Source organism: Pipistrellus hanaki (assembly GCF_964339955.1).
Source record: "Pipistrellus hanaki genome assembly, chromosome: 6".
Taxonomy (NCBI): domain Eukaryota; kingdom Metazoa; phylum Chordata; class Mammalia; order Chiroptera; family Vespertilionidae; genus Pipistrellus; species Pipistrellus hanaki.
The window spans coordinates 81,333,756-81,391,417 of NC_140508.1; the positions used below are offsets into that span (position 1 = coordinate 81,333,756).

Sequence of the window (57,662 nt, forward strand, 5' to 3'; positions counted from 1 at the left end):
TATAGTAATTATTCTTGTTTCCTTTCTTTATGATGTGCACAATGAGTAAGCATTAAAATGGTCATTTATTTTAAGTAATGGGTGGGGCCTCTGGTAAGAGAGGAGGGAAAGAGTGCTAGGAGGGGGGTTCCCCAGGTGGGTAGCAAGGATGAGGAAAATACCATCCTGGGAGCAAAATCTTGGCTCTCAGAGTGAAAAGTAAGGACCCCATTATTTGGGAGACCTTTGTCAGCATTTTGGGGCCGTATTTGTAATGTTAATTTAGTGTTTATATAACAGGCATGGGTGTAAGAAGTGATTCCAGTAAGCTAGAGGTCCTTCACACTAGTTTCTCTCACTCAGACTTTGCAAAACAGTAACTGTTGAGGTCAAAATTCAGAGAGAAGACTGCATGAGCCTGGCCCCAGGGGTGGGTGTGCAAGAGGCTCAATGCCAACACGAGGAGCTTCCATCATGCTGTTGCTGATGTCAACACTGCTTCCTGGATTGAGCTGTGCCCAACCCACCCAAGTGTACACAGGCAGCCATGCCAGGCCATCGGCACTGCCAGTATGTTTCTCACAGGTTCCTTCTTAGCCCTCTCTCACGCTACTGTTAAACGTTGGCTTTTCCAAGCTTATCTATGACCCTTCCCAAGCTTCTGCCCCCTTTCCTCTACCTTGCAGGTGATCCTCCCTCTACTTTTACTTAGAAAGCCGGGCTCACATAAACCTCCTGCCACCTCATCAAAAAATGGGCCTCCACCGGGACCCATCCTTCCCTGTCCCACCCCAGCTTCAAGGGAAGCAGAATCTCCCTGCCCCTCCCTCATGCTCCTCATCGGATGCCTTCTCAGGACTTATCCCAGTAACAGGCAGGTCCCTCACCTGCACAAAAGCGCTCTCTTCTGTCATGCCCTTCTGCACCAAGCAAGGGGTCTGTGGATACCAGGGCATATGACCATCGATGCCCCAACCCCTCCTTCCAGAACTTCCTCTGAGTACTGGAGACTCCCAGAATCTCCTGCTCGAATGGCTCTGCGCCTGCTTCCAGAGTCTCTGTGGGCCTTGTCTCTGGGTTTGATGTGTGCACCCCTCGATGTGTGGTAAAGAGGAGGCTGTTTGTGAGCGTTGGGTAGAAGATGGATGAAGTTGGATGTTTGGGTTGGGGTGCGCACACATGAACAAACAAGTCACTTCATGATTTCCAGTGGAGCAAGGGGTGAACGAGAGGGTGGCCAGGCACCGAATGGCTCTCCCATGCTACCACATCCAGAACAGAACTCCAGGGATTCTGGGAATTCTTAATCCAACTCTGGCCTTCTGCATTGTGGGGGTGTGTTTGCCAAAATAGAAAGGTAGAACCTATTTTATTTTACATTCTAATAGCTTGATTTGTACGTTTAAATATTAAGACACATTAGTATTGGGGGCTGGCCTGGGCCCTGCAAATATTAGAGCCCAGACCAGCCCCCACTGGCCCAAGCTCTCTCCTTCCAGACAAGGATTGTTTAAATAACGAGGCACTCAGCAGATCATCAATGAGTGCCTGAAATGCCCCCAAAACTGTGACAAAGAAACGGTTCCTGCCCAAATGAGCCTACCATCCACAGGTACTTACCACGTGGTATAGGAAGATCTGGGATGGAAAAACAGGCTGCTGTGAGCACCTCCTTGTAGGGACATTTCACTGGGCTGTCTGTGGGAACAGAGACCAGAGAAGATTCCTGTGAGATGATACCTAAAGAACAAGGAGGGGTTAGCCCCTCCACACCCCCAGGGCATGTACTGCTCTCGGAGAGGATGTAATGATCTCCTAGACCAGTGATCAGCAAACTGTGGCTCGTGAGCCACATGCGACTCTTTGGCGCCTTGAGTGTGGCTCTTCCACAAAGTACCATGGCCTGGCCAATTCTATTTTGAAGAAGTGGCATTAGAAGAAGTTTAAGTTTTAAAAATTTGGCTCTCCAAAGAAATTTCAATTGTTGTACCGTTGATATTTGGCTCTGTTAACTAATGAGTTTGCTGACCACTGTCCTAGGGGCTCCATCAGCTTCTCACTGCAGTGGACTTGTTTTGGGCCACATGTCTCCCTAGTTCCAAACATGCACACCTGCTGCCTCTTGTAGTGGCTGTGAGCGGGGAATTGTGAGGGTCTTTATTGCAGCTTCTAGATTTCTTCATAGCATCCACGAGTTCTATACCAACTGATTGCAAAGTGAGCAATTACTATTATGCTTTAGGCAAGTTATCAGGAGATTGACAGAGAGTGTGTGTCTTCCACCCAGGAGCAGCATGATCCCAGTGTTTCCTGAGATGTTTGAGAGACAATACAAAAGGTGCTTTATGCCTCAAATGATACGGGATAACTTAACAAGCGTATTATTCTTTCCTTAGCATTAAATCTTGACTGGGATCAAGACTGGCTGAGGCTGCTTAATTGGCAAGCCCCAGCGAGGGCATCAGCAGTGTTTGCCAAGGGAAGTGTGGCGTAGGTGAGGGACACAGGAGCAGCAGGCACCGCTGCGGAGGCCAGAGAGGAAGTACACCTACGGCCAAGGTGAGACATGCCCAAGACAAGTTCTCAGGAGTAACTGGGGAGGGGACTCAGGGAAGGCCTAGGTCCCGCCTCAACACATAAGCCAGCAGAATATGGATCCTCAGCGTTAATTTATCTTCACCAATAGACGTGGAAACATGTGAGTTACACATGCCGCCTTGGCATGTGCCAGGACTGTGCAGTGACTGGTGCTGCCAAGGTGGATGTGGAACAGGTTTCTACCAAGCCCAAAGCTTTTGTTCCCTTGAGCGGATGTCCTGCATTTCTCTCTCCTTGCTGCTGTCATCTGTGGGTGCTCCTCCACTCAGTCCTTGATGACTCTGGCAACTAACCACAAGGAATTTATGTTCAGCTGAGAAGACAAACCTAATTTCTGTCTTCCCTTGCTATCCTGGGAGCTCCCTGAGAGCAGGGAGTGTTCTGTTTTGTTTGTCCTTGTCTCCATCCTCAGGGCGTGACATGTAACAGGAAAGACAGATGGTACTGGAGACTGAGACGAATGGGAACAGGGAACAAGGGGTTTTAACAAAACCAGAGGGATAGTGAAGGCTGAAAAACAGCATGTTAGCCAAGGTTCAGAAGGGCAAGTGGAAGTAAATGAGACCAGAGTGGGTGGCATTGGGAAAAAAACAGTTTTCACACAGGAGGAGCCCTGTGTCAAGGCCCTGAGGAAAGAGGGAACACAGCTGGTTGGCGGAAGTGATAAAAGTGAAAACCGAACTGCAATGCAAGAGCTGGGCGAGAAGCAAGGTTAGAAAGATGGACAGGTCCCTGAAAGCCTTTGAAACCATGGTATGGACATTGGACTTCAGTCTAGGATCACAGGAAGTCACTGAGGGGTTTCGAGTAGAGGGCATGATCTGAATATGCACATTAGCATCATCTGGGATTGCACATGGTGACTGCTTTGGAGGGACCAAAGGGAGAAACGTGGAGACAAATAAGGTGACGTGAGTGTCCGAGAGAGAGATGATAATGGCTAGAATAGGGTTATGGCATGCAGGTGGATGAAGGGGAGGAGTCAAGGATGATGCCCAGGGTTTTTGTTTGAATAACTGGTAGATAATAGTGACATTTACAGATATAGGAAATACTGAAGGAGGAACATGTTTTAGAGAAGCAAGGAGGATGAAGAATTCTGTTTTTGTCAGGCTGTGTGAGGTACCTGTCAACATGAGCTTATATCTGGGTGGGGGGATTTTACATCTGGATATGGATCTTTGGAGGAAGACCCAGATAAAGAGAAGCAAATCTGAAAGTGGTGTGCATTTAGATGGTCCCTGAGGTCCATGAGTTGGTGAAGTGATTGGAAAGGGTATGTATGGATTGGAATGGACAGAGGGTCTTTGACCAAGCACCAAGGGACTCTAAATGTGCAAGGACTGAACAGGAAGAGCCAAGTTCCAAACCTGGCTGATCAGCAGAATCACCTGGGAAACTGAAAGAAAGTGTATCTGCTAGGGGAATGTGACTACATAACCTATATTTTAACCTGTAGTATGATAAGAAACCCTTTGGTAGAAGAAGAAGAAGAAGAAGACTATCACAGAGAGGACAGCTGGTTAAGGAAAAGGAGAAGAAAAGGATGGTGGTGTTCCAGATCCCAAGGGAAGGATTTCAGGAAGAAAGGGATCAGACGGCACCAGGACTGAAGTTAGCAATGGGAATCCAGATGGTGTTTGATTCCTTAAAAGTAGGGAACTGGCCGGGACCGGTTTGGCTCAATGGATAGAGCATCGGCTTGGGGGCTGAAGGGCCCCGGGTTCGATTCCGGTCAAGGGCATGTACCTTGGTTGTGGGCATATCCCCAGTAGAGGGTGTGCAAGAGGCAGCTGATCGATGACTCTCTCTCATTGATGTTTCTAACTATCTCTCTCCCTTCCTCTCTGTACAAAAATCAATAAAATATATTTAAAAAAAAAAAGTAGGGAACTGGTGTTTGAACTCAATAAACATGTATTAAGGGATTATAGGAAGGTGCTCAACAGAGCCCCCTGTATACTCAGTGTCCTCAGAGTCATTTGCAGGGAGGAAATAGGAAAGAAAGAGGGGAAAGAGGATTCATCAGATGGCCAAAGCTTTTCATTGGAAGCAGCATCTAAATTGCTGCAAAGGACCCAGTTGCCTAATGGATAAGGCATTGGCCTCTTAAATTGCTGTAAAGGAGCTAAGCGATCCTAGGAGAGGAAATAATGGAAACAAAAATATGATGAGTTAAGAGAACAATGTGTATTCTCAGAAATAGTTAGTCCCTGGCTGGAGCAGAGGAAATGAAGTGTTGAGAATGAAGGAAGAGAAGTGGGAAGAGCCCAGTGATTAAGGACCTTCTATGCCAAGGTGAAAGGGCTCTGATGAATATAAGTAAGTGGTATGACTAGATTTGTGATTTAGCCCATTTTGGCAGTGTGAAGGATGGCTTAGGGTTGGGGAGGATTAGGAAAAGATGGAGGTCCAAACTTCCATCAGGGGGCTATTGCAGCATCTAGGTGAGAGGAGATGGATTCACTGGGGCAGGAGTTGTGAAGGAGTGAGCTGAAAGGTTGGCAGTCCAGAATGGGATGAGTGGGTTATTAGAGAGAGTGGGCCCGGGAAGCCAGATTCTGACTTAGATGACTGGATGCTGGTCGGTGTAGCCACTGAGATAAGGTATAAGGAAGCCTAGATCTGGGTGAGGATAGGGGTGGAGACTGAACTTGGAGAGAAAATATGTCAGTAACTTTACTGTCACTTTCCTTAACTATTCTCTCTCTCTCACACACACACATCTAAGTCATTCTGCAGCCCATTTCTATTAAATATCTAGATTCATATATGCCACTTTCCTTATGAGAACACAGTAGCTTCAACTAATTACTGTAGGAGGTTCGTTCATTAACTATTTCATTAGAAATATTTATAATGTACTGATGACTTGCAATGTACTGTGAGATGGGAAAGATAAATGAATGAAACATAACTGGCCTTGCCTTCACAGAGCTTACATTCTACCAGAAGCCAAAAGACATTAACCAACCAATTATAAACCACGCAGTTTAAGTAATCAATAACAAGTGGGAGGGTATGTTCCACTGAAATTCATAAATAGGTTTTAGCAAATCTGTCAACCCCCTGAAATCATATGTAATATTTTATCTATACCTGTATACATTTGGTGGGGGGTGGGAGAGGGAGGGTAGCCTAGCTTACACGCTCAAAGAGGTCTGCTGTGACCCTAAAGGGTTAAGAACCAGTCTACCCTTCAAGTCCATCTGGGCTCTATTGACACACAAATTTCTTCCCTGCAAGAAGGCAATGATCAATGGGAAGGCTAGTAGCTGTCTAATCCACCCAGAATGACCCTACTTTCACTGTTACATACATCAAAAGTGACCCAAAAGGGTCACTTTTGATGTATATATATAAATGGGGAAGGGGGAGGGAGAGAACAATAGAAACATCAATGATGAGAGAATGATTGCACGCCCCACACTGGGGAATGAACCTGCAACCCAGGAATGTGCCCTGACCGGGAATCCACTGTGACCTCCTGGTTCATAGGTCCAGGCTCAATCACTGAGCCACGCCCCTGGGGCAAAAAGGACCCATCTTCTGACTTCACTTTAGAAAAGTGAACAGGGTTATTTTTAAAACCCTGTTTTTTTTTTTTAAAAAAAATAATAATAATAAAGATGGCGAGATGTCCTATTCCTTGACCGCTAGGGATTTGCAAGCACGTGCCCTTTTTTGGGACGCTGTGCGCAGACACCTTCCGGTCCCAACAGAACAGGCTGCACCGAGCTCCGCCTTTTGGATTCGGCCGAGAGAAGCCGGCGGGCGGGCGTTCCAAGAGTCCAGGCCGGGTTTTCGGCTCTAAGTCGGAAGTAACCTCGAGCCGGAAGTCCGAGGACCTTTGCAGAGAAAGCAAGGGGGGTGGGGGGAAGGGAAGAAGACTCAGACGTAGGGATGGCGGCTCAGATTCCAATTGTGGCCACCACGGCCGCTCCGGGGATACCCCGGAACAGCAAAAAGCGGCCGGCCAGTCCTTCCCACAACGGCAGCGGCGGCGGCGGGGGATACGGCGCGGGTAAGAAGAAAAAAGTGTCTGCCTCTGGCTTCGCTCAGGTACAGTGCCCGGCGACTAGCCTGCGCATGCGCGGTGGCCGGGCGGGGCGGGGCGAAGGGAGAGCGCTTGCGCGGGGCCGCGTGAGGGCGTCTTAGCCGGGCCGGGCGAGTGAGGGCGCATGCGCCGGTTTGGTGACGTCAGCTCTTTGGCAGGACAGTTCCCCTGTCGCAGATGCAGCTTTTTCTTCCCGTAGTTTGGACGTGCGGGAATCGGGTAAACTATGTCCATTGACAGACATTTACCGAGTGTCTGTGAGGGGCAGAGCACCCCGAAGTCCTACGTGGAGGGCTACCAGGATGTATTGATAACGCGTGATTTCCCTCATCCTCGGAAAAGAGCTTCTTGATCCCCAGCTTCGCTCCCAAAGTGTGTTTGGTTTTACCGCACGGGGTTGTCCGAAGGATTTAGTGAGAATCGTGGTCGGAAAGCCCGGAGCAGCATGATGATCCAGGCCCCAGCATTCCAGCAGAGAACTCAACAGAGGAGTGGCTTAGAAGAGTGTGTGTCCTGGCTCCTGCATTTTACCTAAAGCAATAAGGGGGCAGCGAAGGAGTGTGTCCCTGTGCCCTCTCCAGCACGTAGTGTGGCTCCTTCACCCAGAAGGATGCTTTAGAGATGTTAACTGCCTGTCGTTTCTCCCATGGATAGTTAATAGTGCTCCCCTTAAAAAAAATACTTTGTGAAGGTGTGATTTTTCATACAGTAAAGTGCACAAATCTTGAGTACAGAAGAACCATTTGCTGCATATGTGGCCACCACCCAGATGAAGATCGAGAATAATATTAAGAGCCCGAGAAAATTCCCTGGTGACCCTTTCGAGGCATTATTACGGGGTCTTCCCTCCCTGCCAGAGGTGACCACTATTCTGACCTCCCTCACTATAGATTGGCTTTGCGTTTTGGAACAGAATATAAATGGAACTATATACAGAACGTACTCTTTTGTGTCTGGGTTTCTCTGTGAAACGGATTTTAAGTTATTCATGTTATTTTACCTGTATCCGTACACCTGGCACATTGTGTAAACATAGCACAACGGATGGACATTTGAATTATTTACCGTTTTTAAGCTCCTCGGAGCATTCCTATACAAGTAGGCATGGACTTTCATTTCTCTTGGGTAAATGGGTAGTAATGGAATCGCTGGGTCATAAGGTAGACATACATTTAACTAAGTTAGAAATTGTTAAGCAGTATTTCCCTAAGTGGGTGCACTGTTGTGCATTCTCAGCAGCAAAGTATGACTGTGGCAGTTGCTCTACATCCTCCACCTTTCCTTTTAGCCATTCTGATGGCTGTGTAGTACTGTCTCATTTTTTTGTTTCTCTGATTACCGATTACTAATTATATCAGTCACTTTTTCATATGCTTATCGACCATTCCAATATCAATTGTTTCTAATTGGGTTTTAAAAAAATTATTAATAGTCAGGAGTTCTTTATATACGATTGGAGTCCTTTGCCAAATATATGCAGTGCAAGTATTTTCTCCCAGTATGTCCATGGGACACACTGTGCTAAAGTGAAAGAAATCGTGATAAGTAATAATTACTATTTATTAGGCATTTAATATATACTAGGCACTGTTCCAAGCACTTTCTAAAGTTCATCTAATCCTCAAAACAACCCCTGTGAATTGTTATTCTACAGATAAAAAGACTGGGGCATAGATAGAGAGGTTAAATAAATTTGCCAAAGTCACATGGCTACCAAGTGGTAGAGTCAGGATTGGAACCCAAAACTGTCCAGAGTCCACATTCTTTTTCCATGCTGCCTCTCTTGACATCACTCGTATTCTGTAGCTTAGAAGATATAACTAGATATCTGATATAACCAAGTCCACCATGTGCAGAGAAATGCTTTGGGGGGGAATTTTGTGAGGGCAGTATTTTAGACTTTACAAATGCCTACTCAAGTTGATAAAATCTACAGAGACCTAATTGGCCTACATACTGAGTGTTACATAATAGGCTGATTTGTGATGGGTAAGCAGTTAACAGAACATCTAAATGAGAAGCAGCCGTTCTCTGGAAGGTTAATGTAGACTGCGGCTGATGGAAGACGCCTCTGTAATTGGAGGCAGCCAGACAATGCTGTACTGATTTGATTTATTCATTTAAAAAAATCATTCTATCCCAGTTTTTAAGAAAAATCATGACAATGTTAAGTTTTAGAAGCTCCTCCCTTGCTCCCCATTTTTAAAATGGACATAAAAAGCCTTCTTCCCTAGCAACTATAATAATTCGTGTTTTCTATGTATAAATAGTTCTTTAGCATTGTATTTAGTATATCCTGCTTTTCACTTAGCATTATTTAATGAGCCTATCTCTATGTTGATAGACTTCTCAAGGAATTAAATGCTCTTATTTAATTGACTAAAGGCCCGATGCATGAAGATTCGTGCAAGAATAGGCCTTCCTGCCCCTGACTGCCGGCACAGGTTTTCCTCTGGCATCCGGGCCCCAGGCCTTGGTTCCTTCTGCCTTTGCTCTGGCTGGAGCCTTCAGTGTTCGCTCCGGCTGGAGCGCTGCTCCTCTAGCTCCCTCTGACTCCCTCCCCCCCCCCCCCCCCCCCCCCCCCCCCCCGCCCTTCATAGCAGGCATCCTGCCCCACCCAGCCTCTCTGCGCCTGCGTATGCAAATTAACCTACCATCTTTGTTGGGTTAATTTGTGTACTCACTCCTGATTGGCTGGTGGGCATCTCAGAAGTACAGTCAGTTCACATATTTCCCTTTTATTAGTGTATATGTTACTGAATATTTAGTTTTCATCTCAGTTTTTTTTCCTATTTTTAAGTAACCCTGTAGTTGTAGACTAGGGTCAGCTTTTAAATCTAGAATACTATTAGATAGATGTAAGTAGATATTTTTTTTTTTTTTTTTTGAAAAAGACAAAGAACGTTTGTTTCTCTTTTTGTAGCCACAGACATAGTGCCCAAGTCATCCTTAAGTCTGAGTCAGCCATGCAGTCATGCAGTCTGGAGAGATGAAGCCATTTATTTGGGCTCTGCAGTTGGGCACAGCTGAGGCCTCATTGGCTTGCCTCAGTTGGGGGCCGGCATGCAGGCCAGGTTCCTCTTCCCTGGGACTGACATCAGCTCTTTCGGTGCCGCGTGTTCTTTCTTTCCTCTTAGGGTTCCTGTCTCAGGGCGGGACAGCTCATCTCGTAAAGTCTCTTAGTGTGATAGGTTTATTTATATGGAGACCGTACATCATATTAAATTATATTTTATTGCCTCCCTGCCTGACAGACATGCTCCTCCCTTTGACTGAAGGTGTCTCACTTTCATCCTGTCACTGACACAGGAGTCTCAGCCCGGCCCAAGCCCAGGGGAAGGGAAGAATGAGGGCACAGTCACATGGAGGGCGGAGTGAAAGAGGAACGGAAAGAGAAAACCCCGTTCTGAGCCAGAGTGGAGCATTATTTTGGAGCCTGGTCAGAGAGGGAAGCGGAGGCAGGACGCAGCTCTGGAGGGATGAGCTCAGTGCACCTCAGGATGGCTTCCTTTCTCCGCCCCTTCTTCCTGACTCCGTGTGGAGAGCTGGCCTGCTGGCCAGGACCAGAAGGGGAAGGAGTAACCAGAGGAGCAGGAGGGCTCGGTTTGGAAAATCAGTGCATGAGGACAAAATCTTCATTCCTTTTCTGACCCTCCTCAAGCTGTGCCCCTCGGAACGGTGACGCCAACGCCCCTCCCTCTTTTCCCACAGCCGCCCTTCCTCTCAGCAGATGCACTTGTCCGCAGGTGCGTCCTCCCCTTGGCAGAGCTCCCAGACCTGCCAGCCCACATGGACTTTTCTTAGTGGCCCCCGGGGTAGCACTGCCTGCCTGGGTCTTAGTGAGGCATTCCTGCCTGTTGGCGTTTTCCCGGGTCTCCCCAGGCCTGGGAACAGCCTATCCCTGTATCCCTTCCAGGACTTCTCCGTGCCTTTGACCTTACTTCTAGGAATCAGGGAAGAGGCATGAACAGAAAGGGAAAATGCCATCATTCAGGAGTTCTGGAGGAGATGAAGCTAAGGCACGACTTGAGGGCAGCCCTGTGAGCTGGGCCTGCTCTGTGGACGGTTCTGTAATCACATTGGAGGCTTGGGGCCTGGTTCTTCGTTTCCCTTTAGGATCTCCTCTTTGCCTCCGTAGCAGTTCTGTTTGCTTACATTCTCCCAGATGGGAACGGCATTATATAAGTAGTCATTTTCTTTATGAAAAACGCAATAAAATTTGAAACTTAAAGTGCATCTGGCCCCAGGAAACCTCTTTTATATTCTGCCTGTTTTCCTAAGTGGTCCCCAGCTGCCATGGTTTTCTATTCACTGCAGAGTTCTTAGAGTTATTTTTTTCTCTCTCTCACTTAATTTAGGCCACTCCGTAGGCCCAGCCTCCTGACAACCCATGCCCATCGGCCTTTGCTCACCGGGCAGTCTCGTGGTGCCTCCTAATGAATGGTTACAGTTCTCAGGAGAATGGCTCCTTGCCTTGTTCTGACACTGGCGGCGACCTGCTTACCGCGTGTGTCTTCAGCCAGCGGGCCAAGCTTCCTCCTTTTCCCTTGGACCTCCACCTCTCCAAAGAGCAGATGGCTGCCACTCTCTTTGACCTGCCTGCCAGCTACAGCTTCCTCCTCAGGTTCCATGAAGTCCCTGGCTCATTCGCTGTTAGGTTGGCCTCTAAAACTAGGTAGCTAAACTGCTATCAAAGCGATTGCACATGCCAAAACCGGTTTGGCTCAGTGGATAGAGTGTTGGCCTGCGGACTCAAGGGTCCCAGGTTCGATTCCGGTCAAGGGTATGTACCTTGGTTGCGGGCACATCCCCAGTAGGGGGTGTGCAGGAGGCAGCTGATTAATGTTTCTCTCTGATCGATATTCTGACTCTCTACTCCTCTCCCTTCCTCTCTGTAAAAAAATCAATAAAATATATTTTAAAAAAGCGATTGAACCTTTTTATATTTTCACAAGCCGTGTATAAAGATTCTAGTTTCTCTGCATTCTCGCCAACATGTCATTATGTTTTTTATTACATTCATCAAGGTGGGTGGAAATAATATCTCTTGTGGTTCTGATTTACATTTTTCTAATCACTAATAATGTTGAGCATCTTTTCATGCGCTTACTGGCTATGGGAGGGACCCTGGAGAGGAGTCTGGGCAGGTGTTTGAGAAGAGATTGTTGGGAGAACTATTGCAGCAGACAGGTCCTGTCTCCCCCATTGCTCCTCCCTCCCACATGGATGCCATTGCAGGAAGTGCTGGGGGTCGTGGGGGTGGCGAGGTGGAATATATATTTATGCATCGCAATTCTTACACTGCTGCTAGAATGTAAGAGTGCAACCATTTAGGAAAATGATTTGGCAGTTTCTTACGAAGTTAAGCATATACTTACCCTACATCCCAACCATTCCACTTCTAGGTATTTACCCAGGAGAAGTAAGAACACACGTCCTCACAAAGGCTAGACAGATATTTCATAGCAGCTTTTTTATTATTATTATTTCATCAACAGGAAAATGGGTAAACAAACTGTGGTCCATCCATATGGTAGAGTACTAGTACTATCTGCTGAGCAGTGTACAAACTCAGTGAGATGAACTGATCCATGCAGCTGCGTGGATAAATAAATCTCAGAAACATGCTGAGCTAAGGAAGCCAAACACAACAGTACATACTTCAGACTCCACTCATGCAGTTCTAGAACAGCCAAAAGTGATGTGGAAATCAGAACAGAGGCTGCCATCGAGGGTGGAAGGTACGGGCTAGGAAGAGGCATGAGGGAACTTTCTGGCAGGATGGAAATGCTCTCTTACCTCCATGGGGGCACGGCTTACACAAGTGTAAGCACTTGGCAAAACCCAGGAAACTACACGAAACTACACTTAAGTTCTGTGCATTTTGCTCTATGTAAATTATATATCAAAAAAGCAATGTATTGCCATTTGGGAAGATTGGAAATTGCATTACAAATCAGAAGTTATTTCTTACTTTGTCTTGTTTTTTTTTCTTTGTGATTCTTAGTTTAAAAGTTTTTTTGTCTTAAAGCACATTAGCCTGCTTGTCAGGGCACTCTGGCCGCAGCCAGCTGAGCTACTAGCCTCCTCTCCCGCTCTTCTCCTTCCTCAGAATGCCCACATCCTGTTGTGCCCCTTAAGCATATGAGCCCTAGCTTGGGATCTGGCTGATGGGACCCTTAACGGGGCTGGACCTTTTTCGTCTTAATATTTCAAGACATAGTTTGACATGATCAGCAGGAGTAGGGCCCATGTGGTGTCATGGAGAGCCTGCTTTTTTTTTTTTTTTTGTATACTGAGAATAATAACAGCACTGCCTTGTATTGGTTGTCAGAGTTAAATGAGCCGGCATGGGCAGGACACCCATCCCTGCGCTTGGCACATGTGGGGCCAGAAAGCATGGCAGCTGGGGCCCTGGCTTCTCCCGGTCTCCTGTGGCTTCTGCACAGCAGGTGCAGTGGCCAGTCCAGCAGGACTTCCGCTGCTGCAGGCCACCTCCTGAGCCTCTGGGCACACCGTCTTCCCCGCATGGCCTGTGATGCCATCTTATGTCTGAGAACTGTGGTAGGGAACTCAGCTAACAGATACTGACCCACTATTCTTACTGTGTTTTCAGGGTATCAGCATGGAAGCCATGAGTGAGAATAAAATGGTGCCCTCTGACTTTACCACAGGCCCCATGGAAAAAACTTCCAAACCTTTGCCATTTAAGGATCCCAACTTTGTGGTAAGCATCTCCGGTATCTGATACATTAAAAATCAAACACCCATCTTTTGGATTCTGACCGTGCTGGGCCTGCAGCACTGGTGTCCCCTTCTCTCCAGGGTGCCACCTTCCCTGTCTTGGGTTTTGTGGGAAGTGTGAGGGCAGGAGAAAAAGGGCCCATCCTTTAAGCAATTGTAAAGTGGAAACTGGCTACTTTTCCTGTTGTTCTCAGGGGACTTAATTACACTGATTCAGCTTATACATAGAAGTTGTTTTCCCCCATTCGTTTTTAAAATACAGTATTGCCAGTGCCTGCAACAGATTTTGCTCCCCTTTCCCATTTTATTTTGTCATCTTCATAGGACAGAAAAAAGAAAAGATTCCAGAAGGCATGCCATGCCTTGACATAACACGGGCCCTACTCTCCTGGTCATGTCAGACCATGTGAGTGAGGCACGCTTGCGTTTTCCAGCATCACCAGCAATTTGCAAGGCAGAGACTTGTCCTCAGAAGGGAGATTAGAGATGTGGTCATGAGTTTGAATCTAACTTTGTAGTAAATTTATTTTTAAAATAATGGGAAATCCCTGAGTGAGTTCTATAAAGTTAGACCCAATAAAGGATGTGATTTTCTGTGTGCCTGTAAAAAACATAATCTATTATTTCTACCTCATCACCAACTAACTCATGGATTTTGACAACCCAAAAGCATTGCTTTTTAATAAGGAAGATTAAAGGGCACAGTGTAATGCTTTTTTAAAAAAGGCTTAGGGGTGCCAAAACCGGTTTGGCTCAGTGGATAGAGCATTGGCCTGCAGACTGAAGGGTCCCGGGTTCGATTCCGGTCAAAGGCATGTACCTTGGTTGTGGGCATGTCCCCGGTGGGGGGTGTGCAGGAGGCAACTGATGGATGATTCTCTCTCATTGATGTTTCTAACTCTCCATTCCTCTCTGTAAAAAATCAATAATATATATATATATATATATATATATATATATATATATATATATATATATTTAAAAAGGCTTAGCGGTACAAACGATTGCTGACAGAATGAGGGGCATAGTACAGTAATGAGTAAGCATACATGTCACATTCTGAAATGGTACTTTCCGTTGATTTTGTTCCTCCTTTCCCAGCACTCCGGCCATGGTGGCGCAGTCGCTGGCAAGAAGAATAGAACCTGGAAGAACCTGAAACAAATCCTCGCTTCTGAAAGGGCGTTGCCGTGGCAACTGAATGATCCTAACTGTGAGCTGTTTAGCACCTTCTTTGAGTGTATAATGTTTCCGCTGGGAACTTTCTTACAACAAACCCGAGTTACTATGTTTGCATAAATGGAGGAAACAGTTTTTAACATAGGAGTTTTATAGTGGTGTCACTATAGGGAGATTGTGTACCTTTCCTCCTAACGGTATCTGTACTCGGTGTTCTCATGGATGTGTGGTTTTTAATGTCACTGTTAGCATGCCAATCTGGAGAAACAAGTGCTGGTATAATAATAATATTGGTTTGACAAACTTCTTATCCAGAAGTCTACTCTTAAAAGTTGTTTGCAAGAACAAGGCTGCCCCAGATTTAGTAGGTTTCCTCACAACCAGCTTCAAGGCAAGCTTTGTTTTACTCTCTGAGCCAGTGTTTTCCAGAGTAAATGCTTTAGGCTACAGCATTTCCAAATCTATGTAAAGTGCTGCTTTCTGTTCTGTTCAGCTTCATTGGAAAGTCCAGGTAAAAGTTTCCTTTAGCTCCTGCCCATTGCACGTCTTTCATGGGGGTGACAGGAAGGGGGGGGGGGGACTCAGATGACGACAAGCGAGCTAGTCCGTTGTCTGGGTGTGGACATGCCAATATCTGGATGCTGAGACCCAAGCAGTGGGTCATCTGGCACCTCATCACCCTCAGCTCGTGTAGCCCAAGACGGTGAACATGGCTTGTGGGCAGATGAGCTTTCCCTGTGGTTCTGCTAGAGTGGTGGTCCCTAGGGGCAGGGCAAAGCTGGCCCCTGGGCTGGAAGGGAGCTGAATGTTTGAAACTCCGTTTAGTTATCTTCTTTTTCTTTTCTCTTTCTTTTCAGACTTCAGTATTGATGCTCCTCCATCCTTCAAACCAGCTAAAAAGTATTCTGATGTTTCAGGTCTTCTTGTGAGTATAATTACGTCTCTATGCCTCATAACACGAAATTGAAAGGAAGGTTTCACTATCTACTTATACAGTGTTCAATATTGGCCACCACTGGTGCTGCCTGGAGCCCATAGACTTTGAATAGGTAATGGGTTTGTGCCGGAGTGTTCACATGTTTATTTCAGAGCAGCTGTGACCTACCTGGGCATCATGTGTGCAGTCTGGAGAGAGGATTGCTCCAGAAAGGAGACCCAAGTTTCCCTTCCCTGTATTTATATGAAAGATGCTTCATATATTACCATGTTAACTACATGAAAAAGACAAAACAAAACCCACAAACTTTTATAGTACTCAAGTTTAAAAAAGAGTGCATTTTTGAGGGTCTGTACTCTTTTAAAAAAATATTTAAACTTCTCTAAAGAGGCACTATGGTAAAGATAGTGGTTTTTGAACATAGTTTTAAGCGCCAGACCCCTTTTCCAAATGAAATCCTTTACAGAATCCCCTGGAGCCCACTGTGGGGGTCTGGTCCTCTGTCCTCCCCACTGCCCACCACAGTGCTTCTGGGAACACAGTTGGAAAGCCGTGGTAGGATGAGGGGGACTTAGGCAAGTCGTTGACCCTCAGAAACCTCAGGGAACCTCGTCTCCTTTTCAGAAAGTAGAAAGTAGGTGGAACTTTCATCTCACATTCATCCTTTTTCAGCACTATTCAATTCAGAAAATGGGCTTTTCTTCCTGACTGTAGAACTAGTTGGTCATTGCACTTTTAAAAACTCATCCGAATCATTTAAATGCTTTACATTTTTATAAAAATGTATGGTTCCAACTTCTATAACAAACTGACTAAATGATACACAGTTTTCATTGGTAAGGATTTGAGTTGTTATTGTACTTTTGAAAATAATATTATCTGTACTCTGAATTAGTCATATGTTTTAGCTTTCCTCCAGAGAGCATACACTCCTTGGTGTATTACAAACTTTTTAACATAGGAACTTAAATACAATGATTCTAAAAAAACTGATAGAGTAGAAAGTGCTGTAAAATGGAGCACACCTGCTTGAGTGTACATGTGGTGTGTGTGTGTGCGCGTGTGCATGCGTGTGCCCATGTGTGTGCGTGCTGGGTTCTTTTTGTATCCATTCATGGCATGTATCTCCTCCTAAAGGTCCCCTAATGGGACATCACCTTGATTCACCTTGAGAGAAATGTAGCCTTATGCTGTCTCTTGTTTACTGCCTGAAAATAGTTGCCTCATGTACTTGACCCTTTTTAATAGCTGTTTATGGCAGAAGAACTAGCTTGGCACCAGTTATTCTGTTATGGCCCCAAGTGGAAATTTCTCCCTGTCCCTTTTTGTGCTGAGCTTGTAGAAGCCACGGGTCATGGCCAGACTCGGAGGGTGGTCCCTTAGAAAAGATAGCTTTACCCTCAGCATTATCATACAACTCATCTGCTGTACGATGCTTTTCACACATTAGGAGGCACGAAAATCATTGTGAGAATCATTGTTCCAGGCCCCTTTGTGCCACTGGCATAGGACTTACCATGTTACATAAAACCCAACACCTCTTGCCCCAATGCATGTAAGATTCAAGAAATTCTGAATATGCAAAGAACTCAACCATATCATTGAAAGACAAGGAGATACATATGACCCGTAAATAGATATTCATGCTCACTGATAATTAGGAAAAGACTCATCAGGTGGGGAAGAAGTGACTATTCCCATACCTTGCTGTTTGAGGTGGGAACCTACATTGGTACTGCGTCTTTGGATGTCAGTTAGGCAGTGCCTACTGAGACCAAGAAGCAAAGCCTGCGATCTGGCATTGCCTTCCAGCCGGCTCCCTTAGAAACGGTGCCCAAGGAGCTGCGTGCAGAAATGTTTGGGAGGAAACGGATTTGCAGAATATTGGAGACAGCATAAAGGTCAATCAGCGGGAGAAAGGGGAGTATTTTCATCCTAGTCTGTGAGCTTGTATGTAACAACGAGGATTAACTTCCAAGATACGTTGTTTACTGAAAGGTAGAAAGCAAGGTGGGCAGCACTGAACCACCCAAGTAAAAATCAGCACGTGCTTACGGGAAAAACGTGAGTGATTTCTCTGGTGTGTGTATGTTTGCGTGAGGAATACGGCCACCGGTCTGGAAGGTACCCACCTAGCAGTGGTGTCCTCAGGGGAAGGCCAAGGACTTGGGATGGTAGAAGGGGACTTCAGTCTTAATCGAAACGTTGTCTTTTTTCTGTTCCCATTTTAGAGGAAACTATGTTCATCTGTTACTTGTATAAATTAAAGTTACATCATTAAAAAATAAGCCCAGCTCATGTTTGTACTGACCCACCTTTCCCCAGCCAGCCAAGCAACTGTTTCCCTGCGTGTGGGCAGGGCAGGGGGCACGCAGGGTCACATCTGTGTTGAGCTAGCCCTTGTTCCACAGCTGGGGAAAGCACGGCTCTGGGGGAGATGGGGGGCAGGGAGCACTGCGGTCACCACGCCCGGGGAAGGCCTGAAATCTGTTTGCTGCCTGACCTGGGGGGGAGGGGCTGGCCTTTGTCTCATTCAGGTGCCCGTGATGGAACCCGGAGGAGGTTCTGACTGGGAGTGCAGTTCTTTACTGGTTCGTCTGTGCCGGGTGCTCGGCACCCACCCCTCCGTTCAGAGCTCCAGGTCAGGTGCCTTCTGTGCAAGTTCTCGTCGGTGACCTCTGTGTTGGTGCCACAGGATCTGTGCTATTCAGCAGCCTTCTTGGCAGTGGATCTGAACTTGGGCGGGCTGGCTCAGCACAGCCCAAGTGGTGGTAGGAGTGAGGTGGCCACAGGAATGGAGCCAGGCCGGGCTGGTTGGCGTATGGAGGCGGGATGATCAAAGCCAGATGCACCCCTGCGGGGAGCTGCAGGCAGGCGGCCTCCCCTGCCAGGCCGTTCCTCTCGCCGCTCACGGCCAGGAGCCTCGGAAGGGCCTCGTTGCTGCCGCCTTCCTTTATGTGACTGTCTTACCTTTCATTCCTTCCGAGTGTCACAGAAAGGCAGTATCTCGATAGAGCCAAAGGATCAAAGCTTTGTTTCTTATAGAGCTTTAATTAGTCTTAGTTTTTTTTTAGAAATAATCTCATTTTCGCCGAAACCGGTTTGGCTCAATGGATAGAGCGTCGGCTTGGGGACTGAAAGGTCCAGGGTTCGATTCCGGTCAAGGGCATGTACCTTGGTTGCTGGCATATCCCCAGTAGGGGGTGTGCAAGAGGCAGCTGATCGATGACTCTCTCTCATCAATGTTTCTAACTCTCTATCCCTCTCTCTTCCTCTCTGTACAAAATCAATAAAATATATATTAAAAAAAAAAGAAAAAGAAATAATCTCATTTTCCTGACGGGAAGCCATTAAGTACCTAAGGAGATCCCAGTGGCAGAATTGGAGCCTTAGCATGTGAGAAACCTATGACTCAGTTCCCTGCGGCCTGTAGCTCCTTCACGCCCTCCCTGATCAAAGCAGCATGGCTGCGTGCAGGCCCACAGAGGTGATGGACCCCGGGGCACACCGTCCACACTGGAGTGACGGGATGTTATGCGTCTAGACTTGAATGGCATCGCATCGTTTTCTGAACGGAGCTCCTTTTAGATGATTCACTCTTATGTCTTCTGTTTCAAAGCCTGTAGAAGCCATGTGCCTTGAGATGTATAGCGGGTGAATTAGATTCCACTCTGCACATGGGGAAACAGACCAGCAGGGAATGTTGGTATGTCAGAGGGAAACAGGTTCTCTTTTCTGGGGTGGTCCTGAGCGTCCATTCGGTGGCTCATTCATTCATCATTTGCTGTACAAACACTGACTGAAGGCCTGCTGTGCTCTGCCTTGTGCTGGGAGCCAGGATTCCGTGATAAGCACACCACAGGGTTCCTGCCTCAGGGAGCCTCAGAGCTTAGACGTTAATCAGAGGCTCTTGCAGATAATATACGTAAAAGAAATATCGATCAGCATCCCACGAGGGACACGTGTGGTGAGGTGAGAGAGGATGGGGGCCTGACTTCCTGTCGGGGGCAGATAAGGCTTCCCTGATGACCAGACTTTGGGGGCTGAGTCCTATAGGATGAGCGGGTGATTACTGAGCACAGGGAGCCAAGGTGGGGGCCCCTGCCAAGGAGAGGGAAAATGGAGCGTCTCCGGATGGGGAGACTCGGAGCCTGAGAAGTTGGGACAGCCAGTGAGGACATGTGGCTGAGGAAGAGCCAGCAGGGATGTAGGAGCCAAGCTGAGGACTGGAGCCTCCGTCCCAAAAACAGAGGAGCCGCTGAGAGGTTCCGTAAAGGACACGATCAGAACTGCAAGTTGCAGAGACGAGCCTGGCTGTAGCTGCAAGTTGTAGGGTGGCCGTCCCTCCTGGTGGAAGCGTGGGTGCTGGTGGCCAGCCCAGCACTGCCATGGGGCCCAGGGAGGGCGAGGAAGGGGGGAGAGGGATGCCCTGGGGTAGGCGGAGGGCAGCAGGGAGGGGCATGGGGGTGCTGCTCCCTGCCTTGGGAACAGGTCTGCGCCTTTGTTTGAAGCAGGAGGGAGATTGAAGGCAGAGATGATCAGCATGAATTCAGTTTCGTAGCCCTTGAGGCACTGACCAGAAGAGTCCTAGAATCCTATGTGGTTACTCCTCTTCCTCCCGTTCATTCCCTGAAGCCTTAAGTCTGGGAAGATTAAGACGTCTTTGCCAGAGTGTGCAATTTAGTGTTCTTGGCGACTGAGTAAGACATGATGAAGATATATGTCAGTTTCTGTAAAATAGGGAGAAAAAAAAATTAAACTTGAACTTAAAATATTCACCGTCACCAGCTCTCTGCCCTTCCCTGTGCCGCTTCCCTCCCAGGCCAACTACACGGACCCGCAGAGCAAGCTGCGCTTCAGCTCCATCGAAGAGTTTTCCTACATCCGCAGGCTGCCCTCCGACGTGGTCACCGGCTACCTGGCCCTGCGGAAGGCCACGAGCATCGTGCCCTGAGCCGGGGAGCGGCCGAGGCGGAGAGCTCGCCACGCCGGCCTTGGACGCAGCTCTGCCTCGTGGAAGCGCCCCTCCAGCTGTCAGTCTGGAAATGTCAGCGCCGGGCCTTGGAAAGAATGTTTGGCTTTAAGGTGTGTTTTTCTCTGTGTTCCCTCCAAGTGTGATATTTCCAGTGGAGTTAGATTATATTTCACTTGTTGCCTCAAGTAAAGACATTTGACAAGAAAATAGGAAATTGTGCTTTTAATGTAACCCAGGGATGCCCCCAAATCTTTGCTTCCATGTTGTGAACTCTTGGTAACACATGTAGAGACGGTAGTGAACCCTGACAACTGGGCTGGATTAGTCCGGATCCCAGGGACTCCCTGCTGAGAGCGCGTTAGTGCTGCTGTCTGATCAGAATATCGGGAGGAGGTCCATTGGGCCTGGAGACGGGAGGAGGGCTGGGTAGCTTTAATTCATCTTATTTAATTAATCCCTTGGGCCCATCCTCGCCCTGGGCCTCAGCCTCTCTCCAGCCAACAACTGAGAGAGACACATGCCTGGTACTGAAGCCACCCGGCCTGGCATTTCGTGGTGGCAGCCCGGGCTGGCCAGCACCCATCCTGAGGAGTGGGTGAGAACTGTGACCCCTTCAGAGAAGGCCTTTTGTCCTGGTCCAGGACGCAGCCCCTGGGGCTGAAGCCCGCCCCAGGGCGGCAGTGTTTGCTCACCCATCCTCAGAGAAAGGGAAGTACTGGGCTGGGAGGAGAGGAGGTGGAGACGTGCCCTGAGCCTCAGTCCTACTCCCAGGTCTCTAGGGAGGACAGTGGAACCAGGCCCCTGGGTGTCTGGACCTGCGTTGCCTCAGTTTTGGGGGGTTAGGCAGGCACGCAGGGAGGGCTCCCCCGGCTCCCCTTCCAGGCTGGGAGGAAAGAAAAACAAAGCCGCGGCAGCCGGGAGAGCAGCCAGCAGGGCAGGTGGCAGCTGCCCGGAACCTGGCTTCCTTTCCGCTGACCCTGTGGCCTGTGTGTCACTCAGCACCTCCTAGTAACCAGTGGAGAGAGGGGAGGCGTGCTGTGCAGCTTCTCCGGTCCCCCGGGGCCGGAGGGAGAGGTGGGGAGCCTTCCCTAAGCCCACGAGCAGGAAGTATCCGAGCCTCCCGGGCAGGGTCCTCAGCCCCGGACAGCATCAGTACCCCCTGGGGCCTCGTTCTGACAGATCCGGCGAGGAGGCGCGGGGCCCAGGAACTGGCATTCTCACACGTGATGCTGATGCTGGTCCACAGGCCTCACACCGAAACTCACCAGAAATGAAGTCCTGAGAGGCCAGCGGCTGCTGCCTGGGCTCCTCCGGCCCCTCATTTCCGGCCCCCAGTCAGGCTAGGAAAACCCCCCGGCTTCCCTTTTGGTGACACAGAGTCAGCAAGCCAAGGGCCCTTCCTGCTTCGCTTCCACCTTCTGTTACACAATGAAAACTTGGGGCAGGTGCACTTTCTCCCCCTCCTTCTCCCCTCCCCCCCTCCCCCCCCAATTGGATAGAGCCACACTAACACTGTTCTAACACTGACCGCTGGCGGCTGAATCAGACCTGCCAATTCAGTCTCCTGGGCCCGGGGCCAGGGTGTGGGGGAGGGGAATCTGCCCTGCACAGGTCCACTGTGGTGGCCACACACACACACACACACACACACCCGCAGGCCTCTCAGCTTCAGGGCTTGTGCCATGAACCCCCTGACAGGGTCACCTGGGAACCACTAACGTGCAGGTACCTGGGCCACGCACCCTGGACCTGACCAACGCCGGAGTGGGCCCAGGCACCTGCATTTAGCAGTGGTCCCAGCTTGGCTGTGACTCGCAGGAGAGCGGGAACCGCGGCCTCCGCACGCAGGCAGAGGGGAAGCACATGTGCTGGACACCTGGCTCCCTCCTTTCCTGTTCCTCGCCAGGCTGCCCTTGCCAGCCTCATTTCTCCAGAAAGCTGAGTTTCAAAGGTCAGGCTATTTCTCTCACCCCGAGCAATGGGGGGGTGTGGGGGGGGGGGGAGTAGGGGGCGAGCTGAGCCAAATTAAAACTCAAGCTGTGAACAGTTCCAACAATGACTCCTCCTGCAGCTCTGTGCCAAGAGCCCTGCTCCGTGGTCCTCCGCCCTGGCTGCACAATAGCATCACCTGTGCTTGGGGGACGGCGAAGGGAGAGAGAAAAACACCCAGGGATTCTGATTCAGCTGCCTGAGCTGGGGCCTGGGCGTGGCTGTCGTTAAACTCCCAGATGATTCTCAGGTGCAGCCAGTGTTGAGAATCTTTGCTGTAACTACAGAGTATTTCACACAGGGTACATTTTCTTCACAGATCAGCTGGCTGTTTCCATCCTGGGGCCATGGACAATTTGGAAAGGGTTTCTGTGCGTGTGTGTGTGTGTGTGTGTGTGTGTGCGCGCGTGCGTGTGTTTGTGTTTAAAATGCATTTTCACACAGCCTCCCAGAGCTGGACTTGGAAACATGAATGTCACTAAAGACTCCTCCCTCTTCCATATTTATAATATCTGCCACATTCACTCAGTCTCGAGATTTGCTCTCTTCTTACTTTCTTCTTCAGTGTGCCCCCTTCCTCCCTGGCTTAGCACGTCACTTTCTGCCTGGACATTCTAGTGCCTCCTACCTGCTCTTTCTGATGGTCTGACCCCACTCCTCCATCCTCCCCTCTGCCATCAGAGGGCCTTCCCACAATTTTGGATGAGAACTCACCTTTGCCCATCATGGCATGTCCACTGTGGTTTGCCTCAGAGACCTTGTTAATTCTGGCATTGCCTATAGGATACAAAGGCTAAACTCAGCCTCTTACTACTAAAAGAGAAAACAACTAGCTGAAAAATCAGATTTTTTTTTCTTTATTGTTTATTGTTTAAAGTATTACATATAGTATTACATATGTCTCCTTTTCCCCCATTGACCTCTCCTTGGCCACCCCCATGCATGCATATAAGCGTAACCAATGGATGAAGGTTGTTTTCTTAAGACCAGACTGAGGCCCAGACTGCTCTGAATGGAGCTGGGCTCTTCCAATAGCTGATCCTCGTCTTTGCTGGAGGGGGAGAGCAGTGTGTTATTGGACACAGCCTAGAGCTACCTGTGATGTCGGACAAGCGTTTTCCAGAGCTGGGAGCAGTCCATGTGGATGAGGGGACCCATTTTGCCCTCACCTTCCAAGTTAAAGCATGCATCCACCTGGATTTTGAGTATATTTTATAAAGTGGGCCAAATGTGTTTTCATTGAGAAATCTCTCATTTCTGAATCCCTAGCCAATGGAAAGAGACATCAGACACTTGATGCTGTTTCCAGTGACCTAGAATCACTTAGCTTAGTAAAAATAAAGGGCAAGGAGAGAAACTAATGGCATGTGGAGTAAAGAAACCTGACCAAATAGAACAGAACAAATAGGACAGATACCTTGGGAAGAGATTGAAAACAATGTCCTCTTACAAATACATGAAATTACTATTGTTTTTAAAGTAATGCTCTGATAGGAATGTGTGAGCCCTATTTGGGTTCTTATTCAAACAAACAAAAACATTTTTGAGACAATTGGCAGTTTGATATTTTGATGATACTTAGGAACTCTTATGAATAGTTTTAGTTGTGACAGTGGTCTTGGCAACGTTAAAAGATTCATATCTTTTAGAATCACATACTGAAATATTTTTGGATGGAACGATATGATATCTGGGTTTGCTTCAGGATAACATGAGAGAGAGGAAGTGGATAGGGGTAGGGTTGAAACAGATTGGCCATGAGTCAGTAATTGTTGAAACTGAGTGATGAGTACATAGAAGTTCATTATACTATTCTACTTGCATGTGTTTGAATTTCTTCATAAGAAAATGTCTTTGGAAAAGCATATGAGTTTATTGCTAAAAGCACAGTTTTTATTACTAAAAATTGTGATAATTTTAACCTACAATTGGTGGTCAGCATTAGCTTGAAGCGGCTGGTGGATGCTGAACTTTGAGAAATGCTGCCTGAATGGAATGAGGTCTTAAATGGAGGGAATGCCCAGTTCTAAGGCATTTCACAAAGTCCAGGATAGAAGGAAAGACCTGCGGGCAGGTGAAGCTGTCCTCTATATGTTCTTCACAGAGGTCTTCATTGTGTGTTCTGTTGGCTGTACTTCCTGGGGAGAGGTTGGCATAGGAGTGGAGAGACCAAAGACATCAGCTTCCAGATGTCTAGTAAATGATACTAGAGTAGGTTTGGGATGCATTAGAATGACGCCCTGTGGTTTGAGAAAATTCCTGTCAATCTACTTCCTGGTAGGATTTGCAATGTTTGTATATCTACACAAAGAAAAACATTGGATCACCAAAGAACTTAGCACATGAACAAACTGTTAGTTCAAGGAATTGCTTTCAACTGTTTATGCTTTCAAATTAAATTTCAACTGCTTACACTTTCATGCCTATATTAAAGAATTGCATTGAAAGAGGCAAGGAGACCCAGCCCTATAAACAAATCTGTTGCAGAAATACCCCATAGGGTCCCCCGCTGCCCCGCAGGGTGCGTTTCTTGGTTTGGCACATAGAACCGATAGCCTGGGTTTGACTACCCTGCCTACAATTGACTGACTCTGTGTGGTCTTGGGAAAATTACTAACTTGCTCTAAAATTCTGATTCCTTATCTGTAAATGAACACCATCATAGTATCCGCCCCCCATGATCACCAGGATCAAATGAGAAAATGTCAGAAGAGCATTTATTCAGTCCCTTGCCCACACGCCCAGCAAGTAAGAAGTATGATCACTTACCTCCGTCTAGTCTTGGCATTAGAAAGATAGATCTTTTTCTGACTTACCAGTAGAAGTGCACCTTCTGCCTCTTAGTTCTTCTCTTTTCTGTGGCTCCTAGGACTCTTGGCTCCAAATCTGCTGCCCACTTATAGTAACTAAGCAACGTCATAGGATCGCCATTTCTGTGTGTTCCTCTTGTGGCCGGTTCTATCTACTTCCTCTTGTCGTCATTGCCTATCTTGGTCATTCGTGCTACCTTTTGTTCTGTGTATTTTTATAAGCTGGCTCAGTGTGTTTATGGAGCAGGGGAAGGAGTAAATAACTAGCTAAATAAATAAGTGATCTGTGACTAAGGCCAAGGGAAGAAAGGAGTCATGGGGTGGAGTGTAGAAGGCTTGGATGAATGCATGAATAAGAGGGAGAGGAAGACCTAATAGAAGCCCTCACTGGGCCTCTTAAAAGTCATTATTGCTTTATGCCTTCCCTGGTATTCATCATGTCTGGGACTGTTGTTTGTGTTCCTGTAACACGGGGCCAAAAAACCCTTAAAAACAGAAAAGGGGCAAGTTGTCTGTCTTGGTGGCAGGGTTGGGTGTGAAAATGGGGCACTTTTCTTCCCACTGCAAACACAGAGCCTCTGAGTTCAGCCTGGTTTTCTTCCATGACTCAGTGGCCTCCGTCCACTGGTGTTTCTGTCCCAGCTGCAGACAAAGCCTTTCCCGGGAAGAGGCAGTGTTTTCCTGGCCAACAGGATGCCGACTGCTGAGCAGAGCACAGAATGCACTACCACGCCACCATCCTCTGCTCAGGGTCAGGAAGATGAGTCACCTCCCCCAGCCCTGGCTACTCGTGTCCTCGGATCTTTCCAGCATGAATGTAAAAGGGCACGGCCTGGGGTTTGGCCATGTGGAAGAATGCAAGGGCTTTTTTTCAGACTGATATCTCCCCTCATAACAACTGGGGAGGAAACTGCTAACCAGAGATAAAGATGAGAGCTCATGGTCTTTTCAAAGGAAAAGTCCCTTCAGAGACAATATCAGAGCTTGAAACTGAGGTGTCTCAAAAGTACGCATTAGTGCAGTTCCCCCAAAACTTCGTGCTCGCCTGTCTGGAAGGTATTGCAAAGAAACAATGTCCTAAGTGTTTGTGGACACTTGTTACCTTTTTTCTCTGAAACTGGATGCTGCCATTTCTTTGCTTACGGAGTGGCAGAGGGCCAACAGCTTCTGCCTCAGCCCCAGAGGCAACCATGGCTCTAGGAGCCGAGGAGCGAGGCAAGCCAGAACATTCTAGAAATGGACTGTGCAGGTGGGGGCGTCCAGATACACGCTGGGCCTTGGAGAACAAGGGCAAGCCCTCCCGGCGGCGCTGCCTGGGCCCGGGGAGGAGAGCTGACCACCTGGACACGCTCTCAGAAAGCTGACTCCCTCGGGCCTTGGCCTGCAGTGAGGTTCATTTGTAGAAAGCCTTTTGTTTCTTTGTGTAACTCGTTTATCTTTTTCCCCCTAATTTAAGTGAGTAAGATAACTCCTCCCCTTATACAAAAAAGTCAGATTTACACATTAAAAAACATTGCTAAGTGAACAAAACAAAAAAAAAAAGAAAAGAAAATCACAAAACCATAGGCAGATTCCATTTGTGTCGTAACAGAAAAATCAATAAGAAAGAAGTGACATTGGGATAGGACTGATGAATAAAGGAACTTATACTTTTTACTCTGAAATCTGGAATTTTTGGAAAGAGCACCTATAAGTTTTAAAAGGGCAGAAAACTCAGCTTAGAGTTCTGGGTGGGAATCTTTCCTCCGGAGCTCATGCTTGTCCTGGAGGCCCGAGCTCCCTCTCGGGCTGCCCCAGTCCCTGAGAATGCCCACGCCCTGGCCCATCCATCAGGATGGGCCCTCCCCGCCCCACCAGGTCAGGCATGCCAGCCTCCTGATGGCGCAGTGGCCGCACATCATGCTTGGAAGCACTGCTCCGCGCCCTCCGCAGTCTTTCCCACGTGATGCTCACAACAGGCCCGCGAGGTAGGTAGGGCAGCATGTCCATTTGACACCCGGGGAACCTGAGGTTCAAGGGATGAAGCGCACAGCTCCAAGGAGGCAGGGAGGGCAGGGAGCCAGGCCCCTCCTGCCACACACAGGGCTCCTTTCAGCCTCTGCTTCCTTTGGCGGGACAGGCTGGCACTGAGCTACCTGAGGAGGGTGGGAAGGAGCGCCGGGACCCCGCCTGGCGGTAACGTGAGAACGCCGGGATTGGCGCGCGAGCGGCTATTCCCACGGAGCCTCCTGCAGTGACTGACTCCATGTGCAACTTGGCTCGCCCCCAGGACCCAGATTTTGAGCCAAATACCACTCTAGATGTTGCTGGGAGGGTTTGGGTTTTTCCTTTTATGTTAGATTAATATTTAAACCGGTAGACGTGGAATAAAGCAGAATGCCGTGACGTGAGTGGGCCTCATCCAATCAGTTGAAGAAGGCCTTACTAGAAAAACACTGAGGTGGTATGTCTCTGGAGAACCCTGACGAATACACTTTCTCTGCAGGAGATGATTGGGTGAGCACGTTTATTTTAAGCTGCCTTTCCTGACATTTTTCCACACCTGGCAGTGAGGCTTGCACATCTTATATGCTTCATAAATATTTGAGTGAAAACCAATTGCCAGACTGAAAACGCTCCATGGCTTTGCCAGATATGGTGTTTATTTAAACTATTATTTTGTTCCCTTATGAGTTGTTGAATCTAATGGAAAGGAACAGAAATTGTCTTGATTAAATCAGAAGAGGGAGGGGAGGAGCAGCGAATGGTGAGCTGCCTTCTGTTTCTGAAGATTCTGTTACCTCCCCTCACTCCAGAACCGTAGGTTCGGTTTCCTCTTTTAAATCAGCGTAAATGGGGACTGGCAAAGCCAGAAGAAGGCACCTTTCACTCCCTCCGCCCCCTCCCCCGGGGTACCCTGCACCTCTGGTCCGTGAGGAGGGGCCCAATCTCATCCTGTCCACCCGCCTCCTCACCATGAACAGATACTCCCTTCTCACCCTCTGAGACCAGCACGCATGCACCCAGTGCTTTGCCCAGCAGTGTTTGCATTGGGAGAAGAGCCCGAAGAAACAGCTCCCAGTAGGGGGCATCGTTGCTTCCATTTTAACCATGAAGGAACTGAGGCTCAGGGGTGTTGGGCAGTCTGCCCAGAGGTCACGGGCTGAGCAGTCCAGAGGCTGTTGGAAGGAGAAAGGCGCCTGGAAGGTGTGCTTGGGCCTCTCTGGAGTGTTAGTAAGGTGGTCAGGGAAATAATCAATAAGCAAGAAAAAGAAGGTCAGTAATGTACCGATTGGTGGACCGTAGTGCAGGGACCAAGTTGACTTGTGTCAAAACGGTGTTGTAATAGTTAGGGAAAACCAGGTAAAAAAGGACTATACAAATAATGTTTAATTAGGAGTGGGGCCCAGCTGGGATAGGACATGCTGGATCTTGAGGAGAATGCAGAAAAGGAAAGGAGCTAATGTAAGTATGGAAATTTTTCTTTGGATAGTAACTAGCCATTCCACATAGGCAATACAAATGAATCTGTAATAATTTTGAAAAGTAAAGGGACAACAACAAGATGGCATGGTCAGTGGCTGGTCCCTCAGCTGGCCGAGCTGGAGGAAAGGCAGGCTGTGGCCCTAGCAGTGACGCAGGCAGGAGGAAGGTGGCCAGGCTGCCTGCAGCTGCGATAAGGGGGACAGGACGGGGCGCTGCTGGGACATCCTGGATCAGCCTGGCGATTTTCCATGCAGAAGCACTTACGGAGAGCCAGGGCCCAGGAGAATTCCGGCCTGCATGCCAGGCAGATCCTCGCATGTGCGCCAGGAGAGAGGAGAATTGCTAACCTCCATCACCGAGGCACAGCAGAGCCTGGGAAGGACACGTAGCCGAGGTCCAGGGCGCTGTGCGTGGCTCACATTTTAAACATCGCCTCTGTCACTAGGCAGATCTCAGCGTTCGCAAATGGCTGCCACCTGAACCAACAACACCCCCTTGGGATCCGCGGGCTCCTCTGCACCATGGGGCAAACCCTTCCTGGGCATCCACCACCAGGCCCCGGTGGGACTGGGCGCGAGGCACTGTCTTCCCCCTCGGAAGCAATCTCATCCCCTGGGAAACAATCTGGACTGTTTCCCGAGAGGCACTGGTCCCTGCCTCATCTTTGCTTCTTTTTATTCCCCAATGGAGTCTGCAGCTCCCTACAACCTAAAACTGTTCTAAAATATAAAGGCTTAAAGGCCGAGACTTAGTTTGGCTCAGTGGATAAAGTGTCGGCCTGCAGACTGAAAGATCCCAGGTTTGATTCCAGTCAAGGGCATATACCTTGGTTGCGGGCACATCCCCAGTAGGGGGTGTGCAAGAGGCAGCTGATAGGATGTTTCTCTCTCATCAATGTTCCTAACTCTCTATCCCTCTCTTCCTCTCTGTAAAAAATCAATAAAAAAAATATATATCTTAAAATATATATATATAAGCTTTAAAAAAAAGTCATTCTACAACCCCCAATGGAACAGCAGCAGCTGAATCACATAGGATTGAAGAAAATCTTACAAAGCTTAACTGCTACCTTTCAAATTTTAGGCATGATTAAGTATCAACTGATTATTAAGTGAAAACACCTCTGCTTTAACCTTCTTTACTGCTACTTTCAATATCTGGTGTATGATCCACAAGAACTACTCTTAACACATACTTTAAACATTCTGATTTGACTCACTTCTAATTCAGAGTAATATGTTACTTGGTGTGACTCGAAAAGAAGAAATGGTTGCTAACATTGTTTCTCCCTTAAGAAGTAATGTTATTTGCAGAATTTCCCTTAAAAGCATTTTTGGAAATGACTCAGAATGCTCACTGACTCCACCTCGTTCTACCTTGCAGAAATTGTGATAATGAAGCAGTAATTTCCCGTAATAGCTAGGTGCAGCAAACCCAAAACAAGTAGATTGCATATCTTATTGTGCATATGCAAAGTCTGGCCAGTTCTTGGAGTAATTTGTGCGGCTATAAATATGTTTTACTCTAATTTCATCCATCATGTGCTTTGTGTGCTGTTGTAAAGGGAGAGAGATGCTATGGAGGGAAGTTTGGGGGAAAGCTCTTTTTCTTTAAAAAAAAAAAATTATATATATATATATATATATATATATATATATATATATATATATATTTAAATTTAAATTGAGTTTTTTTACAGAGCGGAAAGGAAAGGGATAGAGAGTTAGAAACATCAATCAGCTGCCTCCTGCACACCCCCTACTGGGAATGTGCCCGCAACCCAGGCATGTGCCCTTGACCAGAATTGAACCTGGGACAATTCAGTCTGTAGCAGTCATCAGGGCTGTTCAGTCTTTCATTCTCTAAATGGTGTGTGTTTTTTTAAAACATATTTTATTGATTTTTTACAGAGAGGAAGGGAGAGAGACAGAGAGCCAGAAACGTCGATGAGAGAGAAACATCGACCAGTTGCCTCCTGCACACCCCCCATTGGGGATGTATGTGCCAGCAACCAATGTATTATACATGCCCTTGATCGGAATCGAACCTGGGACCTTTCAGTCCGCAGACCAACGCTCTACCACTGAGCCAAACCGGTTTCGGCTAAATGGTGTGTTTTGATGAGGTGAATTTTAATTCTGATGCCCCTTTTATCACAATTTTTCTTGCATAGCTAGTTTTTTTTTGTTCTAAGAACTCTTTGCCTACCTTAAGGCCATGAAAATATGCTGCACTTCCTTCTAGAAGCATTATAGCTTCCCCTTTCTATTTATTGTCCATCTTGAATTATTTTGAGTATGATGCCAGGGTTTGGATAAATGCATAATGACCAATTTTCATCATAATGGTACCATACAGGGTATTTTCAATGCCCTGAAAATCCTCTATGTGCTGCTTATCCCTTCACTCCTCCCATCTCCTGGCATTGTACAAGTCTTTTGCCTCCTTGGTTAGATTTATTCCTTGGTTTGTTAATTTTTTTGCTATTGTAAAGGAATTGGTTTCTTAATTTTATTTTCAGATCGTCCATTACCACCACCATAAACATAATTCCTCTACCCCAAAGTGTCCCCTCAATCTAACCCATTTTGTCAAGTAGTATTTTTTTTAATTTTAATTTTTTCAATTGTTTGCCACAAGTGTATAGAAATACAATTTATAATTGTATATTGACTTTGTATTCTGAGACCTGCTAAGTTCACTTAGTATTTCTAAGTTTCTTTAATTTTTCTTCCCATTCTTTATGCCTATTATTTTCTTTTTGCTCCATGGTCCCAATAAAAAGTGAACTTCAACGCATGTTGAATAGAAGTGGTGAGAGTGGGTAGCCTTACCTTGGTCTTCATCTTAAGGTGAAACTTCCAATACTTCAATCATTCTGTATGATGTTCGTTGTAGGGTGTGTTTTCTTTGAAATGCCCTCTATCAGGTTGAGAAAGTCTCCTTTTATGCTTTGTGTGCTGAGAGTTTTTATCACGAAGTATTGAAATTTGTAAAAATGTTTTTCTATATCTATTGAGATGGTACTATGATTTATCTCTTTTATTCTGTTAATGTGATAAATTATATTGATTGATATAAAAAAAAATAACCTTAGATTCCTCAGGAAAATTCCCAAGTTTTGGTCGTGTTTTATTCTCCTTAAAAAAAAAAAAAAATGCTGGGTTCAATTTGCTAATATTTTGTTAAGGATGTTTGTGTCTGTTCATAAGGGATATTGGTCTGTGGTTTTCTCTTCTCATAATGTCTTTGTCTGGTTTTGGTATTAGGATTGGACTGGCCAGATTTTTAAAAAATTGGGAAGTGGTTTCCTCCTCTATTCTTTGAAACAGTTTGTATTCAATTGATAAAATTTTTTCTTGAAAGTTTCATATAATTTTCCAGTGAAACCATCTGTGACTGACGTTTTCTTTGCAAAAGGTTTTGTTGTTGTTGTTATTAATCCTCCCAGAGGATCTTTTTCCATGGATTTTTAAAGGGATTGGAAGGGAGGGGGAGAGACAGATAGAGACATCGATGTGAGGAAGAGAAACACATTGATTGGCTGCCTCCCGCCCAAGGGCTGGGGGGATAGACCCTGCAACTGAGGTATGTGCGCTTCACTGGAATCAAACCCAGGACCGTTCGGTCGGAGGGCCAACACTCTATCCACTGAGTCAAACCGTCTCAGGCTGCAAAAGGTTTTTAATTACACATTCTATTTTTAAAATCAACATGGGGATTTTCTATTTTTAAATCTTCAGATTTTCTATTTCTTCCTGTGTCAGTTTTGGTAAATTTTTTTTCAATGAATTTGTCCATTTTATGTCACTATCATTATTTTTAACATAAAATTGTTCAAAACCCCTTATTAACCTTTATTAATCCTTTCTGTCTTCTGGATGGGTAATAATAATCCCCTTTTATTCCTGATGTTTGAAATTTGTATTTTCCCCCTTGTTAACTTAATCTGATGTCCTATTCTATCAGCCTTTAGGACCTTCTCTTTTTTAAAGCATTCCTTGTAGTGTGAATTTGCTAGAGATGACTTCCAGCTTTGTTTATCAAAAAATGTCTTTATTTGCCTTAATTTTTTATAAGATTTTTTTTAGTTTATAGATACTAAATTTCAGGTGTTTGGTGGGTATTTTTCTTCAGCACTTAAAACATATTGTTTTATCCTGTCCATTGTTTCTGATGAGATGTCAGGTTTAATTTTGTATGTACATAACATGTTTTCCTTCTGACTCCTTTTAAGATTTTTTTCTTTAACACATTTGTTGTCAGCATTTTGACTATAAAGTACCTGAGTGTGCTTTTTTTTTTTTTATATATATATTAATTCTATTTGTGACTTGCTCAGCTTCTTGGGTTTGTGGGTTTATATTTGTTTAATCATAACCTGTCATTTAAAACTTGGCTGCCTCCCACCACCCTTGTCTTCCTCTATAGCAGGCTAGCTCTTCTACCTGCCGCTCCAGACAAGGCGCTGGCCTCAGCAAGGACTGTTGGTTCAACCAGGAGGGGCTCATCCCTGCCTGAAGTTCAGTTAAGAAGGGCTGCCTTGCGTCCACAACTCATTCACGAAATGGAAAAGCATGCTTCTTAGTTCATCTAGGCTTATCTTGCTGCTACCATATTAGTGAAGGCCTTTTTCATCTTCTTTATCCTAATCTTTTTTTTTTTTTTAAATATATTTTATTGATTTTTTTTTTTTTTACAGAGAGGAAGGGAGAGGGATAGAAACATTGATGAGAGAGAAACATCGATCAGCTGCCTCCTGCACACCCCCTACTGGGGATGCGCCTGAAACCAAGGTACATGCCCTTGACCGGAATTGAACCTGGGACCCTTCAGTCCGCAGGCCAACACTCTATCCACTGAGCCAAACTGGTTTCAGCTTCATCCTAATCTTGAAGAAGAATTCAATGGCTGCTTCCAGTGGTATCATGAAAAAGTGAGGACACTAATCTCTTGCCTCTTCTCCTGAGAGCTCATGCAGGTGCCACACAGCCCCACACATGCACAGCGTTCACGGTTACCTCCCCTGCCCAGGTGAAGGAACTGGGGAGAGGATGCCTGGCCTTCTCGCATGCAGGCCAGTGGCTGTCTGTGCTGCAGCATGGCCTGCCCTCTCTTCCCACCCAGATCTTGAGACGGAGGGCCAACACACAGCTCCTGCACTGGCACATCAACTCTATTTGGAAAGAATGTATGAATCATAACATTCCCCATTCTCAGGTGAGCTTCTGACATCCTTCATTAGCAGACTAGAACCAAATGGATGCTAGGGGATCCCCTGACTTTTCCTGGTTGGGGAGGTGGAATGCCAGTTCCTGGGGAGCTGCCATGGACTGAACTGTGTGGAAGCCCTAACGCCATGTGACTGTGCTCGGAGATGGGGGTGCAGAAGGAGGTAATCAAGGTTACATGAACTTAAGGGTGGGACCTTGATCCCATAGGATTAATAATACCCTTATATGAAGAGACACCAGAGAGCATGCATGTTCTCTCTCTCCCCTCCACCCCTCTCTCTGTCTCTTTGTGGCAATGAGGAAAGGCCATGTGAGGACATAGTGAGAGGGCAGCTGTCTGCAAGCCAGGACAAGAGTCATTACCAGTAACTGAGCCTGCTGAACTTTTTATTTTATTTTTTAATTTTTTGGGAAAGAGAGAAACATTGATGTGAGAGAAAATGTTGATCGGTTGCCTCCTGCATATGCCCCAGCCGGGATGTCGCTCCAACCAACTAGACCACACTGGCCAGGACAACGGAACCTTGATCTTGGACTTCTAGCCTCTGGAACTGTGAGAAAATAAATTGTTGTTGGTTAAGCCCCCAGTTTGCAGTCTTCTGTTATGTTTCAGGAGCCACGGTGAAACTGGCTAACATAGCCTGGCCCCTGCATGAATTCAGGCTCTGAGGCCTCCAATTCTGAGAACAATGGTCCCTTCTCTGGTTCCTTGACCCAGGACTGCAGGCCTGCTTAGACACCTGCCAGTCCTCCTCTCCATGGCCTGCAGTGCTCACTGAGCATCTATAGTTTTTGAAGATCCTCTAAAAATGGGTTCTACTTTTCCCCCACAAGTTGATCATCTTCCCCAGAAACTGCGTTGAAGTCTGCATGAAACCTGAGAGCACTGAGGAAGCCCAAGGAACCAAAACCATGTCTGAGCAGGGGCCCGGCTGGTCACTGCTTGGAGAGGAGCATTGAGGCTTGCTCACAGCACATGTCACACCCTCTCTCAGTTTCTAGTTGCCGAGGCTGAGAACCTCTGGGCTGGGAGACGCAGTTCCTGGCGATCTATGGCACCAAGGCTGAAGCTATATTTCCGCTATGGACACTGAGGCCTAGTTGGTTTAGCTGGCCTAGCTTGTGGAGGGGGGGAGGAAAAGAGGGAAAAAAGGATAAAGTGGAGGAGAAAAAAGGGTCAGGAAGGAAAGTGGGAACAGGAGTTGCAGGAAACAGCCCTGGAACTCCTGTCCCACAGAGCCAGGCTGGGAGGGGACATAGGGGGCACCGCGTCATCTCTCTGGGTGATGCTTCAGATGGTGGGACATGTGAGTTCTCAACATCCAGAGCCTCGATCTCCCAGCATCCCCAACATCCTCCGGTGTTGGGCTCAAATCACAGAGGAGGGTGTTCATGGAGAAAAGTCTTTAGAGCCTTGACTCATTTTGGATTGTTTGGGAAGGTTTTTCAGCCCCTTGTGTTTTTTGAGAAAACAGCACAATAGTCAGGCTGACATCATCTGGTGTTAACGGGAACACTCTAAACGTTTCCACGTTGAGTCAGGCCAGAACATCATTTTACAGTGTTATTTCATCGCTGCTTCCAGCATTCACCTAATCAGAACAAATGTCAAGCAAACGTTCAAAGTGAAAGAAACCCATGTATTAAGAAATAAATGCATTTATGGTAATGATAATAACAACACCACCCCTCCTCCTCCCCCTCCCCTGCCCCCCTTTCCCCCAGGGCAGGCTAAGTACACAAGGCTCTGGCCCCCTTCCAGGCCTTCCACAGGGCTCAGGAATGTTTGTGCTGTTCACTTACACAGCTGAGCTGGCCGGATGCCATGACTGGCAGCTTTGTTTATTTGGTTTTCACTTTTCATCATGAAATACAGTCCTGCCTTGATTCTCTTGCCGCTGGGGCTCTCTGAATGTTTCTAACTAGAATCCTTTCAGTTCATTTGCAAAAAGGCTCCCTCCTCTGGGACCAGAGGGTGCCTGGAAGCACTGGAGGCGAAGGGGCGTGGGGAAGGCTTTGTGGACTGTGGCTCTGCTTTGTTAGGCCATAAATCAACAGAGTTTCTGAGCTAAAACTCTCCTGCTCTGTAAGTTTCATTTTTAGGGGTAGCACTCATTTGGTTTCTGAACTCAGTGGATTTGCTTGTGGACCTAGCAGATGGCTTCATGTGTTGAACTCGTGCACAGGCTATGCCTCGTTATTACAACCACATTGTGCAGCTCATGGTCACGTTGGCCTTTGTGTGATCCCAGGATCCCCTCAGGCTTTCCCCTGTGGAGGATGTTGGTTCGAGTCTGACTTCAGGTATGGAGCCCGCTTTGGTTCTCCTTATACCTGGTCTGGCCCAAATCAGAAGGACATCAAACACACCTAGGAAATAAATGAGCCCATTGTACAGTATATTAGAAGGTAAAATGCTCTGTAAAAGATGAAAATAGAGCAGGGTAAAAGGTGTTGGATGATTTTGAGTGTGTGGGGGGAGTTTACCGTTCAACATAGAATGGCCAGACTTCCTTTAAAAATTAAACGTGCAATTATCATGTGACCTAGCAACTGTCCTCTTGGGTGTTTTTTTTCTAGAGAAATGAGAACTGTGTTCATACAAAAACCTATACATGAATTTCCATAGCAGCTCTATTTGTATTAGCTCCAAATTGGAAACAACCCATCTTTCATTGGGTAAATGATCAGACAAATTAGCACTTCCTCACCGTGGAATCAGCGGTACATGGGGAATACGACTGCCATAGTTCTTATACAAAGAGCTCACCATGACAAAAAACCAGTGGACATACAAATAAGTAAAATAGTGGCATCATAATGAAGGTTATGAAGCAAGCAAAAAAAAAAAAAAAAAAAAAAAAAAGGCTGCAGATGGTGTGTAAAGGGAAGAGAACAATAATGCTCCCTTAGGTAAGGCGACACTTAGGTTGAAACATACAGTGGGAAGAGTCAGGCTGAGCAGAGGAAACAGCCTGTACGAAGGCCCTGAACTGGGGAGGAGATGGGACAGGGACCAGAGATACAGGCAATGCCCCCATTACACCATTCATCCCATTTCCCACTAAGACACCCACCTCACACCCCTGTCATTTCTCTTACTCAGTCATAGAGTCAGGCTTGGCTAGTACTTCAGTAGTGCCCAAGAAATAACTGTGATTTCACATATTTTCCTCTGCAACATACCAGATGCTGGTAAGTATGAGAAATTGTGGGAAATATAAAAATGCTGTCTTTTTTAGTGTAGGTCTATAAAATGTGCCTGCTTCCCAAAGCTGCTGACCCACACATGTTATGACTGTGTAGACCAGTCGAGGACAGACATAGCAGCCAGGTTTGTGTCCCAAGCCATGGGAATCATGATGATGGAGTGAACCAGCTTTATTTATTAGCTTGCTAGGCCACAAACTAGTGGCCTAAAACAACAGAAATGGATTCTCTCACAATTCTGGAGTCCAGAAGTCTGGAATCAAAGAGTCACCAATGCCATATTCTCTCCAAAGTCTCTAGAGGTGGATCCTTCCCAGATCCTCATAGCCCCAGGTGATGCTATGAACATAGGGGTGCATATATCCTTTCTGATTGGTATTTCTGTTTTCTTGGGATATATTCCTGGAAGTGGTATTACTGGGTCAAATGGGAGTTCCATTTTTTAAGTTTTGAGGAAATGCCATACTGTTTTTCACAATGACTGCACCAGTCTGCATCCCACCAGCAGTGAAGGAGGGTTCCTTTTTCTCCACATCCTCTCCAGCACTTGTCATTTGTTGATTTGTTGATGATAGCCATTCTGCCAGGTGTGAGGTGGTACCTCATTTTTTTTTTTTGTTTGTTTGTTTGTTTTTTCACATTTGTTCTCACTTTATTTATTTTTTTAATTTTGTTTTTTTAAATTAAATTATTATCTGTGTACATATTTTACCATTGCCCCTCCCTCCCATACATACCCATCCTCCCCAGAGTTTTGTGTCCATTGGTTGTACTTATATGCATGTATACAAGTCCTTCGGTTGATCTCTTATCTCCTCCAGATCTCCCTTCCCTCCCCGCTGTAATTTGACAGTCTGCTTGTTGCTTTACTGTCTCTATATCTATCTTTTGGTTCATCAGTTTATAATGTTCTTTATTATCCATAAATGAGTGAGTTCATGTGGTGTTTCTCTTTCATTGACTGGCTTATTTCACTCAGCATGATGTTCTCCAATTCCATCCAGGTTTCACTGTTGTTTTGATTTGCATCTCTCGGATGATTAGTGACTATGCGCATGTTTTCATATGTCTCTTGGTTTTTTGAATGTCCTCTTTTGAAAGGTGTCTATTTAGGTCCTTTTCCCATTATTTTTATTGGATTGCTTATCTTCCTTTTGTTAAGTTGTATGAGTTCCCTGTAAATGTTGGAGATTAAACCCTTATCGGAGATAACGTTGGCAAATATGTTCTCCCATGCAGTGGGCTTTCTTGTTATTTTGTTTACAATTCAATAATAAGTCAAATAGCCCATTAAAAATGGCAAAAGACTTTAATAACTTTTTCACCAAGAAAATATTCAAATGACTAATAAGTGCACAAAAGCATATGTCTACGCAAAGACTTATCTGTAAATGTTTATAACTGGACACTGGGGGCTGACTCTACACCTGTTCTTGCTTCTACCTAAACTACCTAGCCTGATAAGGTGCATTTTGGCTGGTTAAGATTGAGCACTCCTACTTCTCACCTCTGTCTCTTTGAAACAAACAAACAAAAAATATGCGTTGTCACCCTGAAATGTCTTACAAAGAGAAGGAGAGAGAAATGAGAGCATTTACTATGACTGAGCTCCATTCCCGGGACTATTAAAAATCAGTGCAAAACCACAGTAGCTAAGGAGGAGGGAGAAATGTGGTTTACTAAGCTTTGCTGAAAAGAAGGAATTTCTCTCATGGGATAACTTGCTTGGAAATGGAAGGAACTGCAGTTAAGACATGTGATTCTCATTACCAGCTACATCCTTTCAGACAGAAGGCAGATAAAATTGGAGCCATTTCTATTTTAATTATAATTCTTTGGCTTTAAAGAAATTGCCAATGGAAATCTGCAAGCCACCACAAATGCCACCATTGCAAATTCCCTGGATTTTAATGTGGCCTGGATTTCCTTCAGGAAGGCTGAGGCCACCGGCCACAATTGATATTTGTTGTTGTTACAGACCTAAAGTTTTCCCCAAACAAAGAATGACTGAGCCCTTCTTTCTCTCTTCCTCCTTCTATTTTTCCTTTTGAAACAAGGAGGCAGATCTTTGAGATTTTGCCACCCTTCCTCTACAAAACACGACAGAGAGAAGGAAGCCTTTTGTGATGAAGGACAAGAGAGGGCAGACTCACAGGGCTTCCTCTTATTCCCCCCACTATATGCCCAGAGGGAGACTCCAACCTCTCCAGAGTCCCAGGTTCAGGAACTATACCTGTAGTTCTGAAAAGTGCTGGAAATTCAAAGACAGGCTCCTGAAAAAGTCAAAGAGCACAACTAGCACCTGGAAGACCTCTGGAGTTAAACCTCCTCCAAGCTGTTTCCCACTCACCGCCTTTTAAGTGTCTCCTGTTAAATATGAATGAGAAACCAGGAATCACCTGACAGTAGAAGAAAGCCTTTAACATAAAATCTGGAAATCAAATAAACAAATTGAAAAATAAAATTTGGAAACAAAGGCGATGCTGAGAACAGAATGATATTATTAAAAATATATTTAATACCCTAGATAGATGAGATATCACGTTTATTAAATAAGACCTGAAGGCTTTAAAAAAGAACCATTCAAAAGATAAGAGAGAGTTCTTAAAAATTTTAAATATGATAGAAATTAAAAATTCAGCAGAATATTGAAAAGGTAAAATTAAGGAAGTTTCCAATTAAGAATAGACAGATAGATGACAGACAGACAGAAAAAGGAGAAAAAATAATAAAATTAGGGGATTAGTCCTGGAGATCCAACATCAAATAACAAAAGCTCCCAAAAGAGAAAACATAGGGAAGAGAACTCTTAAAGACAAAATCCAAGAGGACATACAGATGGCCAATAGACATGAAAAGATGCTCAAAGTCACTAATCATCAGAGAAATGCAAATTAAAACCACAATGAGGTATCGCCTCACACCTGTCAGAGTGGCCATCTGTAATAATAAAAGTGTAATATGCTAAGTAGACCGGACGGTCAGGATGATGCAAGGGCTGCCAGGGAAGCCCGGGTCCCGGGTGCTAGAGGGAAGCCTGTGCCGGCAGCCAGGGGAAGGAAGGCCTGCTCTTGCATGAATTTTGTGCACCGGGCCTCTAGTCATTAACAAATCAACAGATGAAAAGTGTTGGTGAGGATGTGGAGAAGAGGGAAACCATGTGTACTGTTGGTGGGAATTCAGACTAGTGCAGCCACTGTGGAAGACAGTGTGGAGTTCTCTCAAAAAGCCAGTTTGGCTCAATGGATAGATCATTGGCCTGCTGACCAAAGGGTCCCATTTAATTCCAGTCAAGGGCACATACTTTGGTTGAAGGCTTTTCCCTGGCCCAGGCCCTGGTCAGGGCCTGCACAGGAGGCAACCAATCAATGTGTTTCTCTCACATCAGTGTTTCTCTCTGTCTTTCTATTTCTCTTTCACTCTCCCTAAAAAATTTTTTAAAAAATCAATGGAAAAATATCCTCAGATGAGGACATTAAAAAAAAAAAAAAAAAAAAAAGGGGAATTGCCTTATGATCCAGCAATTCACTTCTGGGAATTTATCTGAAGAAATCCAAAACACTCGTTCAAAAGAATATTTGCACCCCTTTGTTCATTGCAATGATATTTACAGTAGCCAAGATTTGGAAGCAGCTCAAATACCTATTAGTAGATGAGTGGATAAAAAATCAGTGGTAGCTCTAGCCAGTGATGTTCTGGTTAGGGCACTGGCCTGCTCACGGAAGGCTTGCAGGTTCAATTCCCAGTCAAGGGCACATAACTGGGTTGCAGGTTCACTCTCCACCTCCAGTCAGGGTGTGTGTGGGAGCAACCAGTCGATATCTCTCTCTCACACACATTGATGTTTCTCTCTCTCTCTCTTTCTGCCTCCCCCCCCCCCCCCCCCGCCCCGACCAGGAATAGGAACGGGCAGCCTTTGGGTGCACAAGACAACCGATGCCCAACCAACTGAGCCACACCGGCCAGGGCAGGAGAAAATCTTAAAGGCAGCTGGGGTAGGGGGTAAAGGGATGTTATGAGCAGAGAGACAAAGCAGACTTCTCACTAGACACAATAGAAGCGAGACAACACGGAGCATCTTCCAACCTTAAATCCTGTACCCAATGAAAATGTCTTTCAAAAATGAGGGGAAAATAGCATGGCCAGTGTGGCTCAGTGGTTGAGCATCAACCTATAAACCAGGAGGTCATGGTTCAATTCCCAGTCAGGGCACCTGCCCGGGTTGTGGGCTTGATCCCCAGTAGGAGGCATGCAGGAGGAAGCCAATCAATTATTCTCTCTCATCACTGATGTTTCTGTCTCTCTCCCTCTCTCTTCCTCTCTGAAATCAATTTAAAAAATTTTTTTTAAATGAGGGGAAATTAAAGATGCATCACCAGACCTGCACTATAAAAAACGTTAAAGGACATCCTTCAGGAGGAAGGAAAAGGATGTTAGAGGTAAATCTGGATCTATGCAAAGGAGTAAAAAGCATGGGTAAATATATGAGTGCAGTGTAAGGGCCTGACAGGTTGTTTTTCTTATTGCAATGCAAGTGCCTGAATTAAGCTTTGTATTGCTGAAACATCCATTTTGCAGACAGTAATCTCGAATAAACGCATTGCCAACCACAGGACTAGATAAAGAGCCAGCCCACAGCACCTCAAGTTTTCTTTGTTTTAGAGATCTGGTTGACTTAGACAACTGATTGTTTGGCTGCTTGTTTTTCACTTCCTGCACTTTAATTTCCACTTTTGTGTTTTAGATTCACCAATAAATAGTAAACATTTTGAAATCCTAGGCCCCCTACCTTTGGCTCCAATAAAACAGAACCCAAGTCTCACGTTCTCTCTCTACCTGTGGCTTTGCTATGTGACCCCTGGTGTGCCCTGGTACCCTTCAGGATTTGTGAGTATCAAGGCTGGCTTTCAAAGTTTCCTGATGATTATTGATGAGAGCATCTTGTAGTCCTAATAAGAACCACAGGGCGGGCCCAGCCATAACATTGGTTCCAAAGGGGAGATGTCTGTGGGGTGTCTGCTTCGCCAGGGAGAGTGCCACAGGCATTGCTGGCTGATAACATCGCCATCCATAGGCTGAGACTGGCAAGAAACAACAAGATTTTACTCTGTATGTATTTGTATCTGCATCTCTATTTAAAATAAATGATGTTTAAACAAAAATAATAACATTATATGATGGGATTTATAGAAAATTATAAAATGGCCCTCTCCAGTTTGGCTCAGTGGATAGAGTCGTCAGCCTGGGGTCTGAAGGGTCCCCAGCTTGATTCTGGTCAAGGGCACGTACTTCGGTTGCAGGCTTCTCCCCAACCTGGGCCCTCGTCAGAGAAAACAAAATAAAGCAGGAGGCAACCAATTGATGTGTTTCTCTCACATCGATGTTTCTCTCTGTCTTTCCCTCTCTCTTCCACTCTAAAAAAAAGATCAATGGCAAAATATCCTTGGGTGAGGATTAACAAAAAACAGAATAAAACAAAAAAGTATAAAATGGATGTCATAACTATGAAATGTAAGTGAAGTATTGTGAGATTCTTATACTATATGTGATGTAATATAATATCACTTCAAGGTAGATTGTGATAAGTTAAAGATGCATAATATAAACCCTAAAGCAACTACTGGACATTAAATAAGAAAAAATTCTTGAACTTGAAGACACAACAATAGAAACTGCCCAAAATGAAACACAGAGAGGAAAAAGACTGAAATAGGTGAACAGAGCATCAGCAAACTGTGTAATAAATTCAAGTGATCAAATAGACACACAATTGGAGTCCTTGGAAAAAGAGGGGACAGAAAAAAAATTTTGTAAAAAATTTTCTAAATTTGATAAAATATATAGACCCATAGGTCTAAAAAACTCAATAAAATCCAAGCACACACACACACAAAATTACATCAAGGCACATCATAATCAAATTTCTCAAAACTGATGATGAAGACAAAATCTTAAAGGTGTCTAGGAGAGAAAAAAAAAAGACATTATGTAAGAAAAAAAAATTATTCCAGATTTCTCATTGGAAAAAAATGCAAGCTAGAAGATATCACAGTAACATCTTTAAAGTATTGGGGGGGGGGGGGGGGTGGAGGGCTGGAATCTGTCAACCTAAAATTTTTTACTCAAAAGCAAAATAGAGCTTCTCTAGACAAACAAAAACTGAAAGAGTCTATCATTAGTAGCACATAGTAAAGAAATGTTTAAGGAAATCCTTTAGGAAGAAATACAATAACAACAGATGGAAAACTGGATTTACTCATAGAAATGAAGACCATAAAAACAGTAATTGCATGGGTAAATATAAAAAACGTTTTAATCTTTTAAATCACATTAAAAGATAATTGACTCCTTAAGCAAAAGTAATAACCATAGGAGAAGTCACGTGAGGATGGAGGAGGGGCCACAGGAAGATTGAAGGGGTATGGCCAGGAGCCCCCAGAAGCTGAAGAGGCAGGAAGGACCCTGGCCTGGAGCCCTTTGAGGAAGCACAGCCCCAGACACCCTGATTCAGATTCCGGCCCCAGAACGGGGAGAGCACTGGTTCCTGTTTGTGTAGGCCAGTCTGTAGTCATCACAGCAGCCACAGGTGTGCCCACTGCACTGTCACTGCCGAGGAGCCCCCAGGGAGCCTCCTTTTGGGGCCTTGACGGGGTATTCTGGGAACAGCTAAGCCCTGAGCTCTGACAGGGGTGACCCCTTAGACCTGTCACTGCAGGGGCTCACAGGGACATTCATCCTTGTGTCTGTGCCTTGGCCTGTTTCCTGCTCCCCGGGGTTCCTTGGCAGTGATGTGCAGTGGGCATACCAGGGCAGGTGGGAAGTGTAGGCTACATGGCTCAGGAGCTCCTCGCTGCCTTGCCAAGCCCCCAGCTGCAGGGTGAGGCAGGGCACTCCCCAGCCCTGCCCTTACCTCCTAGGCCTGCCCCCTAAGGAGGCCAGCCTGGGCCTCCACTTCCTGGAGCACCTGGGTTGACAGGAGCCAGCAACTTGTTGTCATGCCAATATTCTAGATGCTAAAACTGAGGCTCAGAGAGTGGAGCAGAGGTCTCTATCCCCAGCCCACCTCCCCCTCAACTCAGCCCAGCTCACAGGCAGCTCCCATGGTGTCGGAGGATGAGGGGGAGGAGATTTCTGAGAAGCAATCCAAAAATACACACCAACTGGCCCTTCCTTCCCCACTCCTCTCCAGTTTCAAAGCTTCTTTTTGTGCAGGTAGGTGGGGGCCTCTTCCTAGCCAGGCAGCTGAGAGCAAAGGAGGTCAAGGAGGAAGAGGGTCCAGGGAGTGGGTTCTAGGACCCCGACCTCAGCCAGCAGGTTTCCTGGGCCTGGGCTCCATCGCCCTCCCAGTTCCCAGACCAGACGGGCTGTTTCCTGCCTCCCTGCCTTCGCACATGCAGTTCCCTCCACCTGGAATGCCCTTCCTCATCCTTCAAATCTCAGCTCAGCTTTAACTCCACTGGAGAACCTTCCCCCGAGTCACCTGGGGCTCCCCCTGCATCCTGCACCCACCCCAGTCACAGCCGTTTTCTGAATGATGCTCTCACGGGATGGTGATGTCTTGGCGATGCTAGCTTTGCCTTTGTACCCCAGCGCCTGGCACAGACAGGTGCTCAGGAAATCCAGAAGGGAGGGAGGGTTGAGAGCAAAGAAACACCTCTCCTAGGATTGTAGAGGATCTAGACCGTGAGCACCTGGCCCAGGGCTGGGCACGGAGCAAAGCCCACTCCCTTCCTGCCGCCTCCGCCTGAGCCTGGGCTCCAGCACCTCCTGCCTCATCCGATTTGGAGCCGGCTCAGGGGTCGTCTCCATACCCGCAGGTCTGTGTCTGTTGCCCATTTGGATTCAAGGTAATGACACCAGCATGCAGACGTGCGCTTGACTTCACAAGGAGCTAGCGCATGAGGGAGAAAGGCCTCCATTCTCGGAAATCCAGCCCTGTGCAAACTTGCAAGGACCTTAAGCAGGGATCTTCAAACTGTTTTCACACCCAATATTTTCTGCACACAAAGCCTTGCCTGAGGGCCATCATATAAAACAGATGGAAACTAAACAACTACAACAAAAAAAACTACACCATATATTGTGAAGTAAAGACCTGGAGGGGAGAGATAGAACTATACTGCTGTAAGATCCTTATAGTGTATATGAAGTAGTATAATATTCCTTGACACAGTAAAGATATATATGATTAAACCCTAAAGCAAGAACTAAGATCATATAACAGAGTTGCAGCTACTAAGGCAACAAATGAGATAAGGTGAAATAAAGAAATAGCCCTAAAGAAAGCAGAAAAAGAGAGAGGTGAAAGCACAAAGAACCAATGGGACAAATAGAAAACAAATATCAAAATGAGAGACTTAACTATAACCAACTAATAATCACATTACACGTAAATGTTCAGATTGTAAAAAAAAAAAAAAAAGCAAGCCTCAACTACAATTAATTAGAATACAATGGCAGAATGATCTCTGGAAAACCCCAAATATTTGAAAATTGAATATTTGAAAACTGGCAAATATGCACATGAAAAGATGCCCAACACTGTTAGCAGGCTAAGTAAGGAAATGCAATTAAAATCACAAGATACCTCTATACCTATTAGAATGGCTAATAATCACAAAGACTGACCATACCAACTATTGGTGAGAATGCAGAGAAACTGGAACTCTTGTGGGACTATAGAATGATACAAACACTTTGAAAAACAGTTTCAATGATACAAACAATTTGAAAAACTTCTTAAAAAGTTAAACATAAACTTACCACACTACCCAACCATTTCACTTCTATGCATTTACCCAAAGGTAAAGAAAAAAATGCACATGCAAAGACTTATGCAAATGTTTATGGCAGCTTTAATTATAATACCCTAAACTGGAAGCAACTAAATTGTCTACCAACAGGTGAATGGATAAGCAAATCATGGAATATCTATAAGGTGGAATATTACTCAGCAATCAAAAGGAATAAACTGTGGATTCATACTACAAGATGGATGAATCTCAGAATCAATATATTAAGTAAAAGGAACCAGACCTTTCCAAAAAAGTATCAATTGTGTGATTCCATGCATTAAAAATTTTAGAAAATGAAAACAAATCTATAATGATAGCAATCATTTGTTGAATGAAGACAAGGGTGTGGGGAGGGATAGGAGAAAAATATTGCAAAAGGACATAAGGAAATTTGAGGGCATGACTAACTTTTCACTACTTATTAATGATGGTTTACACCTTCATCCATATGCCAAAGCTTACCAATTTGTACACTTTAAATGTGTGCAGGATCTTGTGTGGCAACTTTATTTCTATAAAACTGTTAAATATGAAATACAGGAAGATTTGCATAAATGTACATGGATATAATGACAACACTTTAAAAAGTTGTTTCTTAGAAAGGAAGAAAATAATTTAAAAAGTCATCCCTGAGGAAAAAAAAAAAACCTTTGAAAGGGAACTTCTTTATTTTCCCTTCCATCCCCAATTTACTGTCTTACTCTGGCTCCAGAGAAACAAATCAAAGAGGAAATAAGATTGGTTGCAATTGGATTCTTTTAAAATGATAATCCAATAATATTTCCTCTCAAGGGATTGAAAGTACAGTGCCCACTGAAGCTGCCTGGCACTTATCTAAATTTCATTTCACTCACTGTAAAGTAGCAGGAGACAGCATGATTTATACCTATGTCAGGAGAACGTGGAAGACTTGTAGTAGTAGTATTCTACTAAGGTACAAGTCAGGGCTGCTACAAAAACACATCCAGTATTTCCCATCACTTGTAGGATGAGATAGATCATTCACCATCTTGCTCCTACTGACCATTTCCAGACTCAATTTCATCCCATCCTTAGTAATCATTGCTCAGCTTCATCCAAACAGGTTGACTCATTGTTCCACCAATAGACCTTGAGATTTCCCTACCACCAGCCTAGGAAACATCCCTTGCTAATGCCTCTTTAGTGTTTTGCTCAACCTTTACCCATATGCTGTGATCCTATTATATCTCTTATCCTAAGTGAATGTCCCATTTATGAACAGCTAGAGCACTTGTTGTCTATACCATCCATTGGCTGATAGTTATTTTCTTTTAGCATGTTGAAGATATTATTCCATTGTCTTCCAAATTCCATTGTTTCTGGTTAGAAGTTGACTGTAAACCTATGGCTTAATATCTTTTATCATTTTTTGAATATTGTCAATTATTAACTCTTCAAATGCTTCTTAGTGTCTTTTGAAGCATGGTATCATTTGATCACATTTTAACCAAGACATTCACCATCCTGAAATCCTTCCTTGGGAGCCTCTATTGTACAAAATATGCTCGTTTCTTCCAAGTTAACCTCCTTTGCCTGTAACCAGCAAGTGCCAAACTCCAGATCTTCTGTGCCCTGGGAGCTGGTGTGAACAACACGTGTTTATGAATTGCTGACGGTGTCCCTAACCATCAGATACACTGCCTACAGCTAGCTTCTCTACTCAAAGTGAGATCATCACGTCCACCCACCTGCTAGGATGTGCATAGAACCCGTGGCTCTATGCAAGCTTCTTAGAGCTCTAGGGGTTTCATGTTTTTAAATCCAACATAGTTAACGTTTAGATGTTGTTAAATTTTTAAAAAGAATTTCCAATTTTATTAAGATTTTTTAAAGTTATGGTCTCCTCTTTCCTTGTTCTTGATTTTATTTTCTGCCATTAGCCTGCGTTGCTTTTAAACAATCCATATGCTGTCCACTCCCAGCCCAGATAGTCCTGGGTGGAACTTTGTCTGAAAACTACTGGTGCTGTGCTTTATATGTGATCAGGTGCCATCATGGTCTTATCTGAGGCAGAACTCTGTGAGTGTCCCCACCCGTGGCCTGATTCGTTGTCACGTTGGCTTTCACATGTTATAACCATGGAGCATTTAAACAAAAAAAGGGGCATTTTTGTCATGCCCAAACCTCGCCCGTCATAAAAACACCTTCCCTGCAGTTATTCCTTCATCTCTCCCTGCCCTTTCTCAGCCAGACTTCTTGAAAGAAATGTCAACATGTGCTCCTTCCATTTCTTCACACCTGGCCTGATTGCAATCTGCTTTCTGTACTCCACGCCCAGCCTTCCTAGGCATCTTTCACCAGCTCTTGCACGTTCCCCCTCTGGTCTCCTCCAGCATGCAGGGACAGCATCCCATACCACAGACCCACCCCCCTCCTCTTCCCTTACTTCTCTGCCATCCCTCCACTCTCTTTCCGCCCCCTCTTTTTGTTCCCTCCCAGTTTTGTTGATGGTCCTCAGGGCTTTGTCCCCACTCATTCTTAAGACTCTTGTGGCTTTGCTGGGAAAGAGATGGGGATGAAGAAAGAAGACTGCATAGGTCGGGAGGGTGGGCCAGGCCTTGGATCAGACCCTAAGCAGATTGCTGGGGAAATGAAGGCAGCTGGAGGAGAGTGGGGACAACACGGAGAACAAGCCTGCCGCTTCCAGATGTGCTGCTCTCATACTGACGGTCAGTTTTGCTTGCGGATCCAGAATAGGAGAAATGTAAAGTATGCAAGGCAAATGTTCCCACAGATCAGTGGTTATAACATCTCATATTGCATGCAAGCACAGAGCAATATATCAACCTGGAACGCTGAGTAAGGCTTTGCTGTCTTGAAGTGCCATGAGGAGTGTAATTTATATGTTGAGATGTCCCCTCCGGGGAAAGAACCATGCAGATGTCTTTGTTCCAGTTTTATTTATGCATGTGTATGTATATGTACAGAGGAGGGACAAAGGCCACTGCCCTTCTGTGGTTGCTGGTTCCAACACCAGGACCTATTAGCCACGACTACGTCCAATTGCCACTCTCAGCCTGGAAATCCCCCTTCCTGCCGAGACTCGCCCTCCTTCCCCGCAGAGCTTGCAGCTGCCTTTCCCAGCAAGTCTCCCACCCCTTGTGAAGGAATATCTGGCTATTCCCACTCCCTTCTGTGGTGGCTCATACAAACCTCCTTTCTTCAGCTGGTCTGTAGGTGTTTTGAAGAGAGGGCTTGATCCTCAAGGCATCCAGCAAAGCACCCCACCTGCTTCGAGCACTGGGTATTTGTGAACCAAAGTTTTCCCATCAATTCCTTTAGGAGGGCGGGGACTCCTGCAGAAGGTTGGCCGCTCACCCCAACCTCAGCCACCCAGCCAGTAAGAAGAGCCACCTGAGAGCACTGATGTGGCTCCTTACCAGCCCCATACCAGGCAAGAAATTCTCTGCTTCAAATGCAGGAGAAAAGAGAGAGGAGAGCACTTAGACCATCCTATCTCTCACTGCAGCACATCCAGCCCATGGGAATGTGGGGGCCAGGCTGTTCTGGACTGGGACCATGTAATGGTCCAACCTGGGCTAGCTCGGGCTGTGTGTGTGTGTGTGTGTGTGTGTGTGTGTGTGTGTGTGTGTGAGAGAGAGAGAGAGAGAGAGAGAGAGAGAGAGAGAGAGAGAGAGAGAAAGGGAGTTGAAAGATCCAGTGCTTAATCACTGGATATTACATTGGAGCATTCCAGTCATGCCTACCATCCAAATTCATTTCTAATCCATTTCCTCTCCCTTGAAGTTAAGCTCCCTTAAAGTTCAAGCCCCAAGGACTTTACCACTCGTGACCCTGCTTAAGCCGATTTCTACTTACCTCCTCATCCCACCGTGACTTTATTGTAGGGAGAGGTTTTAGGGTTAAGCCTTGGACTTACCTGCTGGCAAAGCCACAAACAAGTCCCAGCTTAGAGGGCACAGCCCTCTTAGCATAATGAAGCTTCATCTTGTGACTGCTCCCTAGATCCTCCCTGGGTAGCTAATGGGCTGTGGGAGGAGCAGCAAGTGCTGCCAAAACAAGTGAAACTCATAAGAACATTGTAACTATGGTGACCACTACCTTGTTTACCTTTGACTATAAAATAAAGGCTCAGCTTGCCCTTTGGATCTGTTCTGTGGTCTCAGCAGGAACAGAAGATCCATCTAGACCAGTGGTTGGCAAACAGCGGCTCACGAGCCACATGCGGCTCTTTGGCCCCTTGAGTGTGGCTCTTCCACAAAATAACACTCGTGGGTGCGCATGTACAGTGCAATTGGAACTTTGTGGCCCCTGCGCAGAAGTTGGTTTTCGGCTTGGGTGAGTCTATTTTGAAGAAGTGACATTAGAATAAATGGGGAGTATCTGTCGTATGTAGCTCAAGAGCTGCAGTTTGCCAACCATTGACCTAGATCCAGCTTATTCTCTTTGTCTGTCCTTTCTTTATCCTTCACCGGCCCTCCCTCAGGCTTGCTGAACCCTTGGTTGTGCTGGCGCAGCACACTTTAGCATGTAACTGACCTGGTCCTCTCCATCCTCTTCCTGTTGCTTCTGCGAAAAGATGAGCCACCACACTCTAGTTTCTCAGTTTTTCATAATCTCAACAACCATCTTCTCCTTCCCCACATGTCAGTGGCCCAACTCCAGATCTTACTTTCCCAAATGAATGCACCGCCTTCAAAAGCTTGCTTGGCACCTCCATCTCCCATGCTTCCTGCTCTCTCCAGAATCCCAGCTCCAGGATAGAAATAAATACATTTTTATACACCGGGTGGTTTGTCATAGCAACCAATACGACATCCTTTGACCCACATTCGTGTCTAGAAACCCGAGTGTGAGCAGGGGAGGCAGCGACTCGTCTGGCTTGGCCTGTGTTCCCACGTGTCTGGGGCTGACGCCCTTGATGGTGAAGCCACTGCACCCAGAATAGAAACCACTTGCTGTTTCAAGCAGAGAGGAGCTGTCTACCAAGGTGTTGCAAGGGTTGGGGATGGTCAGGGGTTGCCAGATGAGAAAAACAGATTAGGGAAGCTCTAAGGGCTGAGTTATAAAACATGACCAGCATGCATAGCCAATCATATTTGACAATCTCAGAGGAAAGACCTAGAAGGAGCTACTAGAGACCATTCAGTGCTCTCTTGGCAATCCCACTTGAGTTTCCCAGACAAAGAAATGATAGTGATAGTAATAATGATAACAATTAGTATTTTCTTTTCATGTAAAGGGTTTTCTAGACACTTAGGAAACACAACTTCACTTATTCCTCAGGACAAACCTACGAAGGTAATTACTATCATTACCTTCCTTTCCAGAAGAGAAAACAGACTCACCAGGTAAACTCACCTGCGCCAGGCGCCTGGCCAGGAAGGGCAGTGCCAGGAGGAGAGCCTGTGCATTATGCTCCTGGCCCGGTGTGAGTTCCATTCCACTCCGCCGCACAGCAGATAAGCTCAGTCGGAAATGTGCAGTAAAATGAGATTTAAGATCGGAAAGAGTGGTGCATATCTTTTCCCCTGTTCAAGTTCAGAGTCCAAGAGCAGAGCCTTTGCTTTGGAAATACCTGTGGTGTTAGATTGAAATGCCGAGGAAAGAGGGTGAAGAGCAGACCACAAATGGAAAAACAGAAGCTGTCAAAACAGTGCAGCCAGTGCATCTCTAGGCTCAGATAGAGGCAAGCGGACGGGCTAACAGAGGCGAGACCCTGGGGGAAGAGAATGGCAGTTCCTGCATTAGGAGACAATGCATCCTGGAGAGGAAAAGAGACCTAGAGACCAAGGAGACTAAAGAGATTAAAAAACAAACAAACAAACAAAAAAAAAACAAGCTGAGCCGAAACCGGTGTGGCTCAGTGGATAGAGTGTCTGCCGGTCTTTGGACTGAAAGGTCCCCATGTCGATTCCGGTCAAGGGCATGTATCTTGGTTGAGGACACATCCCCAGTAGGGGGTGTGCAAGAGGCAGCTGATCGATGATTCTCTCTCATCGATGTTTCTAACTCTCTATCCCTCTCCCTTCCTCTCTGTAAAAAATCAATAAAATATATTTAAAACAAAAACAAAACAAAACAAAACAAAAAAACGAGCTAAGACCAGGGAGAGAAGTCCAAGGAGTTTAGAGGTCCTGGGCAAGAGGGCAGCCTGGGCTTGATATTTGAGAACAAACCCTCAGATAAGGGGGAAAGGGCTGAAGGAGAATGCCAGCCTCTTAGCGGAAAGGGCCCCGGAAAAGCCAATGGCTCCATGACGGGAGAGTGACATACAGCTGCAAAAGGCCGTGGGGATGAGGCCGGTGATCATGCTCACGAGCCTTGAGGGAACAGAGCAAGCTGCAAGGAGAAAAGTAGGCAGAACAAAGTGCTAAGCAAATTGGAAGGGGACGCTGTTCTGCCTACTTAGAGAGAGACCTCCATGTCTGCCCAGTATCTGCAGGCAGAATCTCGGCTAAGAAACCTTCGCCTCTTCATCACCACTCTGAGTCTTCTGGTGTCCTACTTCCTGCATCTCCCTTTCCTCCCCTTCCCCTCCTCCCTGGGGCTGTGCTCCCACCCTTCATCTCCCCATGTGCATGCAGCCTATTCCATTCCCACTGCTCATCTAAATACATTGACAGTGCTGATGGGTATGTTGCCATGCCATATCTCCCAAATCCTCTCACAGCACACACCCGCCCCTCCCCCCCCCCCCCCCCCCACATTCCACCCTCCCAGCAGAAACATCTCCAACTCATCATCTGTGGATTCCTTGGGCCCTTGGAATGTCCCTCAAATATATGATTCTTGATCCCAGTGTGACGCCACTAGATTGTGAGTGCTCTGAATCATGTCTTATTCATCTTGCACAGTGACCTGGACTGCAAAGATGGTCTTTTAGAATCTAACAATAGCAGTTTATCAACTCTACCAAAACAGAAATAGCTGATAGTAGTCTTTTAATAGCTGTAAGCGAGTGCTGAAACAATCAGTTAAAAATCATATTCTTCTTGTGCCCTCTTGTGGAGAAGAGGGCAAAGAACAGTTAGTTCTTTCCTTACCACCTGGTTAGAACTCAGAGGTATAATTCTGATGGAAAATTGGGTATAGCCAAAGTCTATTTCTGGGAGTCACTAATGCACTTTTTTTTTTAATTGGTATATCTCAAAATATTCTAAGTGCCCCTCCAAAGCCAACAATGCCATCTTGGTAGGGAGCCCCAAGTCCAGACCAAGCCCCATGTAGGTCCTGTTAGCCAGCAATTTCCACCTTAACATTTTATAAGTCCGCTGACGGATGTGGGGGCCAGGGCTCTGGAAGAGGATGATGGTGGGATAAACATAGGGACATAGATGGGCTGAACTCTTGAGGATGCCAGAGTGCCTTGAGCTCTGAGGGGCAAAATACACCTGGTGAATTTAGGAAGATGGTCTTGAGTTCGGGTGGGAGTGGGGTGTTAGAGGAATGGATGCTCTCAGGAGAACTCGGGAGAGTGGGGGGAGGATAGGGAAGAGGAGGGTTAAGCAAAGGCCAGGTGTTGGGTTACGGCTACTGTTACCATGAGGTAGATGTGGTAACAGTAAAGGCAGACGGGCTAAGCACACAGGTGTTTCACCACCCTGTGGATATGCGTTCCTCTGTCCTCATTTTTCAGGTACAGTCTGTACAGAGGACCTCTCCCAGAGGCCATGGGAAGGGGAGTTGATTGTCTATTCCATCCATTGAAACAGAAATCACCTTGGCTGGCTGAGGTGGAAGCTAGGTGTCAGGCCCGTCTTGGTGAATTCAGGACCTTGGTGGACTCTGTCAGGGTGAGGCATTCTTGGCATGCCGAGGTCCTTAGTTCTGCCCTACCCCTCCTTACTTCCTACTCGACTATTTGCTCTCTTGAAGATCCCCACCTACTCCAACTCCTCTGCATCAGTTTCATCCAACCATGGCCTTAGTCCTCTAGTGGAAAATGACCACATTTCCCCCAACTTGGCCAGAGGTCCTTCTCAGTGACGTTCTGCTGTTGGTTGTTGCCTCTTTGTTTAACACTAACTGTCCCCTTTTCTTGTGAACCAGCTTCCAGTCAGTCAGTTTTCAGTAGCAGTATCTGCACCCCATTCCCCTCCCTTTAAAAAAATATTTTTTTAAATTAATTTCAGAAAGGAAGAGAGAGGGAGAGACATAGAAACATCAATGATGCGAGAATCATCAATTGGGTGACTCCTGCACGCTCCACACTGGGGATCGAGGCTGCATCCTGGGCATGTGCCCTGACTGGGAATTGAACCATGATCTCCTGGTTCATAGGCCAACTCTCAATCACTGAGCCACACCAGCTGGACCCATCCCCTTCCCTTTTATTCTGTTTATTCTCTCAGGGTTTTCTTTGATCTCTTATCTCAATCCTATAGCTTTCCACTGCCCTCTGCCTCCCTCGCCCATCCTGACCCTCAGCCTCAGCACAGACTCCCCATTCTCCAGGGAAGATGTGTGGGGGTCTCCTCCCTGCCTGAGCTCTGCCTAGCCACCCTCACTCACACATCACTCCCCACAAGTACCGTGGGCCCAGCCACTCTACCACGTCAGGTTCCTGGACAGGCTCTCCTCTTCCTGGCCCGTGTGCCTACAAGGCATCCTCCATTGCAGACGCTGGCCTGACTCAGCTTGTGTCACTTCCTTCAGGAATTCTTTCCTGGCCAAACCACCCAGACTGGATTCCCTGCCCCTCCTTTCATTCCCACCACGTCTCAATTAGTATGTGGAGGCACAATTCTCAGAACTGGTAAACAAAAGGCAAAAGAGCCAATCCCCGTCTTCATGGTGCTTACATTTTAGAGACGGAGACATAGCATACACATAATATGCTAGAGAGGGCTAAGGAAAATATAATAAAGCAGAAAAGCAAGACAGGAAGTCTGTGGGCCAGGAGGAGTGGCATTTTCGGTGAATGCTGGGAGGTGTGATCTGGGCGTTTACTTCACCCTGTGCAGCCTTCATCACAGCTTGGACTGGGATAGTAGGAAGCTTTCTTCTGGGATACCAGGCCCAGGGAACTGGGGTGGTGGTGAGAGGGGTCGGGGGTAAGGGGAGCAGAAGAGGCCTCTGAGGTCATCGCTGTGCTGCACCTGATGATGAATATCTGCCATGTGGTGAGTCTGACAGCACAATTGAGTTGGGATTAGGGATAGGTTCTTGTGGACAGGTTCTATACCTGTCAGCTGCAGCCCCCTCACCTTCCTTTCCCTCCATCCACAGCTCAGTAGGCTAGGGAAGCCCAGTTACATAAGGGCAGGCCTAACCCATGACCTTGGTCTAGGACAAGAGCAGGGATAAACAAGCCAGACAGGTTTTCCTTTTGGGGCGTTCTGAGTATGTCAAGAGCCTGAGCAATAAGACCAGACACAGAAAGAGACAGGAATTGAGTGCCTTTAGCAGCAGAGTCCAGAGGTGCAGAGCATGGAGCTCCTGTTGCCGGCGAGAGAACCATTTCTAGAACTCTTACAGGGGAGGATGACATTCCAATTTCTGAATGTTAGTGCTCTGCTAGGCCTGGTTATGAGCAGCACCCAGACTCACCGCGAGGCCTGGGGTTTAGGTTTTCTTGCACTTTTATAAGGCATGGCCACATGGCCAAAATTCCGTCTTCCTTTTCTTTATGAGATCTCACGCTCACCACAATTGTGCCATTAAGAGAGGGAGCTAAATGAGTCTGCTCATAACAGCCTAAAGGGTGTTACTTACCAGCACAGCTACTTACACATGTGAGGAGCTCAATCAGCCTTTAAGAATGAAGAATAAAGTCAGTGGTGGCCTTGATGGTGTGCACCAGGAATAGCTCGCCAAGGCCTCTCTATGCCAATGACTATAACTGCCATGCCACCAGGATAACTAACTCTGCCAGCCCTGGGAAGCTGCCTAGTGAAATCATTAAGAGCCTGTAGAATTCTAAGGTCCCTTAACTGCTATGGAGCCTGAGGAATGTTCTTTTGCCTCTATGAACCTCAGCTTCTGGCTCTCTAATTTGACCATCAAAATAGCACCTACCCCAAATAGTAAGGATTAAATAAAATGATGCATATTACGTGTATAACACAGTATCTGCCTTAAACTGAATGTTCAATAAATGTCATCTATTTTTACTTGGTGAGCATGTCTAGCTAGTTGATAGTTAAAATGAAAACAAATATATAATGTCATTTGACAGACTCATCTTAATATGACACCATGAATACTTTTTGCTAATTTGCAGACATCCTAATGGAGCTGGTGTTAGGCATTGCTACCATTGATCAAACTTTAAAACAATTTTTTAAATTGATTTCAGAGAGGAAAAGAGAGGGAGAGAGAGAGAGAAACATCCACAATGAGAATCATGGATCGGCTGCCTCCTGCAAGCTCCCCACTGGGGATCAAGCCCACAACCCTAGGCATGTGCCCTTGACCAGAATTGAACCTGGGACCTTTTAGTTCGCAGGCTGACGCTCTATCCACTGAGCCAAACCAGCGAGGGTGGTCAAACTTTCACTAACTGCCATGCATTGTACTAAGTAAAGTCTTATATATAACTAGAGGATTGATGCATGAAATTCACGCAAGGGGCTCTGTCCTCGCAGCCCCAGCTGACTGGCAGCCCCGCAGCCCTGCCCACTGGTTGTTCCAGAAGGTCTTTCCACCATCCAGCGTGATTAGCATATTAGCTCTTTATTATATAGGATTACTTAATATAATCTTCACAATAACCCAGTGAAGATTTAATTATCCTCTATTTCATAAACGAGGAAACCAAGGCTCAGAGAAATGAAGGGACCTGTCTCACTTCTAATGAGTGGCTCAGCTGGTTTTCCATTTCCTGGCATATCAAATAGTGAAAAGTGTTGCAGGCTGATTTCATAAATAGCATGAGTATACCAGGCTGTCAGATGGCTTGTTTGTATTAGAAAATTGGGAATTGGGATAGTTTACTATTCCCTCTAGCTGCTTCAAAGTATTACCTATTACGCAGTCTTCCTAAGATAGTCCCCATCTAAATCAACAGTCTTGAGAATTGAACTTGTGAACCTGACACAGAGACAACAGGCCCGTTTCAGCCAACACCAGAATATCAAGTGTCTCTCTCATTACTGTTGTATCTGACCTGGGAGTTATCCTAGGTCTTCTGAACTTGAGGAAACCTTTGCAGGGTATTTCTGAGGTGGCCCAAGAACTAGGCTTAGGGCCAAAAGAGTCACCATTCTATCAGAAAATTAGTGCCACTCTAGCTGGTTTGGCTCAATGGATAGAGCATCAGCCTGTGGACTGAAGGGTCCTGGGTTTGATTCCAGTCAAGGGCATGTACCTCAGTTGCAGGCTCAATCCCTGGCCCTGGTTGGGACACATGTGGGAGGCAACCAATCCATGTATCTCTTTTACATCGATATTTCTCTCTCTATCTCTCTCTCCCTTCCATTCTCTCTCTTTTAATATATATATATATATATATATAGTATATATATATATATATATATATATATATATATATATATATATAGTATATATATATATTTTTTTTTTTAATTGATTTTTTACAGAGAGGAAGAGCGAGGGATAGAGAGTTAGAAACATCGATGAGAGAGAAACACCGATCAGCTGCCTCTTGCACACCCCCTACTGGGGATGTGCCCGCAACCAAGGTACATGCCCCTGACCGGAATCAAACCTGGGATCTTTCAGTCCGCAGGCCGACACTCTATCCA

General features: G+C 46.0%; 1 protein-coding gene across 1 annotated transcript; it reads left to right on the forward strand.

The window, feature by feature from the left end:
- The first annotated feature begins 6,273 nt into the window (after positions 1 to 6,273).
- On the forward strand, positions 6,274 to 20,674 carry INO80C (INO80 complex subunit C). Its single transcript, XM_084887996.1, has 5 exons — positions 6,274 to 6,639; positions 13,251 to 13,361; positions 14,480 to 14,591; positions 15,415 to 15,482; positions 20,317 to 20,674. Exons 1-5 carry the CDS (start codon positions 6,481 to 6,483, stop codon positions 20,446 to 20,448), a joined length of 582 nt encoding a protein of 193 aa, XP_084744122.1. The 5' UTR covers positions 6,274 to 6,480; the 3' UTR covers positions 20,449 to 20,674.
- The last annotated feature ends 36,988 nt before the right edge of the window (positions 20,675 to 57,662 follow it).

Excerpts from the sequence above, each read along its gene's own strand:
- INO80C (XM_084887996.1), top strand. The coding sequence starts at position 6,481 with ATGGCGGCTCAGATTCCAATTGTGGCCACCACGGCCGCTCCGGGGATA. Across the intron at positions 6,640-13,250 it reads CTGCCTCTGGCTTCGCTCAG|GGTATCAGCATGGAAGCCAT; the intron begins GTACAGTGCCCG and ends CTGTGTTTTCAG. Across the intron at positions 15,483-20,316 it reads CTGATGTTTCAGGTCTTCTT|GCCAACTACACGGACCCGCA; the intron begins GTGAGTATAATT and ends CTTCCCTCCCAG.